Genomic DNA, 72,089 nt, shown 5'->3' with positions numbered 1-72,089 from the left:
CACACCACAGCGAATCTTGTTGCAGTCTGTATGGGAGTCTGTATGCCCCAATTGTTTGCATTTCAGACAGCTCATATCATGAACTACAAAACTTTTTACAAATTCCACAAATTTTGGAAGGTTACCCGAAACTAACTTTTTTGGAATAAGATACTTTTTTTTTTGAATAAGAGAATGAATTTTTTATAAGCGAGTATCATCAGAGAATCAAGATTGGCATCCTTGAATCGACCTTTTCCTTCGTGTAATATTTCATCACACATTAGACTAGGGCGGTGATGACATTATCAATTTAAAGATCTTTTGAAGGAATATGAACAAAATATTCCTCCGTAATAAGTTTACACTGAGTAATTTTAGTAGTTTGCTTGCGGTCTTTAACAACCACGCGAAGCTTGTTCTGCCTGATTTGTTTGATGGGTTCGAAGAACTTTTTGGCGGGGGCGATAAAATACATAGTAAGGACCATAGGAATCTTCGTGGTATTTTTTATTGTGAGGAGCTATTTTCAATGAAGAAGCGGGATTTTCCGACTTCTTGACAATTGTGTTATCATTGGAAATGGGAGCGGCAGAGGAATCACCGATGAGATCAGATAAGCATTTGACTCAAACCGTTTGTGAATAGTAAAACACAAGTAACTGGCTGCCTGAATTCAATTTAGATTATTTATATTTTTTTCAAACTTGGGTGGAGCTCAATTTGCGCTAGGAATCAACTGTTATATTCGAAATCTTCTATCTAAGTCAAAAAGAAACAAAAGGTGGAAATAGACCCACGGGTAATGAGCAAAGGAACTGATTGGTCATGCTAAACAATGATAAGTCAGACTGTACAAAGTTGTTTGTTGGCAGTTGTTTGATGTTAGATCTGAAAATGCCAGAATTGTACAGCGATGAGCGTTGCTATTATCATTTTTGTTTTTCACACTTGACTGTGAACATATTCAAACTTCATTTCATTTTTGTTTCCATTCGATACATTTAAACGAGAATGTGTTTTCTACCATCTACCATTCATATTTATGTGTGTCATGGAGAAGAAGAGCAAAATCGTGTCGATGATTCAAGTTAACCCATTGAGCGATAATCAATTATGCTGAATAAATGGGTGTCAATTATTACGCATTACAATTATACGTTTGGAAAGAGAAATGAAACGAATGAAAACAAATAAAGAAGTATTCGCTTGATATGAAGATCTCTCGTATAATTCTGTAACACCAGTATCTTCAAAATATAGTTCAGTCGCACTGAATGTGACATTGAAGGAAAGCGTATCAGCATTGATGGCATGACCTTGCTGATTATAACGATTGTATTTTTACATTTCAATTCGAACTGCTTCTGAAATTTAATCAAATATATCGATAGTCATATTGTACATTTATTCTCTCTTTCACATGTTATGGAACAAAAATGGTTACACAAATTTATTGCGAATATAGTAAAAGCTGCCGAACCATCGTTAAAACCATAGTAAATGTCATCGTAAATTTTAAAAATATATCCAATTTACATGCTCGGATACGGTTAACTGATTGAAAGTGAATGTATACCTCCCTCGCTTGGGCTGATTCGGTAGTGTTCGTGATGAAAACGAACGAAGAGCTTTCACTACTTGCTGCAACGAATCCCACTCTCGTGTCAATAGTCGTATCAATGGAAGGCTGGAGTGATACAGCAGCGAATTCTTTTCGATTCTCGCAGATGTATATTTTACACTGCATGCGAATGGTATCGGTAAACATCGAAGAAGAAAAAACAATTTTTTTTGCAGGGAATATTTTCTTGGCACACAAGCGCTTTTTTCTCATGAATATTTTTTTAAGTCTAATTCCCTGTGTTATTTACCTATTGGGCATCAATTCTAGATTGAACTATCTGAGGATCCAAGAACAACATCTGATTTGGGATTTTTTTCTATTGACGTATGACTACGTCTAACCTTTCAATATAGGGGCCATTTCAGTATTTCGGTGTGAAAAAGTGTTCAGTTTTTGAACGCTAATACCTCCTCAATTAATGAATGGATTTTAGTTCCAAATACACATATTGATAGGAAATATCCTCAGCAATTGTTTATACGCTAAACATTACGGTTTTTCAGCTCATATAAAGTTCAAATTAATGAAAAATTGGAAGAAATAATTCCCTACTTTCCCATACATTTTGTCTGCGCTCCCGCAGCAGCTATTCATTACAAGCAACCACGGTAACGGGCGAAACGTATGGACAAGGTGAAGGAGGGAGACAAAAAGAGATTATAAATAAATATAGGCGGTCGCTACAACGTTAACTATATGGCTATATAAAGTGAGCGATGGTGGGGCTTGGCAGATGCTACTGACATTCAGCCGATTCGGATGTGTTTTTAGCGCCCTTGTAAAAGAGTACGGAAAAATAAGAGTTTTCTCGCACAACTAATCAAATGCTTACAGCAGCCTTTCTGAAGGCTTGATTAGTCCTAAATACAATTTAAATTTTCAGCATAGCAACCGGAGGATAGCAGAAGAGGACATCAGCCAAACGCGCTTTTTCGAGCGTGCTTTTTCGGCGTCACCGACGCCACACCCCAATCTATTTTGTAGTGATTGTAGTGATTTCTAAATATAATTAAAAAAAAGAAATAACACGTGCATACGGACAGTGAAGTTACAGAAGGGAAAAAGATTTTAAAATAATTTTTAAAGTTTATTCGCGACAATTGGTGGTTTTGTGCTCTTGCTAAAAAAGTGCGAATTTCTGGACACATACCCCCAAGTGTAAAGGCCCTATAAAAATTATAGGAGGTTGTGTCCAAGATACGACCGCATTTTTGACGTAGAACTACGCTGTTATTCTATATAAGTCACTTATTCATACTTTCGGATATTATTCTATAATGCTGAGAAATTTTAGAAACAACTGCTTAGTAGAATAATCTCTGAAATGGTTTTTTCATTGTAGAATTTGTTGACGATAATTGATTGATGATTCATTCTTGCCCTCGCAAAACAATACACTAGCTGATCGTAAGTCGCAATTTATTTCATGTCAATGCAATGAAAATTTACCTCGAACGCTTTTCTTTTTTTTTGGCCTTTTTCGCAATTGACATAGACTCGGCTAGACTCGATTATATACATGTTGTACCAGCACCATTATTCCACATCTCATAACTACATCAATATATCTTTGGCACCGCATGGAAACAACAACAATGACAACACAAGCGCCAAACAAGCGTTCGCCATAGCATGCATACAGAGCCATACATTGGTGGCTTGAAACTACTAGGAATATAAAACACTTCTCATCATTTTGCGCTATTCTCAAAAGAAACGCTTCTGTTAATATTACTGGCCTCGAAAAAAGCTGTATTTCTTTCTCATGCTCGAGAGAAGCGCAGCTATCACCCTTAGTGGAGGAAGTTTTGCTACTGGCAAGCGAAACCACATACAAAATTCCAGAACGACATTTACTTTCTCGGTGACTAAACAAGCGAAATAAACTCTTTTTGTTAATAACAATCTCGAAAACAGTAGCAATGCTTCATAGCGCTAATGCAATCCTAGCTGAAGGCACTTTTGCAACTGGCACGCGAACCCAAATAACTTATAACATTCCAGTAAGACATTCAAGATGCTTGGTATTCCCCAAATATTTTTTTGACGCACAACCTTATGATGACGGAAAACAAACAATGTTAACTGCTTGGAAAAAGACTGAATTATGCCATACAGCCTGTACTCTGCTGTAACACCCATCGATGCGAATTCGCTGATGAGTTTGTCAAGAACGACCGCCTTCACCACCAGCGGGGGGAGCTTGATTTTGGTTGCTGCCTGGGTAACGGCGTTTACATTTTCAACCGACGCGCCGAAATCGCCTACTTCGCTGTTGTGCGATGCGGTGTCACACTCGCGAAAGCTCGGTTCAGTGCGAGCGCTTTTCATTGCACCAACATCGCGTGCATCATTGGATGTCGCTTGCCTCGAAATATTATTGGCCCTGGTAATGCGTTCGTTTTTTGCAGGGCTCGAGCCTGCCTTCCTCTTCTTCTTGCTCATCATACACTACGCGAAGCGTCCAATTTATGACGCGGAAAGAAAAACACACGATACGAATAACGCGAAAAACCAACAGAAAAACCAAACGACGATATCCAAGTTGGATTACCACTGGTGGGGTCCAATATTAGATCGAAGCGCAGCGAAAGCAAAGTGAACTGGATCCACTCAGCGAGATCCACTGTTTATACTCTAGGCAAGTATTCCCCTTCATTCTTCTACTTGCCCTTTGTTCATGGGGATTTTGAATCCAACGATTTCCCCTCCGTTGGTCGTCGATAAGTTGCTCGTTATTGACAGGTCTGTTCGGGAAAGCACACAAATGGACAGAACAAATGTATGGGAAAATGGAAACGCCTCAAGTTTTCATGAATTTTAACCTTTTACAAACCAGGGGATTCTAATGTATAGCATATTAAACAAATCTTACGGAATTTCCGATTCGTTTAGTATGTGAATCGCCAAAATCCGTTCGCGGCAAAAATAGTTATTAACGTTAACTTTATTTCATGAAAACGGGACCTATTTTCTGATTTGGCACCCTTAATGAAAGACGTAGTTCTACGTCAAAAAGTTCTCAGTGTTTTCGTCGAAAGAATAACCCTATTGTCGGCTATACCCAGGGTGTAGCCCGACAACAGCATGGCTTCCAGTAGCTCCGGGCCTCCGGGAGGCCCGGCTACAATTTTCTATGAGGGCAGGCCCACCGAAGCCACCGCTGCACTATCGGCGGATCCCTCGAACGGTAATACTGCTTCTGAGAGCTACAGGAGACAAGGTGCTTCCAACAAACCCCTTCACCGTTAGCAATACTATCAAGGCAGCGATAAAAAAATCAACAGCGCAAAACCGCAGCGAGATGACAAAAAGAAACTTCAGTACATCTTGACAACTAGGGACGAGGATACAGTCGGTAAGTTACTATCTATTACCAAACTGATTGATAATACCCCTGTAGAGGTGATCTTCCACCCAACATTAAACCAACGCAAATGCGTTGTTACTTGCCGCGAAGTTATCGACCTTCCTGAATCCGAACTGGTGAAAGAACTCACCGCTCAAGGAGTGATCGGCGTAAAACGCATCACCAGAAAGGACAACAACATTGTTGTGCCAACGGCCACTTTAATATTGACCATTCGCGGAACTGTTGTTCCCAATTTCATTTATTTTGGGTTCATTCGAGTCGGGACTAGAAATTTCTATCCCAATCCCATGCAATGCTTCAAGTGCTACAAATTTGGGCATACGAACAAGCGATGCAAACGCGAAAATCCGCTTTGCAGAAACTGCGACCAAGAACACCCGGAACAACAAACAGAAGTAAACAAAGTATGCAATGCTTCAGCTTTTTGTGTCAACTGCCAAGGGAACCACTCCTCTTCTAGTAGGAATTGTCCCGTATGGCAAATCGAAAATAAAATCATCAGAATTAGAATCGACAATGGAATCTCATATAAAGAGGCAAAGGGACAGCTTCAATTTCAAAACAATGCTCCAACATTTACAAGTGTTCTGCAAGACAGACTCTCCAACTTGCAAAAGCCAGCACCCAGCTGCAACTGCAAATGTAACTGCGCCTCGGCCGCTTCGGCCACTTCTAGTCGCGAAAGCACCCCCCCCCCCAAATGACACTACATTTGATACAGCCATGACAGATTCAAAAGCTGGTAGTTCAACAACTGAATCCGAAAGCGAATCAGTCGTTTCTATGGATACTTCTGATGCTCCGAACAAGAACAAACAAGAACAAGAACAAGTCAAGGACAAGAAAAGAACAAGAAATGAACAAAAACAGACACCACAAACAAATAACAATACAACCCCAACAAAAAACAACAACAACAACACACACACACAACAAACACTCCAAAACTTCTACACCAAACAAAAACGACACCAATACCTCAAAGAAAGCTTCTCTTTCCAAAGGTAAAGGATCATCGAACTAATTCCCTTTGAATAGTTCAAACATACACACAATTAAGAGTTAGGAATTAGAGTTAAAATACGCTAACACATTCACCCCAATACAGAAATTCGGGATACAATCGAACATCAGAAGTATCCGACAAAAGATCTTAGAACTAAAAATGCTTATTTCGAACTTTAATCCTACAGCCGTTCAGGAAACTATGACTCCAAACAATTTCGATAATAATTTCATCCCAAAGTACATCACATACTTCAAAGAGGGTCCCAACCCCTCAAAGCACGGAGTTGCAATCGCAATCAAGGATAGCACTCCACATGATCTTCTTCCCATTACCACCGACCTTCAGGCAGTGGTAGTGCGCATTAAACACCCCTTTCCAATCACAGTTGTCAGCATCTACATTACTCCCAATTCTGATCCGGCCATTCTTCGCGGCCAGCTGGACCAACTGTTTTCCTGGGGAGGCGCATACCTTGATCGAAAAGGATCCATCATTGAGGATTTTATCTCCGACCATTCTCTCCTCCTTCTGAACAATGGACAACACACCAGAATCCATCCTTCTGGTACTACTTCGGCTATTGATCTCACTATGGTATCACACAAACTCTCTTCAAAACTTTCCTGGAACATCCATGATGATACTTGTGGCAGCGATCATTTTCCAATCCTCATCTCCTTCGGCCAAACTTTTCCAGAGTTTTTAACAAGGCTAAGATGGAAATTTGAATACGCTGACTGGACTGGCTATCAATTTGACATCGAAAGCCGTCTTTCCACTAAACGGGATTGGACAGCCGAGGAATTCTCCAAAGTTGTCCTTGAAGTCGCAATGGTGCACATTTCCAGAACCAGCGGCATCCCTGGCAGGAAATGCGTCCCATGGTGGTCGCCTGAGGTGAAGGCAGCGATCAAAGGTCGACGTAAGGCCTTACGCAAATTAAGAAAGGCCCATCCGGACAGCCCACTGAGGCCCACTCTGCTTACAATGTTTCAAAGGGCTCGCAACGAAGCTAAGACTGTCATCAACACAGCCAAGCACAACAGTTGGGTTGAATACGTTAATCCCAACGCGTCAACAAAAGAGTTGTGGAATAAGATTGGCAGGCTTCATGGTAAAAAAAGGAACAAAGAATATAATCTTCTAATAAACGGTCAATACACCAATGACCGGAAAATCATCGCCGAGGCGTTTGGAGATTTCTTTGCATCCGCCTCCTCCAATTAAAATTACGACCAAACCTTCCAAACCCTCAAAACGGAATGCGAAAAAATTCCCATCGAATTTCTCACCGATGTGGAATTTGACTTCAACAAAAACCTCTCCCTCAAAGAGCTTGATTGGGTACTGAACAAAGTCAAACAAGGATCCACAAGACCCGACGACATCAGCTACCCTATGCTAAAGAATCTACCCCATTTCGGGAAAAAAGCACTTCTGAAGCTCCTCAACAAAATATGGGACAGTGGAACCCTCCCCAGCTGCTTGAAAGAGGGTTTAATGATCTTTATTCCAAAACCAGACAAGAAAAACCACCTTCTTGACAACTTCCGCCTCATCACTCTTCTTAGTTGTGTTGGCAAAGTCATGGAAAAAATGATCAATCGACGCTTAACGATGTTTCTAGAGTCAAAAAATCTGATTGATCCCCGACAATTTGCCTTCCGTGTGGGAAAAGGTACAGAGGATTGCCTAGTAGCAATTGAAAAAAATCCTAGACGACGCAACTGAAAGTCTACATCAAATAGATATCGTTTCACTTGATTTAACCAAGGCCTTCGACCGGGCATGGAGGTACCCAGTGCTGAAAAGTCTTTTCGACGGGGGAATTCGTGGGAGGATAGGCCTCTTCATAAAAAGCTTCCTTGAAAACCGGTCTTTCAAAACCATCATCAACAACATCATCATCAAGGTCTTCTCTAAAAATCCCAGAAAATGGTTTCCCCCAAGGCTCAGCACTTTCACCTACCCTTTTCAATATTGCTATGCAATCCATCTTCGAACTCATTCCCGACCACATAAAAATTGTAGTCTATGCAGATGACATCACTCTTATCTCTACGAGCTGCTTCGGCTTAAATCAGAGAAAGAGGCCTTAGACCTTAGACTCCATCCAAAACTGGGCTCTAAAAAAAGGTTTCAAAATCTCCCCGGAGAAATCCACAAACATGCACATTGGAAAGGCTCTCACAAGGAGAACCCATCTTCAGCTCAACAATACCACGATCCCTACAATGAGGACGTTGAAAATACTAGGGGTTACTTACGACAAGAAACTCAACTTCGTATCACATTCCCAAAAGACCAAAATAACCACCAGAAAGAAACTGAACATCATCAAGGCTATTGCAAGCAACCTAGCCTCTGATCATAGAAAGGCGCTGCTAAATGTTCGGTTGGTCAAACAAATCCTCTGCGAAATAGGCACCTTCAGCCGTGGCGGGGACAGGGTATTAAACACCATTCAACCAATTTGCAACAAAGCAATTAGGCTCGCAATTGGCGCTTTTCCCTCCAGCCCCACTCTCGCTGTAATGGCAGAAAGTGGGCAACTTCCCTTCACCCACCTGGTGACAAAAGCCATCACAAACAAAGCCATCCGTCACTTGTCACTCCCCGAAAGCGACCAGAATGTCTCATTAATACATAGGGCTAAAACATGGTTCAAAAATCTCATGAACAAAGATCTCCCCGATATATGTGAACGTTCATCTGCCACGGGAAAAAATTGGAACGTCAAACCGCCGAAAATTAACCTTGATCTTCTCAAGGTGGTTCGTGCGGGAGACCCTTCTCCAAAAATCAAAGCCTGCTTTAACAACCTCATTGCAACCAATTTTCAAACCAATCACCAGGTATACACAGATGGTTCAGTCAGTACCGATGGAGTTGGCTGTGGAATTTTTGAGAGTAGATGCACAGGTAGCTTCTCTCTTCCACCGCAATGCTCTATCTTCAGTGCGGAAGCTTTGCCCTTTTAATAGCTACCTAAAAATGCATCCATGAGTTCCTTCCTACTACAATATTCTCCGACTCAGCTAGCTGTCTCCACGATCTTCTGAGTGGAAAAAGCAAACACCCATGGATTAAACAAACAGAAGAGGCTGCTTCAGATAAAAACATCTCCTTCTGTTGGGTTCATGGTCACTCAGGAATCCGCGGAAACACAGCCGCAGACATACTGGCCTGCAAGGGCAGCAAAATCAAACCACCAGACATGCCCTATCCTCCATCTGACATTGTCCGCTGGGTAAAACAGCAAGTCCGTGAAAGTTGGGACATAGGCTGTACAAATAACCGCCCCACTCATCTTCATAAAATTAAAAATTCCACTCTCCCTTGGGAGGACCGCCTAAATAGTAGAGAAAGGCGAGACCTGTCGTCGAATTGGGCACACTAACTTTACCCACTCACACTTGTTCTGCAGAGCCGAAAAACCCCAATGTGCTTGCAATGAAGCACCCGTTTCCGTTAGCCATCTTTTACTAGAATGCCAACATACCAAAGATGCTCGAGTTCGACACAATCTAGGTCAGAGTCTCCGAGATATCCTCAGTAGAAACGAGACCCAAGAAACCAATCTAATTGCGTTTCTGAAAGAAACCGACTTCTTTGGTAAAATCTAAATCGAAATTTCAAATACTTTTGAAATCGTTTATTTATTACAGTTTGCCACTTCATCGTCATGTAGGCGTGTTCATGTATGTATATACACGCATGTATATACATGCTTTCATATACAAGCATCTACTAACACATATCCTTACTACTATATTCCATTTATTGCATTACTTAACTGATTCCCTAATTTCACAGCTTCACTCACCAATACATAAAATACATAAAATAAAAATAAAAATACATAAAATAAACCTATCCATTTTTCAGCTCTACTATATACCATTAAATTCAAAACCATTATATTTTATTATATATTCACACTGTATTTCACTTCATTTAACCCCACCCTACACCCACCTCCTCACCTCTTTCCTACCCATACCACTCCCACCCCCATCCGCTCCTCTAATCCCACCCAAATCCTTTCTACTCCTTTCCTTCCTATCCTCCTGAGAAGGGCCTTTTTTTTTGGGTTTCGGAACACACCAATCGCTTGAAATCTACGTCACTTGTGCTTCGTTACTGCTTTGGTCCTCGGATCAGTAAATATTTACTTTCCTTTACAGCATATATTAAATATCTTATGAAGCATAGGATTCCTTCCTACCTTCTTCTTGAATCGAAAATCGAGCGGACAGATCTGATGGGTGATTTCATTTCTATACCGGGGTGTAAAATCAAAGTTTCGAAAACGAAAGCGTTACGCCGGAGACCGAGATTTTGAGCGTTAATAGCTCCTAAACAACTGAACGAAATGGTATGATAAACACTTCATTCGAAAGATAAAATGTCTACGCGTTCTATACTTGTTACTTTCTGATCCAAAAACTTGTTTCAATAGTCTTAAAATTGCTTTCAAAACAGGCTATTGAAATCACCAATCGGTATATAAGCGAGCGCCGCTCGGAAATCCACTCAGTTCAAATTGAACTGCGATTGGAGCATGTTGTCGCTATTGTGGTGAAGCTCTTCGTTTATCATGAAAGCGCGGATGAACGGTGTCACCAAGAGCTTGTTTGTGCACCTTAGGCCAGATGGGATTCCATCAGGAGGAGAGTGATGCCACAAACGTTTCCCCGGGAAGATCTCGAAGCAGCCGCTACACACACACACACACACACACACATACACGCGCGAAATTCTTTCTGTTTGGATGCCATTCAGCATCGAGAAAGATCCGGAAAATAATCTGCCAGTTCCTCTGGGAATTTAAAAATACATTCATGTGAAAGAGTTTATTTGAATGTTTTCTATCCATGTAACACTGTGACCAAATATGTTTCAATCAAGTGCTATTAACAGATGGTTATCGAGTTAGCATTAACCACTGGTGGGCTTCCTGTATCGAGGAAAATGTGGAAATATCTAATCGTTACTGAAAATAATCTGCCAGTTCCTCTGGGAATTTAAAATTACATTCATGTGAAAGAGTTTATTTGAATGTTTTCTATCCATGTAACACTGTGACCAAATACATTTGGTTTTGTGATTTTTCAATCAATCGCAATTAACAGGATAGCTTCTGAAGATTATTCTTCCCCATCAGTAGAATATTTCCGTATCCAATATTGGATGCATAAAACCTTGTGCCTCCAACGTAACGCTTTCGTTTTCGAAGTCCCCCAAATATTCATTCATTCAGAATGAATTCAGTTTCAACTTCAATCAAATGATCTCTAAATCAACGATAGTCCTACGTCACCCTTGCGTTTATACCATAGATATAACCCACTTCCTGTTTTTTGTTTTTGGTTTCCCTTTCGCCAGTCCCCTCTGGGCTGGTTTTATTGTGGCTCTTCACTGGGCTATAGGCGAATGAACTGCAAAGTTCATAGTCTCTTAAAAACAAAGAAGAAGAAGAAGAAGAGGGCTTGACGCCAAGCAGGAAAGACTCTATCTTGAAATTGATTTTCAGCATAAGAGATTGCTGCATTTGCCGGGGATGTATGCGGTGCGATACCGCAAGAGTGAGAGACAGGAGTTTCAATGGGATGTGGAGCAGGAGAGCCTATCGAAGTGTGTTAAAAGCGGTGGAAGCGTCACGCCGGGTGAACGAGGCTAATCGCGCTCGATTTGATAGAATGCTGGAGTTTTTAAACGGTTTTATTTAGCTGTGACATATTTGTATGTTTGTATGTAACATGTTTGTCTATGGGGCTGTACCACATTAATTGAAATTTGACCTCTTTCCTGTTGACCGGTTGATCTGAAATTTGGAACACACCTTTATCTCTGCAGTCATTGTAAACCTGCATATTTCATGATCTTGAAAATCCAAGATGGCGACCGCTACAAAATGGCGGATTACAATTTTTTTCAAAGCCCCATCAATATGGGTATCAAATGAAAGGGATTGACTAGTAGAACACAGTTATTTATGAAAAATGCAAATCCAAAATGGCCGCCACCACAAAATGGCGGATTACATATTTTCTCTAAACCCCATCAATATGGGTATCAAATGAAGTACTTGACTAGTAGAACACAGTTATTCATGAGGAGTGCAAAGCCCAAATATATCACGACACCAGACGGTAAATTCCTATTGCCATCAAGTATGTGTTCGTTGCCGGCTGAACAATAACCCCTGCAACACCGCACAACATTTGCACGACAAATTTTGATTATTTCGTATTTGAATGTAAACGTTTGAGTGTTTGCTGAGTGCTGAGGTTTTATTTTATCCTTTGATTTTTTTCTGTAATTTTGTACATGAAAAGTTGATTATTCTGGGATCTGTGCTCCATGATATTCGAATAATGGACACCCCTTGGTGTAGTCCTACGTCTCTCCGGTTATGTCCCCGACATTACCCACCCGTCTTTTTTTTTTGAATGAAATTTTTCTTCCTTGAAAATCAATGTTAAGTATTCATTGGAAACTAGCTGATCCGGAAAACTTCGTCCCGCCCGCGTGTGATGCACGGTTAGAATACGTGACGGAACAACGGAACAACGTCTCGTCAGAGTGTTGTCAGCCTGTCTGTGAGGGATAGTGTCACATTTACCCGAAACCCACTCACACGAATGACAGTTACCCGAAAGACATCCACCCGAATGTAACAAATACTCGAAAGCTACAGCCACACGAATGTAACATCTACCCGAATTGACACTTACCCAAATGCGACATTTACCCGAATGCAACAATTACCCGAACGTAACATTTACCCGAATGTAACATTTACCCGAATGCGACAGTTACCCTAATGCAACAATTACCCGAATGTAACATCTACCCGAAAGCGACACTTACCCAAAAGAAGGATATATTCAAATAATACACAAATTTTACTATATTTGTATTTGTATATTTAATTCTGATCAGTGTTATATAAAGATCATATGTGTCTCATACTTTCATTTCCATTCAAGAAGTATTTTTCGTGGGAAGTACAATTCGATAAATACTGGCATTGAATAAAATCCTTTTCAAAATAATGAAAAGTGAAAGAATGCAGTTTTATAACGTATTATTAAGTCCATCCATTCTTATGGATGACGCAGCCCGTTTACGAGCGTCGAACGCCATACGTTTATCTGGTGCATCACGTTTGCAACCAGGCAATCAAAATGCATGACATGCATAATTAACCGGACAAACGTAATGCACCAGGTAAACGTATGCAGTCCTCGCTAACGCTCGGTCGGACCTGACTAAAGGATCGTCTCCTATGTTTCAAACAAACCGGGCAATTGGTGGAACACAGGTTTGCTTGCGAGAGGTCGCCGCTTCCGACGGCGGGTCGGCGGCTTACTCGGATTGCGTCACCTCGGCGGCTTGGTGCCGCCAACAAAAAAAAAAATGACTTGACTAGAAAATGAATTGACTAGCGTTGACTAGCGAGGATGACTGGTGAACTAGTCCAGTCAGTGGTTATTTTAACTGACTCGACCAATGAATACAAATCTGCCTCTTCATTCAACTGACTTCAATCCACATTTCCATTTCCCCTTGACACTAATTTTGTACCCCCGTATGCAATCTTATTGTACGTCCATATAAAGAGGAACGAAAACTTGACTCCTGATGCAAAAAAGTAGTTACTCCATCAATGGACGGTTTATTTTCTACCCATCGTGAACTCAAACCAACGAACTTAGACATTTATCAAGTATGCTATAAAGGTCCACGCGTTAGTATTAGGCGTGCAAAATAGCTCAAACACAGCACGCTATTTTATACGTGTAAGTAATTTTCGTGTATGATACAAAAAAAATCTAGCTCACCTGTAGCGTTTGTCAAACCAAGGTGAACTCAAACATCGATGCATGCATAAAGATGCATGGGAAATAGAGAGAGGAACGAATTCGTTTTGGGGGAAGTCACTTCAAAATGCAATGATGACAATTTGACTGGGAAGAATGAAATGATATAGTCGAGTCGGTAGAGGGAGATAGCGACTACACGCCTGACTGACTGTTCAGTCGTTTTGGCGGAGAAACTGGGCGAAGAAACCAAAAGCCATTACTAACTGACTACGGATATAGTCAGTCGGTTAGTCAGCCGACTATCCTCAGTTGACTATGCCGTGCCCTGATGATATATCCGCGGGTGGCGAAACGGGTAAATAACTAATGTTTCTTGCCGGATATAAAAATGTGTAACTAGGTAAAATAAATTAGTTCTTGTCTAGGGCTCAAACCTCTAACATGTTTACATTTAGCACAGAACCTTAAGTCCTTAACTTATATATTATAACAGAGCATGAAATTCATTTATAAACATTTTACTTTTATAAACTCTATTCATCCACTTTGGGTTTTTTTTGTACCCGCATGCATTTTTACAGTCCGAAATGTGTGCGGACTTCAAAAGTGGTATGAATACAAAGTTTTGGCTCGATTTTCAGAGACTGCATTTGAAGATATCACTTCTTGTCTTCAGCTCACTGAACTTCTATGGATACCGTTTGGCGAAATGTTGATAACAATTTGTTGCGATAACGTCAATTGAACAATATTCAGAAATTGTTACATTCAATCACTGGTTTAGCCAATAATTTAATCAATATACTCAAATGATTACAAAGACAAGCGTAGTTCTACGTCAACCTTGCGGTTATATCTTAGGCAGACTTCTGGCGTGGTCAAGTACTACAATCGCGAATTCGCTGAAAGTGGTTAAATCGACCGAGTATGATGTGCTGAAACTTATATGTAAACGTACAAGTGTTGTTCGAATGGATCAGAGGACGCGTCACAGAGGAACTTACGATCGGAAGCTGAGATTGAAGGTATTGAAAACAATTAAGACAAACTCGTTTCGCTGATAAATTTGCCATAAAGCTCTTGATTTGACAAAAGATTTACTGCTGTGGACAGAAAACTATGGTTGTCGTCACAAACAAGACAGTGAGCTCGAAATGTATAGGGAACCTGCAGAAACGTTTCCTTCAGTTTATTAGGGCTCACAAAGATCCGATGAAGTTTGGCCAGCATTGGCAAGCTGCCACTACAGTTAAGAGAAGCTTCAGTGGTGCCGTGACAATGGGGGCGATTGCATCAATTACCTATATTCAAAAAATATTGGACAATTGTCAAGCGGAATTTAAATAAGGGTGTCAAAGTGACTCGGGATGCTGCAGACATGAAGAGAACGTGGAATGAATTTGCCGCTGAGGCTGACCCACAAAGAGTCCTAACTTTGATGGAAGGTATCTGAAGAAATGTACGGAAATTCATCAAAACTGTAACGGAATAATTTCAATATTTTTTCTGAAAAGAACAAAAATTTATCCGTATTTGGATATAAAACCATTTCTAGTTTTAACGATTCCGGAGATACAATTGGTTTAGGAATCTGGATTCTAAATGTTTCAAGCCCTAACTAAGTAACTGGTGGAGCAACAAATGCATGAAAATTCTACAACTTATCCAAAAATCAGTAGCGCTGTTTCCAATATCCGGAAAGGACTTAATCGCAGCAGCGTAAATAATTTTTTCTATGCGAGGGCGTCTGTTATTATTTTAAATCTAATAATAATATTAAAAATATGTAATTTATCATTGATAACTTTTTTATTGTTTAACATTGATAACTGACTTTATTGTTTTCAAGATTTCTTTATTATAGCATGGTGGGACGGGAAAACAAAAAGAGTAGGGTATTGCGGGCATGCGTAGCGGGAAAACAAAAAGGATAGGGTAACACGGGGTGAGTTGGACATACGGGGTGATTTGGATCACCCCTTTATCTCAAAAAGTACGGCTCAACTTGGATTTTTAATAATGTCATCTCCTTTTATTGTTGAACCGTATGTAACTAACGTAAAAAAAAACTTTGGTGAAATTCGACAGGTGGAAGGAAACGTAGCATGAACTCTACAAGCACTTTGATTGTCAAAAATTGTTAGTTTTCCGTTCATGGTTTTAAGGTTTTTCCCGCTGATTAAACAAACTTTTCGTGTATTGTGCAGTAAAGTTCTGTTCACCTACAGAAGAGGAACAATTTGATGCAGTGAAACTGTAAGTTTGATAACAATAAATGAAATTACATGCATTTTAATTTTTCCATGATGTGTGGGGTGACATGGACACATTTTTGTGGGGTGAGTTGGTCCTACAGGTTTGAGGCTTTTCTTTGGTCTGATGGATTCCACACGTCGCTGAATTACAAAAGAGGATAGGCAGACAACGTTGGAAGAAGGAGGAGCTTGAAAGAGCAACGCAGGCCATCAAGAACGGATTTTCTTTGACCAATCATCGAAAGTGTTTCAATATGATCGACCAACCAAGCAGAATTCGAGATAGCCTCAATCAAATTTTTTCTGGTCTGGAATCTGACCTGGTATCGATCCCAGAACACTGTTACTGATTGTAACATTATCCCAAAATACTTTACATAAACATAAGTATGATTTTTTCGATGAAACACACACTGGACCAAATCACCCCGCATCAAATTTTAATGTTCAAAAATCATCTCTTTTAATTTTATGATATATTTGGTAATTTGAAGCTTTATATAAAGATTAGGCATTATTGATTGAGAGAAAACAAGTGTAGATCAGTGTACTATGTGACATTTTTTATTTAGACCGTTTTGGTTTGGAAATATTAGGCGATTTGCTCAGGGGGTCGAAATTCGCTCCATTTCCCCTACTGTTGTAATGTGATGTTGGGTGTTTCAATTTTGCGAAAATCAAAGAGGAGTTATCGGTTTCATGTACGTACAGAAGCAACTACTCATGATGAATGATTTTTACTTAGGATGCGATTTAGTACAGGAAAAAAATCAGCGCCCCCGGCAAATGCCGGGTTTGCCACCCGCATACTACGCTGTTGTAGTAGACTAACTACTTTCAGGAAACAATCATAGAGTGATGGAGCCCCAGCCTCTCTCCGTCCAAACTGTTCACAACCAAAATATCGGATTATTTGTGTATTTTTCCCATAATAACTGAAGCCTCGTATCAACTATCCCGCTGTATGGTTCAACCGAACAGTTGAGAGAAAAGAATACTCTTGAGCTAAAAAGGTGATCATGTGTAATATGCAATATTTATCGAAAAGATAAAACATGTGCACGATTAAATCCGACTCTGTTACAACTGAAAGTGTTGAAGAAATTGAATCAAATAAACGAAAGGAATAAAAAAATGACTGCATGAATGTGTGTGGACGATCATGTGGGCGACTTCCTATAATCTGTACCAGGAGAAATGCATTCAGACGGCAGTGTAGACTCGTTGTGATTATTGTAAGTACACAACGCAAAGTTTTGTTTTGCTTCAGTTCTCAACCGTTTGTCGCGATCGCTGGCTCACGCGGTAGATACTGCATGCTCTCACAGCTTGCCACCTCAGTCAGTGATAATACAATATACGTAAAAGTTGTTTTGATATCGTGCTTTTTAAAGAGCTGCTGCTACAAGAGAATATTTCGCGACGTGTCGGGAAATGATAGAGCGCCGAGCCTATTTTATCTTGTCACTAAGGAATAAATAATTTTGCGCCATGGATCATCGACTGGTTAACGTTATAATTCTGGGACTTGGGTTCATGTTTTTGTTCACTGCCTTCCAAACGATGGGCAACATCGAAGTATGATTATCAATTTCTGTGCACTAAGTTTTGCGATTAATCTGTGACTGTTTGTGGTTCTCTCTCATTTGTTTTTCTTGTAAAATAGCAAACAGTGATAAACAGCATAAAAGCGGACGAGCCCACATTTGAAGGAGATGGATATACTAGTTTGGCGGTAACGTATCTATGTGGAAAGGGAAACGTGTTGTAGCAATCGCATCGAGTTTAGCGCGGCGCATGGTCTTGAAATGCATAAGTGGTTTTTGATGGTTTATGTCTAGTTTGCCGGAATTATTTTAGTGGTTCTCTGGTGTAAATAGTGTTTCAGAATGTTCAAATGCATTCGAAAGCTTTTGCTTCTGATGTTGGTTATCAACATATACTCCACTGAGCTTGTAGTGAAATGATCGTTACTCGCTCTATGTGGCTGAGTTTTTGCATAGCTGGATATTGAATGATAAAACCATGGCCTCTAATTGAACCTTGAAAAACGCGTGCCACGGGGGATTATTGAAGTGATTCAAGTAATACACGATAATTAGGTTTCAATAATATCAGTGCTTCGTCTAAAGTCAACGTAAGATTGAAATTAAAGCGAGGTACTTGCATGAACGGACTTTATAGTGGACAATGTGTTAGTACTTACCACATAAATCTGTGTAATAGCTTTGGGTTTCATTCCCGTTTAGGACTCGTCTAAAGAAATTCTTCTACATTGCACTCGCGCATTTTGGACTAGCCATTCAACAATTACGATTAAGATAAGTTATTTGCATAGAAATCTGTGTCTCGTACTAACATAAATTACAAATGTGTTCTGTTATCTCGAATTTCGATTGACCAATATGTTAGCTCTAATTCACATCTTCACGATCATCCTTGAAGCGTGTTAAAACATATCTCATTAACTTCATATATTTTATTTTTTATTTACATCAATACATGTTTAAGATATACTTTGCGTCTTCGCAACAAACATACTGTTCTTATTTCGGCAGACATGAATATATGCACTGACAGAACCTTTAGAACCTTAACTTAATTACTGACAATTAACTGTCAACACGCTGTCAACGAACTGCTCAGCATTATTAACAACTTAAAAATACAATTTATAAAAAAATCGATTTTGCTACCAGAACACGAAATTTTGTACAACTTTTCAATCGGAATTTGAAACTAGAATATAATATACAAATCAATAATTAAGAAAACAAAATCCAATCTTTTTGCAAGTGTAATATTCAAATAAAAACCCTAGAACCTAGCATTGGCTTTAATTTGATATGTCGATCATCTGGATTGGTCCAGTAGTTCAAATGTTATTAATTTTTGAAAAAAAGTCAGTTTTGAAAAAAGGGGAAATTTTTTTTTCGGGCCACCCTAAAATGAAAATGGGCATCCTAACGAAAAAATAAAAAAGACGGATCTAATAATTTGCGATAGGGAACAAAACCACAATTTTTTACCAAAATTTAAGAACCACTACATCGATTCGGCATTTGTTCAAAAATGTGAAATATTTTTTAAAAATTGTCAAATTTTTCAAACGATTTTATTATATCTCGAAAATAATATCGTTGATATCGAAAATATCAACTTAGATAGAATTTAAAGAACGAAAACAGGTCGGAATTTTAAAAGAACTTTATTTGCTTTTCGAACAACAAAGAAACGCTTGTAAAAGTTAAAAACATGTTAATTGAAGGTGATTGAAAAATCTTGTTTTGATATTCATGAACCGCTAGAATTATTTTCGACATAAAAATTTACAAATTAATGGTGAATATAAAGACCCTATAACGAATCATGTACTACGGAAATGTTAGCTGATATATATTTGAAGAAATCATTTAATCAGAAGCGCGTGGATATGTTAAAATCGGCTCATTTGCTGATCCACCGTTTCAGATTCTAATTCTAATGAATTAATGAACTCATCCACGGCATGTTCCCATCCAAACAGGTTATATATGCTATGTTATCGGTTGCCAATTGGTTGACGCCGTCCGTGTTGTCGAAGATTGGACCAAAAGTTGCTATGCTGCTAGGAGCTATCACATATTGGTAAGTTTGTTTGCATTATACATTCATAGTTATAAATGTCATTCAATGAGTTTCGAGCAAAGTGTGGGGAAACGACCAATACGAGTAGAGATTCATTTCAATTTGCTTGTTAATACTAACTGGATAATTTGTTTTTCCAAATTTGACAAATGTAATAAAAATTAAAATGTTGAGGGAAAAATGGGAATATTTTCTCGCAACTGATACATTTATCTTATTTTGTCAATCATTCAATAGGAAGTTTCTTCGAAAAAAAAGTTGATTATTCGTGTACGTTTGAAATCATTTACCCATCTTATTGAATTTGGATGTAAGTTTTATTGACGTAGGACTACGTCTAACCGGAAGATATAGGGGGTGAAATGGAAATCTAGGCACTGAACAAGTAGGAAAAAAATCAAGATTTGGAACGCTTATAACTCGAGCATTTCTCAATAGATCGCAAAGGTTTTTGCATCAATTGATAGGGAATATATCTACGCATCTATCATAACGAATAACATTTCTTTTTTCTTGAGATAAATAATTGAATAATTGTAAAATATTAAGCATTGTCAAAATGCACTATGTGCCCATTTTTGATTGGTCCATTTTGTGCTCCTCAAATCGTACCGGCCAAAACGGGCAACCAGAGCAGCAGCGAAATAGAATGAAGCACGATTGGAAAGGAAAAAGAAAAAAATGAACGAAACATTGGTCGCAGTCTCACACATGCGTAATTCTCTACCAGCCGGTCAGCTTAAAAATCCCCGCTCCGCTGCCGTAACGATCATTCTCATTCAAGCCGTACACCACATCGTTTCGCATCAGAACACATCAACAAACCAACCCAAGCAGCCATGTCTGGACATGGTAAAGGAGGAAAATGAAGGGAAAGGCAAAATCCCGCTCGAACCGTGTTGATCTGGAGTTCCCCGCAAGGGTAGCTAGGCCGAGCACGTTAGTACCAGTGTACCAGTCCACCTAGCCGGCGTTATATAGTTTCGGCCGCCGAAGTGATCGAGTTAGCTGGCAAAGCTGCTCGGGACGATAAGAAAACCCGCATTCGGAACAGAACACATTCGGTTCGGTGGACATCAAGACAACAGGCAGTTGCAGCGAGTGGCGAGTGGCAAACGCAATCGCAAAACGGCATCAGGTAGCAGAAGAAAAAAGTTTGTTCTTCATACAAACTGCTTTGATCCAGAACAAATCCAGAACAAGGCGGCATCGAGGGCGTTCGAAATGGCTTTTTTCAAAACCACGAGTGCTAAGTTTTCTAAATTGGAACCATTCCATAAAACAAGGCGCTTTTCAGGGCCATTAAACCTCCCAAAAAAGAGTTTAGGAAATACAGTTCAATGCTTTCTAAAACAATATCCAAAATAATAATAAAACACAAATTGGTTTTTTTCATAATTTGTTTGCCAGGATATGATGAGTATGTGAATTTGGCAGTTCTTCTGAGCTTATTGATTTTCACCAATTCTTAAATTGCTTCTAGATTGAAAGTACAGTAATTTACACTTATCTCGACATTTAGCTAATTGGACGGACCTGTAATGCGACATATTTAGTTGGACATTTTTGTAAACATAGAGTTCGGGGTCCAAATTATGACCCCACATTGAAAGTCGACACTGTACCACTGTCATCGCAAATGTTCAATTACAGGTTAAAATTACCTCCAATCCGATACTGAGTGGTGGTAATGCGACGTGCCATTGAATGTAATTTACTGTAAAATATGTCACAAGCGGGATAGGAAGAAATTTTCCAACTGTGAAAGCTGTGGCGAGTGGCAAATGCAATCGCTAAACAGAAAGGTTTAGTCGAACAAGATGGGGATATCGAGTGATAACAAAACAATAAACTCTTTAAATTGAAAATAATTTTGTGATCCTGAAAAGGACCCTTTTTAGCCTGCATGTGAATCCAACGAGCGAACAAATCGTAATGAATGTATTTTTCTTTCTTTCTTTCTTTGGTTTTAAGAGGCTTTAAACTTTGAAGTTCATTCGCCTCTAATGTATTTTTGACGTGGGACTACGTCTAACCGGAGTATATGGGGGGTAAAATGAAAACCTAAACACAGAACATGCAGGAAAAAAATAAAGATTCCGAATGTTTATAACTCGTACATTTCTTACTGGATCGGAAAGATGTTTGCATCAATTGATAGGGAATATTTCTACGCTTCTATCGCAATTAATAAAATGTTATTTTTCATTCGAGAAACAATTGAATAACTGTAAAATGTTAAGCGTCATCAAAACGCCCTACCTGCCTTGTTTTGATTGGCCCGATTTACGGTTTCCCCAACACAGCCATCAAACCCAAGCAGACTTGGGGAAATCTGCATTGCAAGTACATGAAATTTGGGGATATTTTTGTTCCGACTGAAATGTGTTTCCCTAACACAGGCTTCAAATCCATGGAGCGTGGGGAAATTGGCATTGCAGATACATTTAAGTAGTGATCCCCGATTTTTGAAATTAATCGTTCATCAGCTAATCCAATACTTTTCAGCAGTTTGTTTCGATACGATTAATCGCCCTAAATAATCGATTAATTGATTAATCGTTAAACTGAGAGAAATAATTAGTTATACTAATATTTCTCATTTGCTAGAAAGCCATCTAGAATCAAAAAAGTGTTCATTCTGCCTGAAAACTAATCACTATCTTCTACGCTCCCCTAAACTGGTTAACGAATCTCAATTCGCGGCATTGAGCTTCTTTTACGAGTTTAGGAGAGCGTTAAAAATAATGATTGAATTTCAGGATAAATCTGCAGCGGCCGTACGTTTTTTTTTCTCTGGGTTTGGATCGATGAATCGATGTATTATTAGTTGCGCAGTATTCGTTTGATTAATAATCGATTTCTGTAGGAAGTATTCGATTAATCGATTAGTCGAACGATTATCGGGGATCACGACATGTAATTCGAGGGCATTTTTGTTCCGACTAAAATGTGTTTCCCCAATACAGACATCAGAACCAAGGTTCCTGGGGAAATTGGCATTGCAAATTCATGAAAATCGGGGGCATTTTTGATCCGACTGAAATGTGTTTGCCTAACAAAAACTTCAAAACAAAGAAGCCATCATACCAAACGTAAAAGGATGACAGTCCTAAATTTACTTGTAATGAAGAACACAATCTATCACATTGCATGAATTGACCTTACATGGCATCATACAAACTTTTTACTCACAAAGCAAATATATTGGATTCAATTGAACTCGGAAATTGTTTCATTCAATCAAAAATTTAATCAATACAAACATATGATTGCTAAGCTAAGGTAGTCCCACGTCAACCTTGCGGTTATATCTTAGATATAACCCACCCATTTTTTTTGCCATCGCTCCCTTTTAACACTCATTCGTTCGTCTCGTTGGACTCGCCTCTCTGGCTGGTACCGCTTGAGTATAAAACACGCGGACCCCAAAAAAATATCTTATTTTCTTTCAAACCGTAAACCCGTGTGGTTGTACGGCATTGGCATCGTGGACGTAACAAAGGAGGACAAGTTAAGGGAAAGGCAAAGTCTCACTCCAGTTCCCTGTTGATCGCATTCACTGATTGCTCCGCAAGGGTAACTAGGCCGAACGGATTGGTCCCGGAGCACCAGTATACCTAACAGCGATTATAGAGCTTCGGCCGTCGGAGTGCTCGAGTTGGCTTGCAAAGCTGCTCACGACAATCAGAAAACCCGCATCAAGAATAGAGCAGCTTCGGTTCGGCGCTCATCAAGGCAACAATTAGTTTCAGTGAATGGCAAAGTGTTTCTCCGGCACGTCGCATTAAATGTAATTTACTGAACAACATGTCACAAGCTGGATGGGAAGAAATTTTCCAACTGTGAAAGCTGTGGCGAGTGGCAAACGCAATAGCTAAACAGGAAGGTTTAACCGAACAAGATGGGAATATCGAGTGATAACAAAAACACAACACCAAAGGTTCTTTTCAGAACCATCAACATATTCATAAAGAGTAAACAGTAAACTAATCCATTTTTCAGGTAGATAGGTAGGTATTCACGTAGGAGAAGAAAATAAAACAATATATTTAAAATATATATTTAACAAAAGCTGTCCCCTTTGTATAGTCCTACGTCACTGCGGTTTTTTTATTTAAAATCAGTTCGAAGTTTTCTTAAAGTGCAGAAATCATCATCGGTTTATTTGAATAAACTTCAATTTTTGTTCGATTCAAAATTCCTTGTTCTCGTTATATTTTACTCCTAAGAAGTATACCCCATTTTTCAAATATCATTTAACTATAAAAGTGACCCACTTTTTCGGAATTGTCGCTCCATCATTCGCAGTAACATCCACATCAACGACTTGCTACAATAATTTGATGCACTGTCCAAGGAAATTGTTCTGTTCAATGAAATTCTTTCGAATAGTTCTATGAAAATAATTATTTATTTGTGTTACGTCTGTGCAGTTAGTACATCCCAACAGTAAGTCGCTGAATACACCTACCTAGAACACGACAACAATATACACAATAAGTTTACTCAGTCGGAGTGTGGAAACCACCGTTAAAGTCGACCAATTTCTTATCAACATAACTTGCGTGTTGTGTTAACTTTAAACCAGATCAAAGCAACCGTATTGAAAACAGTGCTGAATGTTGTCACTGTCACTGCATATTTTTAAGCTATTATGACCAAGATGGTGGAGTTAACAGGTGGCTCGTAATTTACACTATTTAGAAAAGACGTATGATGAATGGCAAGACGAAAAGTTTGGATTTGTTTATGTTATTACTTACGTTGGTATGGTTACATTTGATTTCGTCGAAGGTATTTGAAGCAATATAATAAATAAACAGTTGTCGTTGAAAATAGTAACCTGGCTCGGCTAATGTGATATGATTTATTCAGGGAATGCTTTGATCGTGGTACCGCCACTGGCGCATAATTTGCAGCTTTGTTTTTTGTGCTGGTTCATAACGGCAATCAACCGTGCAGGCGAAACTGTAGTCAATGTTTAGTGTTGCTTGAATACCATCTATGTAAATAAGTTCAAACTTACGGGATACGTCCGAACGGCAATTCTGACATTACGTTTTACCTTCCACTTCACCTTCCTTGATTATGACGACCACTGCAACATCATCATCAAATGACGTGCAACAACACATAATGTTACAAGTCATCGAACTATGGTCGTCACGGCGAGAAATACCATGTCACTTGATGTAATGTTTACACGCTTACCAGGGTACATTTGTTTACGTTACGCTACGTGAATATCCTTATTATATATAAATGCTAGAACTTCGAGGAAAACAAAGAATACAATACAGGAAACTGCAACCAAAAAAAAAATCGAAGCTTTGTTCGATGAAGATAAAATACAGTCTGCGACAATGTACAATTCGTGATGGACAATTTTTCCGCCTACTTCATCGGGCGAAGCGTATTGACGAAGCTCAGCAACAGGTATTGTGTAATTTGTTCAAAAACAAGGTAACATGATGATGAGCATTTAGAAAATTCATATGAATAACACTGAAAAGACATCTATTCGACATCTATTAAAATAATTGAAAATTCGAAAAAAAACATTACAAAAGTAGAAGAGTAATACAAAATGTAAGTTGTCGTTTTAATTGTCTTACGCTGAATTCTTTCTTGCCTCGCGCTCACAGGATTTCTCTTTCCAACGAGGCACGATAAACAGTGCCAAATCACGTAATTAAAGCTCCGACAACATTTGCCTGAATGATTGGACAAAATATTGAAAACGTGTTTCTACACTACATCATCAATCAAAAAATTCACCCGCGGAATCATGCAGGGGAAATCAGGGTAAAACCGACACCCTTATGATTTCCACATATTTCCAAGACCTCTCATGTTTCTTCAAATCGTTACTAAACCCTCTTCAACTATTTATTTACCATTCTGCAATATCTTTTTTTATTTATCCCATTTATTTATTTATCAGGCTCATTAGCATTTTATCTGAAACAGAGCCGGGTTTTTATCGTGTACATGTACATTTGTTTATGTTTCTATAAATTGTAAATTACACAGTAGAAGTAGTAGCCATTTAGGCGTTACGTTTTTCTGTTCCATTACATTATGGTAAATTACACTTGGTAGCCATTTAGGCGTAAGGGTATTCTATCTGTTCTTCCATTGTTCAGCAGACCGGACAGCGGAGACAGTTGATATTGATCATTGTTGGGTTATTTATAGAACAGCAGCCCGATGTTTCTTGCAGAGCAGAGCAGTTGTATGGATGAATCGATCTTTGTTCCACCGTGGATCGATCTCCATAGCTGATGATGGTTGCGTGGACATACTTATTCTATAACAACACAAAGATGGTCAATTGAGGGCCCTGAGTTTGAACTCACTATTGATCGCTTAGTAAGCGAACGCGTAACCAAGTGGCTACGAAGACCCCCTAATTCTGCAATATCTGTTGACCTTTTTTTTTTTTTATCAGAACGCGAATTTTGATAAAATACAAAAATTTGTGTTTTTATGAGAAATAAATGAGAGTGCGGCGAGATCGACACTCTGTCGGGGTAAAACCGACACCTTTAGAAAAGCAAATGAAAACTTGTTGAAATAATGTCAAAGTATTAAGACGCTATCTGTATACTATGTGGACACTTTAAGAGGGCAGAGGGAGGTGAGTTGCAAATTGTATGTAATTGGATTGCTCAGATTTTAAATGATAAAAAAAAGTCACAGGAGGGTTGTGTCCGACACACGACCGCATAGTTGACGTAGGATTCCGTTAGGCTATCTGTTGATTTTGGATAGAATGATTTTTTTTTTATCCAAAATATATATTTTTATCAAGGCTCATATGGCGTTAGCCTCACGGGGCCGGGAGTTCAATACTTTGACAATTTTTCTTATTATCTATGTTAGTAATATGTAACTGATTACTCGCGGTTGGCTCGAGGTTAGTATTACAAGTGTTTTCGTTATTCGGATGTTGCTGTCTCCAATGCTCTGTACGTGTGCCCGACACGGGATACTTCCTATTGGGATGCAGCTGACCATTAATCAGCAACGCCCCCCTAGTCTGTACCTCATATCTAGCGTGGTGCGTCTTTCTCGACTCGAGTAATCCAGGATAGAATGGTCACTAACCGGCATAATATAATGATAATGATAATGATTTGGTGGCCCTGAAAAGGGCCGTTTTGTTTGGTTGTTCACTCCACCAGTGTTTACCGAGTGATGATGACAGAAGGATGGTAAACAGCCGTTGGATGGTGCGTATCAGATAAAAGATACCGAAGTGAAACGAGATATGATGAAAACCGCCCTCTGTGATTCTAGACCAGCGGTAATCAACCTTTTTTTCAGATGGGCCACAAACACGTGGTAGTCATGGTGTCGCGGGCCGCTTGTGTCTAAGACGCGACCGCATTGTTAACGTAGTTAACGTAGTTTCACACCCGGCTTCAAATGCGTTGCACTTTGATGACATTTTAAACCCTGAAACAATGCTCGAATTCACGAAAAATTAATTGATCGATCGGAATGTCACCATTAAATCATTCACGATTTATTAGTCATCTTGCTAGTGACCATTTGGCAGCACAGCGGCAGCATTCCAAATGTTCTATGTCAAGGCCGATTGTTTTATTTAGTCTTCCAAATGAGCCTTTTTTAAGGCTAGAGGCGTATTAACTGAGGAAGTCTGAGAATCTGAGAGAGCCTCTATAATTCAAAACATCATCATCATTACACCAATAAATCCGAACACGCTTCCAAATTTACAGAATCTCTCTTCCACCATAAATTCAACAATTTGTACGTGTGATTCAATAATACGCAACAATCTCCACATATCTGTGTGAAAACTCGCACCATGTTGGTTTTCATACTGTTATGTGGTTATATTTTTAATATTTTTTATGCTTAACTTGTGCAAGCTCTGCACGTTCGTTCAACATGGTAGCAATACAGAAACTGGAACCAGCCAGGGTAAGCACGATATTTATACTACTTTCACGGCCATCCGACGACATGCATCATATACTGAGTTCTTATGACTTCACCAAAACTTATAGATTTTTGTGATTTCATTGTTGGCTTTTAAAGCTGTGAAAAATTATGTCAATAATTAACAAACATCACTTATACACTTTTTATCTTTTGAAAGTAATTGTAATACCACTTCACTCAACCGGCAAAGAGATGTTAACGCTCGAATGCTCCCTTGCTCCCCTAATGTTACATATCGTTTTCGAAATTTTCAACTTGCACTCCAGTACAGATGCAAGAATGATGAAGTGCAAAAATAAAGAAACACTCTCCACCAGACGGCGTGAAAATCAACACAGCGTCTCCACCGAACATACATCACTATGTTGATACCAGTCTTTCATTTGTCCTTTCTATCGAACAAATCAGCTTTGTCTGAAATCAGTATTGAGAAAGACTGCGGTCTGCAAGTTCGAATTATAGAGGCTTTAAAACTTCAATTTATTCGGCTTTAACTTTGAAAAAAAAAGCCTATTTGGAAAACTAAACTAAACTCTGAATTATGAATGTTGTGAAATCGCGAATAGCTTGTTTATACTCGATAAATTAAAAAACGCTGCATTTTCTATTTCTATTTCTATTTCATAAAACGTGTTCTGTTTTCTGATTTTGCACTATTTCTGAAAGATATAGCCCTACGTAAAAAAATAGGTGATGATTTCATAGGTTTTCGTTATTGTTACACATTAAAAATAGTTCAAAATAAAGTAACACCAGATGGGCCAACCGGAAAAGCCTGCCGGGCCACATGTGGCCGCAGGTTGAGTATAGCTGTCCTAGACGAAATGTTTCCCGTGATATGTATGAATTAAATAAAGAAAAAAAACTCACCAATGTAATATAAGATAATTACCGATACCGAACACAATTATCAAAATTCTCATCAGTGAAAACATGTTACATATTTGGAATGGAAAAGGTAATTTTCTTTTATAATTTCTACTCTATGAGTGTTTATTCAACCCAACGCGAATTTTAATTGGACTAACAACACCTAATACTATATGTAGAGCAAATGGGAAATCACTTTTTTGATATTTCTTCACTTTTCCAATTATTCACGCCGTATAAATTTTCCTTGGGTGAAAATGAACACAACAAAACAGACAACTTAAATCAAACGACCTGTTCACGAGCAGGAACACAACTTGGTTTTTATTTATGAAAATTGAAATCAATCGTTTCATTTATCAAGTCATTTTTAACACAACTGTTACCATATACAATTTTACACTTACACTTGTGCTGAATTTTTAACAATACACGATCAGTCATTGATATGAAATTTCACGAAGAAACTAACATTAAAGTTCTAAATTTAAATTTTATTTACTAGAATTAATCGTATCACTCACCTTACTTGCGATACAAAAATGCCCCCGACTTGCATATATTTGCCATGCCGTTTTCCCCCAGGCAGCTTGGTATTGATGTCTCTGTTAGGGAATACATTTCGGTAGGAACAAAAGCTCCCCCTGCTTTCATGTATTTGCATTGCCGATTTCCCCCAGGCAGCTTGGTATTGATGTCTCTGTTAGGGACCCGCCGCATGTGTCGGTAATTTCGACCAATCAGAAAAGGGTATTTCCGTTAGGATAGGGGTTGAGATTTTTCAATTGTTCGATAGTTAGTTTCGTGACATATATAATATTCTTCAATATAAAAATTTTTTATGAAGTACCGAAATCGATTGATGCAAAAATTTCATCAATCCATCATTAAATGACTGAGCAATAAGCATTTGAAATTGGACAATTTTCACGATGTACTCGATTTTCGATTTTCAATTTGTACCCCAATGTGTTCCCGAAAGACGTAATCCTACGTCAAAAAAAAACAAACAAATTCAAGAAAAATGTGTTCACTGATGGCTTATTGAACCCACCAGCACTCGCTACTGATGCAGTCATAGGTTTGCGGAACGAATGGTTCGAATTCCGGTCTAGAAATCTCAGCCAGCGCTTATGTCTTTCGTATTGAAAGGATGTTTCGCGTTGTTTTTTTCCTGCCCAATTCAAAAGCCAAACGGTTCTAAAGATCAAGCCGGCGATGGACAAATTCGTTCTCCTCGTCTGGAATAGAAACAAAAGATTTGATCCCAGCTTGGATGAGCATCCACGGGAAACGTGCTAATGAGCGCTGAACGAAGGGACCGCATAAGCTTTGCCAGACTTTTTTGACATGCCCCGTTTATCGTTGGTTTTGGCTGTTTGATCAGTCCAGCTCTGCCGTTTTGTAATCAAAATATAAACACACCCACAAAAAGTAAAGAAGTGTTTTTTTCTGACAGTGAAACAAAAACTTGGTTTCGGTTTCACCCTGACTGGAGGAGTCGGTGTTACCCCGAATAGACCAGAAATTTTGATAAGCAACAAAATTACCTATTATTTTGGATTAAAAAAAAATTACCTACCGTCTCACAAAATATACTGAACAATGATCTAGGATGATTGAGGTACATTTTTTTACGCATTACTTCACGCACCCGGTCCGGCATGGATTCTACCAGCTTCTGGCACGTGATGAACGGGATGACATACCAACAAGCTTGGATCCTATCCCACAGTCGCTGCATATTCCTCGACTTCTCCGTGTACACCGACCTTTTCACGATCTCCCATAGGTTCTCTATAGGGTTCAGATCCGATGATTGCGCTAACCAATCCATGACGCCGACTTTGTTATCCTGGAACCACTTTTTGGTGGTCTTGGCGGTGTGCTCCAGATCGTTATCCTGCATGAACTGCCATTTCAGGGGCATTTCCCACTCGGTGTATGGCAGCATAACATCCCTTAGGGGTTGGACTGGTCTATGATCTTATCCACCCAGTACAAGGAGCCAACCTCGTACTAGGAGATGCATCCTCCTCCATAATGCTCCCTCCTCCATACTCGAATGTTTACGTGGTATACTGTGGCATGTAAGCGCAGCCTATTAGGGGATGCACCCAACATCCGACCACAGTATATTTCGCAACTGCTTTTCCTCCTCCGGACCGATCCAATTGAAGTGGTCTTTCGCGAACTTTACCCGCGCCTTTAGATGCTTCTGCGTCAGCTTCAGGACTTTTCGGCACCACCAGCCGCCGCTGAACTATCAGGGACGGACAAGTTCAGTTCGTTCCGGATCTTTTTAGAGGCCTTGAAGGGATCTTTCTTGGAGACACCCTTTATGGAAGAGTCATCCTTCCCGGTCGTTTTCCTTAGGGCTTCCAGTCGTTTCGGGGTTTTTTGCGGTCATTCAACACGAAGGTTTTGGATCATCTCAAGTACTCTGCGATATCGCGTTGGCTGCTACCTGCCTTTCTTTGACTGCAACTCGAGAATTAGATATTAAAGAATTTGTACAATTCACTAATTGAATAAAGAATTGATATAAAAAACTAAAACGGTGAGGTGATCAATATATAATATTTCAGCTGGTTACTGAACTCGGAAAAATACTACTAAAGTGGCTGCGAAGGTTTCGGAGCATTGGCATTGAGTTTGAATCTTTTTCAATTAGTTGTAGGATTTGCACAATCTTTAAGCTCCATTACATCATGAATGAAAAAAAAAGACGGGTGGGTAATGTCGGGGACATAACCGGAGTGACGTAGGACTATACAAAGGGGACAGCTTTTGTTAAATATATATTTTAAATATATTGTTTCATTTTCATCTCCTACGTGAATATCTACCTATCTACCTGAAAAATGGATTAGTTCACTGTTTACTCTTTATGAATATGTTGATGGTTCTGAAAAGAACCTTTGGTGTTGTGTTTTTGTTATCACTCGATATTCCCATCTTGTTCGGTTAAACCTTCCTGTTTAGCTATTGCGTTTGCCACTCGCCACAGCTTTCACAGTTGGAAATTTTCTTCCCATCCAGCTTGTGACATGTTGTTCAGTAAATTACATTTAATGCGACGTGCCGGAGAAATACTTTGCCACTCACTGAAACTAATTGTTGCCTTGATGAGCGCCGAACCGAAGCTGCTCTGTTCTTGATGCGGGTTTTCTGATTGTCGTGAGCAGCTTTGCAAGCCAACTCGAGCACTCCGATGGCCGAAACTCTATAATCGCTGTTAGGTATACTGGTGCTCCGGCACCAATCCGTTCGGCCTAGTTACCCTTGCGGAGCAATCAGTGAATGCGACCAACAGGGAACTGGAGACCTGCACGGTTCGAGTGAGACTTTGCCTTTCCCTTAACTTGTCCTCCTTTGTTACGTCCACGATGCCGATGCCGTACAACCACACGGGTTTACGGTTTGAAAGAAAATAAGATATTTTTTTGGGGTCCGCGTGTTTTATACTCTAGCGGTACACACTCACAGGATAGAGACAAATCGGCAGACTCAGCCAGAGGGGCGAGTCCAACGAGACGAACGAATGAGTGTTAAAAGGGAGCGATGGCAAAAAAATACATTCATTACGATTCGTTCGCTCGTTGGATTCACATGCAGGCTAAAAAGGGTCCTTTTCAGGATCACAAAATTATCTTCAATGTAAAGAGTTTATTGTTTTGTTATCACTCGATATTCCCATCTTGTTCGGCTAAACCTTCCTGTTTAGCGATTTGTTGCCACTCGCCACAGCTTTCACAGTTGGAAAATTTCTTCCCATCCAGCTTTGTGATATGTTGTACAGTAAATTACATTCAATGCGACGTGCCGAAGCGCCACTCAGTGTCGCATTGGAGGCGATTTTAACCTGTAATTGAACATTTGCGATGACAGTGGTACAGTGTCGACTTTCAATGTGGGGTCATAATTTGGATCTCTATGTTTACAAAAATGTCCAACTAAATAAGTCGCATTACATGTCCGTCCAATTAGCTAAATGTCGAACTAATTGTAAATTACTGTACTTTCAACCTGGAAACAATTTAAGAATTGGTGAAAATTGAATAATCAGGAAAGTCCCTGAGCTTATTGATAGTTAATAAGCTCAGAACAACTGCTAAATTCACATACTCATCAGATCCTGGCAAACAAATTATGAAAAAATCAATTTATGTTTTATTATTATTTTGGATAATGTTTTAGAAAGCATTGAACTGTATTTCCTAAACTCTTTTTGGAAGGTTTAATGGCCCTGAAAAGCGCATTGTTTTATTGAATGGTTCCAATTTAGAAAACTTAGTACTCGTGGTTTTAAAAAAAACCATTTCGAACGCCCTCGATGCCGCCTTGTTCTGGATATGCCACCAAAGCAGTTTGTATAAAGAACAAACATTTTTCTTCTGCTACCTGATGCCGTTTTGCGATTGCGTTTGCCACTCGCCACTCGCTGCAACTGCCTGTTGTCTTGATGTCCACCGAACCGAATGTGTTCTGTTCCGAATGCGGGTTTTTTTATCGTCGCGAGCAGCTTTGCCAGCTAACTCGATCACTTCGGCGGCAGAAACTATATAACGCCGGCTAGGTGGACTGGTGCACTGGTACTAACGCGCTCGGCCTAGCTACCCTTGCGGGGAACTCCAGATCAACACGGTTCGAGCGGGATTTTGCCTTTCCCTTCACTTTTCCTCCTTCACCATGTCCAGACATGGCTGCTTGGGTTGGTTTGTTGATGTGTTGTGATGCGAACCGCTGTGGTGTACGGCTTGAATGAGAATGATCGTTACGGCAGCGGAGCGGGGATTTTTAAGCTGACTGGCTGGCTCGAGAATTACGGATGTGTGAGACTGCGACCAATGTTTCGTTCATTTTTTTCTTTTTCCTTACCAATCGTGCTTCATTCTATTTCGCTGCTGCTCTGGTTGCCCGTTTTGGTCGGTACGATTTGAGGAGCACAAAATGGACCAATCAAAAATGGGCACATAGTGCATTTTGACAATGCTTGATATTTCACAATTATTCAATTATTTATCTCAAGAAAAATGAAATGTTATTCATTATGATAGATGCGTAGATATATTTCCTATCAATTGATGCAAAAACCTTTGCGATCTATGCTCGAATTATAAGCGTTCCAAATCTTGCATTTTTTCCTACTTGTTCAGTGCCTAGATTTCCATTTCACCCCCTATATCTTCCGGTTAGACGTAGTCCTACGTCAAAATGTTCACGATCATTTGCCACACGCTTAAATGTGCATACCTTTGTTGGTATCGCCATTGGCAGATTTGATTCCATATCCTTTCTTGCCAAATACTCCCACATAATCACCTAACCCCAGATCAATCATTATACTTCCTATTAACCTTTAGATTTGCCTTGCCGGAATGATGCGTGCCGCGACTTTCGAACATATGAACAGGTTTGCGTTCAAAAGTTCAAAAAAAAATAGATAGTCGCTGCCAGAATTGAAAAGTGGATCCTGCTAACGGAAACGAAATGCTTAGGACTAGATTCGATTGCCTGGAATGCGGATGAAATAAAGCAAGAATCAATACAGCATCTGGAGAGAATGTTGCACGACTGCAAATAGATAAAAATGGTCAATGGAATAAGAAAATTCATTCATATCGAGTGACAGGTACCTGTTTTCGCTGAAACATAACTGGAAACGGATTTTAGCAACTGCCTAGTCGAAGTATTCGATCGCGTCAATGCTGTACTCACTTATCTTACCCTCATTTTCGATTATTACAAACATTGTTGAAATTGTTGCATTAACATTCAGAAAATTGTCCAGAAGGGATGGTATATTGAAGACAAAGCAGGAGCGGCTGTTTCCAGTGGATAATGTCGAAATATTCAACCAACCAGTTTTCGTATCCTTGGCGAATGAGAATAAATATAAAAATTGTGTCACAAGCGCACGTCATGGCCAGCTTCCACTGCCATTGTACCTGATGCAACGTATAACGGTTGCAATATTCGACAATGAGTTTTATGTCTCGAGACAAGTAGGCTTCGCAAACAACTCTTAATGCTGTTATCATGCATTCCATGGGTAAACATATAGATTGAGACGGGTCAATAATATTACATTGACGATAATCTGATTGATTTTTTTTATAGATGCAGTTGAGTTGAATGGACTATATTCGCTAATACTACGCAGAATATTTCGATTTAATATGTTTAGTATACTATTCAGTTTTTATTCGAACTGATTAACCTATTATTGGTTATTGATTAACAATCCTCCAAAATTGTTAGAGTAAAATTTTGGATCAAAACCTGCTGTGATTTTATTGAGCAAATAATCATCAATTTTTGAACTCCAGATTGTGTTTATCGATATAATCATCCGCGACATTGAGCGAAACAATGGCATTGTTTTCCGATTGATAATATAATCGGAGAATGTTTTGAATTCATCTATATCTTCTAGATATTACTTCATATCAATGGCAATTCAGTCAAATTGAGACTTAACTTATTTGATAACAAGAAAAACTCACGTGTAAACACGCGTTATAAATTATTCTCTGTGGTAGGGTAAGTGGGGGCAATTTGGACCCGCTAAGCAAATCGCCTAATATTTCCAAACCAATACGGTTTAAATAAAAAAAAATCACATTGAACACAGAGCTATACTTGTTTTCTCTCAATCATTAATGTTTAATCATTATATCAAGCTTCAAACTGCCAAATATATAATGAAATAAAAGACAAGATAAAAAATATATAAAATAAAACAAGGCACTGGGGAACTTTTCGACAAATCTGCTCGTGCAAATCTTCCGCAAAGTTTTTTGAAACGTCCAACATTTTGGCCACAACCCTTATCGAAAAATTAGAATGACTTTTGATTGCACGAACTATCATCTGCTCAACGGTCCAACTCACTGGATTTGGATTCAGACCAGCAACCAGATTTGATTCTTTAATCTTTTCCGTGATATGATTTTTTTTTGTCCATTTATAAAAGTATACCACGAAATCTGTAAAACATTACAGGATGTAAACGATCCATGTTGAATCGTGTTACTGCAAAATAGGGTTACGTTGCAATTGAAACAATGAAAAGCATTATTTTCAAGTATTTTCATTTCTTCACTTTTGGAATTTATTTACAATGTAAAGCCTTAATGAACTACATTTAAAAATAGAGAACAGCCTTTGTGAGGAGAACAATGCTTATGTTCTTGATAAAAAAATGACGACGCAAATTGTTGCGTAGTTTGTAATTGTTTAATGTAATAAATAAGTCTACAAGCACACATATTACTATCGCCTATGTTAATTCGAAAAAGGACATTCGAGAGGTGAAAACCATCGACTCACATATTTCATTTTGTTTAATTTCTTATATATGGTCGGTGTTAAGTCAGAAGGGACCAAGTCGCAAAATTGAGAATTTCGAGTTATTAATTGCATTAGGTTAAGCATTTCGTAAACTTCATGCCACATAAACCAGATTTGAAAAATCACACGTGCAGCAGAAAAAAACGCATCGAAATTGTTTTGAATGCTCTATGAAAACTTCTTATAACACCAAACTTCAAGCTCGTTTTTCTTGAAATTATAAAAATGTCACATGGTCCGGTCTGACATAACTGACAGAACACCGACCATATTTTCGAGGGTTTTTCTAGAACATATCTGTGGTTTTTTAAAAATTTCACCGAATGCTTTTTTTAACATGCATTTGTTGACTCAAATTACTATTTTATTCGCCATTCATTGATTCTTCACTTGGAATACCGAACGCTAGCCTTGTTTCCAGTATTTAAATAAATATCCTTATATTGAAAGCCAGGGACACATCCTTTTTGAATTTGTTTTTAGTATGTTAATCTTAACCTACTTTAATGCGGGTAATGCTGCTGCTTCACTCTTATCGATGAACTTGACATTCGCAGCGCATCGATCTACCCACTCGCTGTTTACTTAATGATTTCATTGAGAACGTGTTTGTCTTAATCTGATACATGATACTGCCTGTTTCAATGAAAATATACATTTTAAGGCTAGCCTGCATTTAATTCGTGTAACAGTTGTGTGTCATGGTAAGAAAAATTTCAATTCCACATGCAAACTATAATTTTTTTATATCCAGCATATGGTTCGGTTCCCGACCGGTCAAGGAATTCTTTCGCCAAAGAAAGTTCTTCCGATTTGCGCTGGTACTTGCGCAGTGTTGTCTTACATATTTTCTGTTTGGTTCGATTCAAAATCGAATCAAATAATGGCAATCGCAGACCCAGCTGTAAAGGTCAATGATAAAATACGGCAGAAATTGTGAAAAAAAATCTGAAGAAGTCCGAAAATCTTCTGAAATCGTATGGATGTAATGGATGTGATGTTCCCAGTTCAGTGGATGCCCATTAAGACATGTGTGATGCAGCCCAAGGTCGACAATTCTGAAATTGGTACGTCCGTTTGACATTTGACTTTCGATGAGATTGTCAAAACAAATTTATTTGAAGTGAACACAATCTCGTGAAAGGAGTATTTCTACTTATTCCGACATTCCAGAAAACGAAAAAATTGTAAGGGGTTGTGATTAGGACACGACCGCATAGTTTCGACGTAGAACTACGCAATTATATTATGCAATCCACCTGTTTACCACTTCGAATACTATTTTAGATTGCATCGAAATTTTTGTAATAGATTATGTTCTTCGTTACAAATAAATTTGATGAACGTCCTTTTACGTTTGATATGATGCCTAGGATTACCAAAATATGTGAAGGTTAAAAATGTCAAAGATCATGGTATTTTACATTTCCCTCTGGAATTATTGCACATCTCATGTTTACGTAGTTCTCGAACCGCGAAAGTTGATTCACCTCTAGTATCTGAAATGATGATTTTCCCAGGCTTTTCAGTTCAAAAGTACGTTTTAGGGAAACATATTCCGGTCTGCACAGCGACAAGCGATTACAAAAGTATTCAACACCAAAAAATACCCCCGACTTGCGTGTATTTGCAAAGCAGATTCCCCCGGACACATTGATTTTGAAGTCCGTGTTAGGGAAACACAGTTCGGTGGGAACAAAAATACCCCCGACTTGCATGTATATTTGCAAAGCGGATTTCCACAGACAAATCGATTTTGTAGTCTGTGTTGGGGAAACCTTGGCAGTTAGGGCGTTTGGATAACGCTTGATATTTTACAATTATTCAATTGTTCATCTCATGGAAAATAACATTTTTTTTAGTTGTGATAGACGCGTGGAAATATTTACTATGCAAACAACTTTCCGATCGGTTAAGAAATGTTCGAGTTATAAGCATTCGAAATACGGGTAGGGTTAGCACACAAATCGGCAGAACAAATGTATGAGAAGAAGGAAGTTCTTTCAGTTTTCATGAATTTAAACCGTTCAGAGATTAGCGAATTGTGATGTATAGCATATCAAACAAATCTTAGAGAATTTCCGATTCGATTGGTATGCAAATCATGAGAATTCGTTCACAGTGAAAATAGTTATAAACGTTAACTTTATTTCATAAAAACATGACCTGTTTTCTGATTTGGCACCCTTCCTGAAAGACGTAGTTCTACGTCGAAAAATAAAAAAATCCACGGATTTTATCTCAAATTTTTTATGTTTTCCCCTATTGTGCGCGGATTTGCTACAAAGTAATCACACGCGGCTTTCATTTGAGCCGCTCGTAATTTAAACGGCTTGCGGCTTAGATTCTCCGGTACTTTTCGATACTAACCTTGGTCTACAAGATGTCCCAAATCCAGAGAATTCAAGTTCGGAAGTCGGAATAGAAAATTCCTAAATATCAATTAAACGGGTAGAACACTGATACAATTATGTAACCGTTTGTTATAGTTGAGAGAGTTTTTTTGACGTAGGATTACGTCTTTCGGGAACATATTGGGGTACAAATTGAAAACCGCAAATCGAGTACATCGTGAAAACTGTCCAATTTCAAACGCTTATTGCTCAATCATTTCATGATGGATTGATGAAATTTTTGCGTCAATCGATTTCAGCACTCCATAACAATTTTTTATATTGAAGAAAATAATATAAGTCATGAAACTAACTATCGAACAATTGAAAAATCTCAACCCCTATGCTAACGGAAATACCCCCTTCTGATTGGTCGAGATTGACGAATTGACGCGGCGGGTCCCTAACAGAGACATCAAAACCAAGCTGCCTGGGGGAAATCTGCATTGCAAATATATGCAAGTCGGGGGCAATTTTGTATTGCAAGTAAGGTGAGTGATATGATAAATTCTAGCGAATAAAATTTAAATTTGGAACATTAATGTTGGTTGCTTCGTGAAATTTCACACAAGTGTAAGTGTGAAATTGAAATTGAAATCAGAATCGATAGTATCAGTATCCAGACTAAATTCAAAAATGACAAATAACACACTGGTACCAATCAAAGTAGTTTTCAAGGACGTAGCAGATAAAGAAACAGTACTCGACAAGAAGAAACAAAAAGGTAAACTGCTATCAACATCAGTTGACCCGTCGTTACTGTTAAATGGTAGGCCAACCTCGGTATCTATTCGCGATGAGCTGACTCCGTTTGGTTTTGAGTTACTCAAGGAATTGCGTGAATCTCAGGAAATATTAAAAATTAAATATGTCTGGCCCGGCAGACATGGTACAATCTTAGTAAAGAAGGGGGATGGCGATAGACCGGAAATTATAAGAAACAGAGACGATCTTAGCAAATTAATAACACGATACTTGAACTTGACGAAAACACCGTCACCAAAAAGAAAACGAACAGACAACAACGCTCTCTAATTTTCTTCGACTAAAACGATTGATTGATAAAATTTTCTTGGACAATCACTACAACAATGACAATCACTACATCAATGACTCATACAGACGCTACAAATTTTTCCCACCTCGACGTAAATGACTTCAACATTAGTTATAAAAATATTGACGGTGACTATCTCAAAATACTTCAATGGAATGTTCGTGGCATAAATGACCTAAATAAATTTGACAGTATAAATTTGTTTCTAAATCAGTGTGAAGTGTCCATAGATGTAATAGTGATTGGTGAGACCTGGCTTAAAGCCGAATTTTGTTGCCTTTATAACATTGTGGGATACAGAGCAATTTTTTCTTGCAGGGATGTATCCGCTGGAGGCCTAGCTGTTTTTATAAAAGATTCCATCAAACATAAAATTATTGACAACCAAAACTTTGATGGATTTCACTATATACAAATAGAAGTTTCAATAAATACTCAATTTTTCGATGTTTTAACTGTGTATCGTCCACCCTCGTTTGACTTTAATAAATTTTATGACTTCTTAGAGAATAGACTAAATTCGTCAAAACAAAGACCATTTTTTATTGTAGGTGATATAAATGTTCCTGTGAATCTGTCTAATAATAATACTGTGTTACGTTATAGCAACCTCCTTCAATCATTAGGTTTCTTGTGTTCAAATACATTCACTACACGTACAGCAAGTAATAACATCTTAGACCATGTTGTGTGTAAAATTATAGACGCGCCGAACATTCGCAACGATACTGTGTTTTCCGATCTCAGTGACCATTCACTGATAGTGTCGTCATTCAAAATGCATGGTCCCAAAGCGAAAACTAAATTGAATAAGACAATAATTGATCACAATAAATTGAACGCATGCTTCTCTAATTTCTTAAATACAGTGACTTGCGGAGAAAATGTCGACGAGTGTCTTGCTAATATCTCGTCGACATACAACTCGATGCTATTGGAATGTTCCAGAACCATCTCGGTAGAGGTCAATACTAAGGGTAATTATTGCCCTTGGATGACCTACGATCTATGGAAATTGACAAAAATCAAAAATCGATATTTAAAGAAATTAAAAAGACGGCCTAGCGACTCCCATCTACGAGAATTGCTAAATCACGTATCGAAGAAGACACAGGTTGAAAAATGGAAGAGTAAAAAAGTATATTTCGAACAAATGTTGAACAGTACGAACCAATCCAATATGTGGAAAAAATTAAATTCTATTCTAGGACGTTCCAAAGAAAAACCCCAAACTAGACTAATTCATAATGGTAGGGAATTTGAAAGCGACAACGAAATATGCAACATTTTTAACAACTATTTTTCGAACATTGGAACTCAGTTGTCCAGCGCAATCCCTAAAAATAATGACAATATTTCGCTTATGAATTCCCAACCCGTCCGAAATACGATATTTTTGTTTCCCTCAACCCAAGCTGAGGTGCTGCTGACTATAAGTGAGTTGAATAGCAAGAAGAGTTGCGGTCCTGATAACATTCCAGTAAGTGTCATAAAAGGGAATTCAGCCGCATTCTCAATTATTTGTTCAGATATATTCAATAAAATGCTGTCTACGGGAATTTATCCAAGGTGCCTGAAAGTAGCTAGAGTTGTGCCAATTTTTAAGTCTGGTGATTCTACGAATCCGAGCAATTACAGACCCATTTCAACACTATCTGTAGTAAATAAAATAATTGAAAAATTGCTTGTGAAGAGATTTCTCGAATTCCTGAATAAAAACAATGTTTTTTACAAGCTTCAATATGGATTCAGGCGTGGGTGTAGCACTACAACTGCCGTCACTGAACTTGTGGATGAAATAATTGAAGGAATCGATCGTAAAATGATTGTCGGAGCACTGTTTTTAGATCTCAAGAAGGCTTTTGATACAATTGATCATAAAATATTATTAAAAAAACTAAATACTTATGGTATCCGAGGAAAAGCCAACGACCTTGTACGAAGCTATCTCTCCGATAGACAGCAATACGTATCTTTGAATAATGCCAAAAGCTACCTGTGTTCAATAAACGTTGGTGTACCCCAAGGCAGTAATATCGGACCTCTGTTATTTCTATTGTACATCAACGATATCGGGAACCTGCCACTTATAGGAACTGCTAGGCTTTTTGCTGATGACACAGCATTGTTTTACCCGTGCTCAGATGTCAAAAATGTAGTTTTAAACATTAAAAAAGACATGACTGTTTTGTGTAAATATTTCCAAGCAAATTTATTGTCACTCAATTTATCAAAAACCAAATACATGGTTTTCCACTCTCCAAGGAAAAAAATCCCCATTTACCCTGACCCCGCAATTATGGATGTTTCAATTGGGAGAGTGACACACTTCAAATATCTTGGGGTTCTGTTAGACGTAAACCTATCGTGGATGTATCATATAAATTATCTTGAAAAAAAAATCTCCTCCCTTTGCGGGATTTTGAAAAGAGTATTCACTTTTGTACCACAGAGAGCTCTAATCAAATTTTATTTTGCATGCATTCACTCTCAACTGCAGTATGGTATAATAGTGTGGGGTCATGCATGCAAAACAAGACTTAAGAAGCTTCAATCATTGCAGAATAGATGCTTGAAAATAATATATAGGCTACCGACTCTACATCCAACTTTGGAATTATACTCTGACAACCCTAATTGTATACTGCCTCTTATCGGACTACGAGAACTTCAGACTTGTAAACTTGTACATAGTGTTATTAATGACAATAAATCCCACCACAACCTAGAAATCCCTACAGCAAACCACCGACACAGCACACGACAAGCCCAGAATTTAGTACGAAGTCGAGCAACGACTAGTATAGGCCAGCATCGCATTCTATTCTATGGACCGTCTCGTTTCAATGTATTACCGTCTGAAGTCCGACTTATCACACGCTCTGACCTCTTCAAAAAGAAATTAAAGGAACATCTAAAATCGACAATAAACGCTTTCATAATTTGAACAACGAACAAGCATAACAATTCCTGTAATAACTCTCCATGTTCACAAATTCTTTCTCTAAGTACGAGTGCCAGTTCTATTCATTGTTAATGTTTTCCTAATTATTGATATTATGTTGTGTTGTAATTATACTTGGATCCCTTAAAAGAAATTTATTTTTCACTGGGATCCAAACATCGTCCCTTTTATGTCTTCCCGTTCACCCTTTGGCGTCCCTTTCTTTGTGTGTTTTGTCTTTTTTTCAATTTAATAAATGGTGCCCAACTCCAGGAAGCTCATAACAGAGTTTCTTCGAGATGGGGGTGAGCGGAGGGAATATAAAAAATTTAAAAAAAAAAAAAAAAAAAAAAAAAAAAAAAAAAGTGTAAAATTGTATATGGTAGCAGTTGTGTTAAAAATGACTTGATATATGAAACAATTTATTCAAATTTTCATAAATAAAAACCAAGGTGTGTTCCCGCTCGAGAACGGGTCATTCGGTATCTTTTATCTGATACGCACCATCCACCGACTGTTTACCATCCTTCCGTCATCATTACTCGGTAAACACTGGTGGAGTGACAATACCCAACAACCAAACAAAACGGCCCTTTTGAGGGCCACCAAATCATTATCAAGTTTAACGATGTAATTCTTCGATCCAAAATCAACAGATAGCCTAACGGAATCCTACGTCAACAGTACGTCAATGCGGTCGTGTCTCGGACACAACCCACCTGTGACTTTTTATTATTTTTTTAATATTGTCACCTTTTTTTTGTAAATTTGTTCAGCAGGGAATATTTTTGTAAAGTAGGGAAATGAAAAGAATTGTTGTGTAATTTTTGTAAAATTGGACGAAAATGGTGACGGTTGAAAAGTCTGGATAAGGATCCATCGATGAACACCTAACCGCAAAAAAAACAGCGATTACTCTCTGGTCAGGTTGGCTATGAAAGTTAGGGCAGTGCCACTCCGGTATCGTTCTGGGCATGTCGGTTTACGCCAAATAGGGGAGACACCGAGCAACGGTCAACTGTCCACGTGTCGCCTAGCAGTGAACTCCAGCGCCGCAGGATAGACACTACACTTACCGATCGGACCCGACGACTTCAAAACATTTGTTATAGCTGTATTCTGGAATGGCCTTCAGTTCACGCAATTCGTTTAGATGTCTTCAATGCTGTCAATACGGGTCCCACGAAGAGATAAATTTAGTTCCAGAAATAGAAAAAAGTCACTCGGGGCCATATATGGAGAATAATACCAGGGACAGACATACAGCTGTACTAGCGTTGTACGTGTACAGCGTTGTACAGGTACCATCGTACTATGACAGACATACTTTGGTTGTACATTGTACAGTATGTCAAACTGACAATCAGAAATTTTTCCAATTTTCACCTCATATTTCAATGAAAAAGGTTTTTATTTAGTGTCTAAACTATCAAACACAATAAACAAGTTTCCAATCTGAGTTATTAACTCAAGAGAAAGTCAATGAAAAGAATGTTTACCAAGTGTTTTGATTCGGTTTGTTCATTCTACTCACCACTAACCGTCTATGGCGCTGCGCACAGTACAACTGTAGCCATGTACAGCGGTAAAACAGGTCGGTACAGATACAGCGATTGTACCGAGTTGCTTTCATGGTTCTAGCGCTGTTCATGGTGACAGACATACAATTTTCGAAGTACAGCGCAAGTACAGTTGTATGTCTGTCATAAGTATAAGGTGTTTGTTCAATTTGATTCGAGACATCTTTGGTCAAAAATTCTTTCAAATTGATCGATAAACTTGCACAATGAGAATGGTTTGCTACTCCAGTGTCTTTCGGTGTGCTATTTGTGCAATTTCGCTGGTTCAGATCAATCATGGAGAGCCACTGTAAAGTGTAAAGTCTACCCAAGCTCATGCTCAAAAATCTTTCACAATGATCGATCGATGAGCTGGTGCTTTCTGGTGCTCTCTCAAACTTAAATAACGATTTCCGAGCACCATTCCTTTTATTTTGTCAGTTGAAGTGGTGAATGATCGCCCTTGACGTGGCAAATCATGTATCTCTTCTCGGTCGTTTTTGAATAGCTTATACCATTCATACATCCGTGTTTTCAACATAGTTGATTCACCACATTTTCAACGCTTCGACACAATTAATTTTGTTTGCAATATCTTTGACCAATAGAATGATCTATATCAAAAATCGCTAAGCAAACAAAAGATGACTTGTTCTTAATGCAGTTATGAACTAAATGCTCCTGTGGCCGAGTGGTTAGCGTCCCACACTATTATGCCGGGGGTCGGGTTCGATTCCCGTTCCGGCCGGGGGATTTTCCATCAAAGAAAATTCTTCCGACTTACTCTGTGGTCACGCTTATTCTAGAGCTTGCCACTTCAGAGTACATTCAATGCGTGTTATTCGGCATAGAAATCTCAACCAAGTACTACTAATAAAATTGACGCAAGTAATGCTACGTTGAGAAGGCAAAAGTTTCCACTGGAGCGTTAGTGCCATCCCAGAAGAAGAACAAACTAAATGACAGATCGCGCTCAAAATTGACATTAGGACTACTGGCAGCAGTAGCAGCCTAAAAAACTTAAAGAATGTTTAGCGAGCAGATTTTTTTTTTATTAGTAGTATTTAGTTGAGATTTCTTATGCCATATAACCCGCCTTGAATGTATTATGCATGGCGAGCTCTGGAATATGCGTAACAACAGTGCGAATCGGAAAAAAATCTTTGACGAAAAATCCCCCGGTCAAAACGGGATCAAGTTCGAATCCCGTGATAATAGATCACATTAACCACTTGGCCACGGGAGCTATAATCCCGGAGTGTAAATAGTTTAAATTGATGAAAATTGGCGCTATGCACTCGCTTTTGCATCCAAGTGGTAACAGTCTGCTCCACTGTATCAAATTGCAAATTGCAGTTAAACCAACATTTCGATTTTTCCTAAGCAGATAAGAGCTAGTGTATACCCGAGTAATAACCCATGGTATGGTGTGGGACTCTCTAGCTCTAGTTCCTAACCAATGAAAAACAAATTACTTTTTTTTTGCTATGCTTTCCACCAACACTTCGGTTTTGTGGTGTACTATCTGCTGTTTCGACTCTGCATCAAGTTTTAACAACTCGTCCAGTGTAACAACTCAGCGATTGTTTCCCAGCTGGCACCATTGGCAGCGTTCTTGACGTCTATCGTTCCCACAGCAAGATATCTATTTGCTCTCCGTTTCTCTTCGAATGATTTCCCGACTTCCTCAACCCCTATACGGAAATCATCCACGGTTCACTTTCGTTTCCGGAATCCGAACTCTGATCTGATCGAAATGCACGAAAGATTTAGATATCTTATTAAGGATTGCCCTCTCCAGTAGTTTCCTGAGTTCATACGGTAGTCATATACGATGGTGGATTTCCTGGTGGCTTCTTTGGTTTCGGCAACAACACCAACTTCTGGGCTTTGAATTTATCAGGAAAATGGCCTTAATCTCTGCATATCTGCAGTTCTATTAGGTACATGTTCGTGGACTCTTGGACCGGCACCTTATATCAGTGTTTGAATATCTGTCAATATCCAATTAACCACAATAGGTCATGCTTCTTACCATTTACGAATATATAATCGAAAATGAGCGGATGATTCATTTACTCGAACAGAATGAGAATATTCACTTCTGTTGCACCAAGTAATAAACGAAGCGAGGCACGAAGCCTGTTGATTGCATATCTGAGCTGAACCTAACAACGGTACGTTTAATGATTTTATGCAGCTTTGAACGGCACAATCTCTTTCTATTTATCGTGAATCACTGCCACACTGTCCCAAGAGTGAAATCATGCACCAGCAGCATTCAGGAACATTTCCAGAGGCAAGGGGCGAATGAAGGCTGATTTAGACGATGCCAGTCAGCGCTCTAGTTGAAGTATCCAGTGAACAGAGAACAGACACTCTGTTCAAGTTACTTGTACCAGTGTCGAACAAGTAATTGGCCTCTAACTTGAACAGAGTGTCTGTTCTCTATTCACTGGATACTTCAACTAGAGCGCTGACTGGCATCGTCTAAATCAGCCTTAAAGAAAGAAATAGAAGGACAATGGTTTTGTTTTTGTTTTTCACTGGAACGGTGTTGCTAGTATCATTTTGCGGTCTACATGAGTTTAAATTGTGTCGCAAGTGGGATACTATTTTTGATGATTCTATTGTCTGACGCGCGAAGGTCAATTTTGTTTGCGACATGCAAATGCGAGTAAAAGAGGTAATCGACAGAAAAGGCAATCGAGGTCCACAAACGAGCGTGATTCCATATACGCATTCGTATATCGGATGACCGCAGTGTACTAGAGAAGCTAGGGGAAGATAACCGAAAGTTCTCAAAACCCATACTGCTGAAGGAGGACATTGGGTTTGAACAAGTGTTGGGGATGACGTGGATATAAAAGGAAAATGTCTTTGTTTTTGCGTTTTGCGAAAAAAATGAGAACCCTGCTGGATGGTATCGTGATTACAACGAAAAGAGAAATGCTTCGACTAGTCGTGAACGTCTACATTCCCTCGGACTGGTGACATCGCTCGTCATCCATGAGAAAATCGTTTGTTTGGCGAACTGACACGGATTGGGACTGCAATATTCCAATGGAGATTGTATCTAGCTGAGTCGACAGTCTTGAGTTGCTCGTGTTTGTTTATGCAAGCGCCCAGGTTTACGATCAGTTACGTATTTTCGCATCCTAGATCGGGAGAAGGTCAGAGTTGCTGTTGTTTCGTCTAAAATCAAGGTCGCACCACTTCGAAGAGTTTCTATTCCTCGTTTAGAGTTGATAGCAGCATTAGTTGGAACTCGCTTGCGGAAAACGATCAAGGAGATCGTTTCTGTACGATCGAGTAGAATTCGCTAAAGATGAATAAAACCTGTTTCTGGAGCAACTCATCGACGGTTTATCCCTAGAACAAACCTTACACACGTCAAATGATGGAACCACCAAGTGGGGAGAAAGACCTTCATGTAACATTGAAGTCGTTGGTTCCAGGGACCAGAGTTTCTCGTTCTCTAACAACGATAGCGATTTGTTTATGGTTTCAGAAACTGATACGGATGAGAGTGAAAACGAATGACGGGAGGCGTATGTATGCATCATGCATGGGCAGGTAATCGGGCAGGAAAGATTTCCGCAGTTTGAAAAAATGTTGCGCTCGGTGGCTTCATCACTTTGTGGACAACCTACGGACTCCGGAAGATAATGATTTAACGAATAATGTAACTAGTGCGGAAATTCGTAAAGCTGAAAGAACTTTGTGGTTGATCGCGAAATCTGGAGCGTTTCCAGATGTCACCATTCGCGTCGCGAACCATTGCGGATGCGCAGATTATGGTTAACGACTCCAAGTTTCCTATTATCCTGCTTAGTAACCATTAAATTAAGAAGCTGCCATAGTGAATGAGTAATTCCATGGCCCATTCACTTACGTGGGTGTGAACATCTTTGGTTCGTATTTGGTAAGGGCGAATGATGAATGTGTCTTTTCATGTGCCTCACTATCAGAACCATTCACCTAGAGGTAGTTGCCAATTTAACCACTGATTCGCACAAGAAGGCAATTAGAAGGTTCTTTGTACGACGGCGTTCCTCTCAGGAAATTTACCCCGACAACGGAACTTATTTTTTTAGGATCCGGCCAGGACGAAATAAGCAGGATTCACTCTGAACGAATACAATTTAATTTAATTGTATTAATTCAGATTTAAATTAATTATGTGTGATGAGAGAATTGTACGGAGACAGAAATGTCAATTACATAATTGAATGATTTTCTTATGTTAAATGAATATAAACTTCAATCTGATCAAACCAAAAACACGATTGGTTGATTTTCGCTCCGCTTTCATCATTATGTTTGCAAAACATGTGCCATTCTGCACAGCTTAGATTGCTACTGCTCTTGCACCAAATTCAGAACGCTTTATCATATATTCTGCGATTTCAGGAGCCGATATAGAATGGCGCATTTCGGTCACTCTGAATGATTTTCTCATCCTTCTTTCATGATCTCGAAGTCAGCTTTGCTCCGCAACACTGAAAGTGAAGAGCTCATCGCTCAGATCTGGGGCGAATCCCAGAAAACTGTCGGTATCCAAAATATTTAGTGTCGGTGTCAGACATTGTCTAGAACGAACTCCATGCCGATGTCCCTGCTTATATGCATAACAAAATGAACCAATTCACGTGGAGGTTGAAATCATACACGTAAACAGTATCAGCCAGATATTCGTGAAGGCCGTCGTCATACCTTAGCTTATAGCCATGACTGTTTCTCTTGAGCGTCCTACTAAGATCCAGATGAAAGATTCGCCTAGGAGTATCCTCCTCCTTATTCACATCGTTCTGGATTACAAGGCATTTTCCCCATCATTGAGGTACTAAGAAGTGCTATATCGCCTAGGGTGCCAATGAAAGTGGTCATCTCGAATTCCAAAAAGTTACCACATAAAAAATACTCACCACCTCGAAAAAACACCCTATGCCGAATTTCAGCTCAATCGGACTTAAGGGAGAGTGGCGTAAAGCGGTCAAAGTTCGAGTTTTCTGAAAATCGAAAAATCACCCAAGGGGGAGTAAAGAAATCGGGGTTTTCGAAAAAAAAAATTTTGATGTCTAATGTCTTAAAATTGAATGAAACGTCGAGATCTAGTGTCATCACGAAAAAAATGTCAAAAATCGGTATTCTGGGACTCGGAGTAGGAAATGAAAAGTATAGTTTTGGGTGCCAATGAAAATAGTTATCTCAATTTTTCATTCGGAACTTGCTACGAAATGTTGATTTGCACGATAATATACCCTATGCAAAATGTTAACTCATTCGGATGTCATCTACTGGTGTCGCAAACGTTAAAATTTGAATTTTTTGAAAAACGATAAATCACCGAAAATCGAGGTTTTCAAAAAAATTGTTGATGCCAAATGTCTTAAAATTGCATTACTTGTCGAGATTTACAGTTATCTCGAATTTTTTTTATCATTTTTACTTGTCATCAGTTTTGTTCAAGGTTTTTCCCCACTTGCAGAGAATGTGTTCTATTTTCATTTATAATTTTTGTTTTAAAAGCGTGCTTTTATTAGTCTATGTCGAATTGTGTGGCAAGGTTGCACCATTTGCACCATTCAATTGGATTTGAGCCGAACGGATTATAGAATGCAATATTGCAATTCGTACGGGTAATTCTGACTCGATCGGATTTCAGAACATAGGAGAGTAGGTGATCAATAGACGGATCTAGAATTTCAGAGAAAATAACGCTATCGATTTCCTCAGAGCGGCTAATTAAAGTAAAAATTGTGCAGTCCACTGATGATTCAACAAGAGCCAAAAGTTGTACCGCTCATGACAACTCTACACGAGCTGATGATTGCGCCGGCTAGTGATCATTCTATCCTGGATTCCTCGAGTCGAGAAAGACGCACCACGCTAGATATGGGGTGCAGACTAGGGGGCGTTGCTGATTAACGGTCAGCTGCATCCCAATTGGAAGTATCCCGTGTCGGGCACACGCACAAAGCATTGAAGACTGCAACATTCCTGATAAGTTTAAGATTAGATTTGATTCGCATTTTTAAATAATTTAATCTGTGTAGAATCCAGCTCTTAAACCGACTGCTGAACGCAGCGTATCGTGAAAACGCACCACTAGTGTTGCGCAATTGGTCAGTTTTTAGGTAGTTCCTTTTTCTCGATCACTTTTACTTTTGCTTCAATCGTTAGAGTCACTTTTTAGCCGGTCATCAGTAGCCATAGTTGGAAAGTACATGTGTTTATATCGCAATAAAGATTGGATTTTGGATTGGATTGGATTCTAGATTTTGGACTACGATAAATAGTAGCTTACTAAAAGTTTTCGCGTCGTTGTTTGGTGAATATTTAACCCTGAAAGTTTAAGCTCGTGATTCGACTCCCTGATAAAACATTTGGTGCCGTGACCAGGATCACGGGTGTGTTCCTTGGACCAACTGCGACGTTAACCCTACTTTACCCTTCGGATTGGAGTTCCAGATAGCTTTACATGCTTAAAAAGTACAAGGCTTATTGAAGACAGGCTCCATATTTCCCACGTGTTCCTGGTGTGGATCTTGTATCCGCGTTCCCGTATTGATACTGTTGCTGCGAATGCTGGTGCATGCTCCGACCGTGGCCGTTGCTGTTTCTAAGCCAACAAGACTACATCAATCTACTGGTTGATCATCCAATAAATTTATCGCATACTATTTATAACCTATCCAATGGTCATCCAACCCGGTGGTATCCCGACGTTCTAACGTTCCTGATTATAATTTATTACAAGGCCTATCCCTGGACGGGCACAGGTGAGTGTCAGTCCAAACAATTATCGTCAAGCAAAAGGTGCTTCCTGGGCCTTACGTTTATTCCAGTTATTCGTTGCTGAATTATCATCACCATGCAGGAGAAGAAAATGAAGTCGAAGGAGCTGAAACGAAAAAATGTCCTGGATTCAATCCAACGTATCGAAGATTTCTTGACGAACTCCAATGCTGAGCGGGATGCAAATGAAGTAACAATACGTCTAGCTCGACTAGATACCCTCATGGAAACGTTCGAATCGATCCAAGGAGAATACGAAGCATTTGACGATAGTGCTGAATTTGTGGCGGTTAATGCGAAAGTGAGAGCAAAGGTTGAAGAGCAGTACTTTCGGGTAAAAGGTGGCCTCGTCAGTAAGCGTCCTCCTCTTCCTCTAACTCCAGTGGACTCTACGATCCATCATGGTGTCCCAGCCATTTCTCATGTTACCAGTGTGAAACTCCCCACCATCGAATTACTCCGGTTTGATGGTGACCTGAATGAATGGTTGACATTCCACGATTCCTTTTCCTCGTTGATTCACGCGTCCCCAGAAATCCCCTGCATACAAAAATTCCAGTACCTACGGTCCGCCTTGCGAGGTGACGCCCTCAAATTGATTGAGTCTTTAACAATTACGGCGAATAATTATGCAGTGGCTTGGGAAGCCCTTCTAAATTGATATTCAAATACATACTTACGTGTATTTGTATATTACGTGTATACGTATATTATACTTACTAATAAGGAACCATCTACAGTCTCTGATGGTCCACTCGAAGGTGTCGGGAAAATCTGCTGTAGGGTTACGTGCTGTTTTGGAAGACTTCCAGCGACATGTGAAAATATTGAATCAGCTTGGAGAACCTACAGCGCATTGGGGCAGCCTCCTTGTTCAACTACTGTGTTCTCGAGTCGACGATCACACTCTCAAGGAATGGGAAGAATTTGTCTCTGCAAACGAGGAGGCGTCGTACGAAAACCTCATCGATTTCCTGACCCGGAAGGTTCGAACTCTGGAGTCACTTCATATTTCGGCTGAGCAGTTCAACTCTTCGTCCCAAGGAAAGCACTACCCCTCCGTCAGGCAACCTAAAACCCAAACCCCATCGTCTTCGAAGATAAACTCCTATGCAGCAGTGGAAAGCTACCAACCTAAATGTCTAGATTGCAACGATCATCATCCGTTAGTTAAATGTCCGGCATTTGAAAAGATGCAGCTGAAAGAACGATTGGACTTGGTCAACACGAAATGGATCTGCAGTAATTGCCTCAGAAGCAATCATTTCGTACGAAACTGTTCGTCAAGCTACTCCTGTAAGCATTGCCAAAAACGGCATCACTCGTTATTGCATCCTGGGTTCGATGCGTCAGTATCAAACAGTAATCCTAACTCAAGTGGTTAACACAGTCGGACAGCGCCTAATCCTCCAAGACACAACGATTCCGTTGGTGTAACAACAGCAACTACTTCTGCAATCTCTTCCAATTCAGCTGTAGAATCTCGTGGTGTCAACGTTTTCCTATCGACCGTTGTCGTCAAAGTGCTAGACGGTTATGGAAATGAACATTTGACGCGAGCTCTCCTAGATAGTGGCTCACAAAGCAGTCTAATGAGTGACCGACTTTGCCAAAAACTACGATTGTTCCGTCATCGTATTGATCAACCTATACTAGGCGTCGGTGAGTCTCCGATTCGAGCAGTTTGTTCGGTAGCTACCGAAGTTAGGTCGAGAATCAGCGATTTCTCTATTCCTCTCAATTGTTTGGTACTCAAAAAATTTACAACTAATCTACCCGCTGTGAGCATCGCTACAACAAACTGGCATATACCTAACGACATCACACTGGCCGATCCTGAGTTCAATATTGCCCGGAAAGTGGATCTGATTATTGGTGCGGAACATTTTTATACAATCCTTCAAGGTGGCCGGTTGCAAATAGGCCCACAAGCCCCAACCTTAATTGAAAGTAGATTTGGTTGGTTTGTATCTGGCAAAGCATCTTATGATCCCATACCCCAAGCTTTGGTTTGCTGCACATCCACTCTTGAAACACTGAGTCGAAACATCGAGAAGTTTTGGAAACTGGACGAACTGGATAATGTCAACCTTTCCCCCAACGATCAATTTTGCGAGACATTCTATAAGGAAACGGTCACAAGAGATTCCACTGGACGATACTTCGTGAAATATCCCAAGAAAGAAGGTTTCGAAACCATGATAGGCGAGTCTTACTCCAACGCAAAATCCCGACTAGAATGTTTAGAACGTAAACTAGACCAAACTCTCATTCTAAAAGAAAGGTACCACGCATTCATGGCAGAATTTATAGAACTGGGGCACATGCATGAGGTACCTACGGACGAACCAAATCCCGCTACGGTATGCTATCTTCCACATCATGCGGTGTTGAAAGAATCAAGCACCACTACCAAGGTACGGAGTGTGTTTGACGCTTCTGCCAAAACAAGTACTGGATTCTCGCTCAACGATTCGCTACTAGTTGGTCCTGTCATACAAGATGAGCTCTTCGATATACTGCTCCGATTTCGCAAAGGTTCGGTTGTATTGTTAGCTGATATCGAGAAAATGTATCGTCAGATCGGACTACATCCCGATGACCGACATCTCCTACGTGTGTTGTGGAGATTCAATAAGACCGACCCGATAACTGTATACGAGATGACCACAGTGACATACGGATTGGGGCCATCGTCGTTCCTGGCGACACGCACACTTCATCAACTCGCCGAAGATGAAGGTGATTTGTTTCCTCTCGCCGCAGCCGCATTAAAGCGAGATTTTTATATGGATGACTTTGTTCGAAGCGAAGTAGATATCACGCCAGCAATACGATTGCGCAAAGAAATGGACGAATTGTTGAACCGTGGAGACTTTTCCCTGAGGAAATGGTGTTCGAATTTCCCCCATGTATTGGAAGGAGTAGCACCAGAAAACTTAGCCCACCCCCCAAATGAAGACCGTGAACATGGAGAAATTGTGAAAACCTTGGGGATTTCTTGGAAGCCTACGACTGATCAGTTCTGTTTTAATTTCGGGCCATTTTCTACGGACGGAAAGATTACGAAAAACCGGATCTTGTCTGTCATTGCTCAATTATATGACCCATTGGGATTAATCGCTCCTATCGTTGTACGCGCGAAGATTTTCATCCAACAACTTTGGATGATGTCTATCGATTGGAACGAAGAAGTGCCTGGAGAGGTGCGTACTACATGGAAACGTTTCGTGGAGGACCTGCCATCGCTAATCAATTTTCGGGTTCCGCGGTTTGCCTTTGACGTGGGGGAGGTGCAGCTGCATTGCTTCTCGGACGCATCGGAATCAGCTTTTGGAGCCTGCATCTACGCACGGACGGCTCAGGCCAACGGTCAAGTTAAGGTGATATTATTGGCAGCGAAATCTAGAGTGGCACCCTTACAAAAACGTACCATCCCGAGACTGGAATTATGCGCAGTTCAACTCGGCGCTCGCTTGTCGTCGAGAGTTATCACTGCACTGAATCTGGAAGCCGTACCTATTTTCTATTGGACCGACTCGATGGTAGTAGTATATTGGCTTCGGGCACCACCACAAACCTGGAAAACCTTTGTGGCAAACCGGGTAGCAGACATTCAAACCCGAACAAACGGTGCTCCATGGCTGCATGTACCTGGAATGGATAACCCCGCCGATATTGTATCCAGAGGTTTGGTCGTACAACAATTGCTAACTTGCAAAATATGGATTAATGGACCCAGTTGGTTGGGAAGGGGAGAGGAAAATTGGCCGAAGCTGGAAATCCCGAGAGTAACACATGCAGATGGAGACACGGAACGTAAAACAACCACATTACTACTGCAAAATCCACCACCACTCAACCCTTTATTTACCCGATCATTTTCGTACAATCGTCTACTACGTACGACTGCTTACTGCTTGAGGTTCATTCGTCATATACAAAAGGGACCGAAGCAATCTACCATCACTCTCCAACCTAGTGAACTCGAAAATGCAAGGGATTGTCTTGTGAAGATCGTCCAAAAAGAATGCTTCAAAACGGAGCAACATCTGCTCCAAAGAGGAAAACTGGTACCGAAGAATTCCACACTCAAGCTTCTGAACCCTTTCGTGGATTCGTCGGGTATAATCCGAGTCGGTGGCCGGCTCAGATTGTCGGAAGAGGCTTACAATACCAAACATCAAATCCTACTCCCTGGTTTCCACCGATTTACTCGAATGCTTTTGTTATCATACCACTGCAAATTGGTTCATGGTGGGATATCGCTCACATTGGGAGTAGTTCGCAACGATTATTGGCCTACAAATGGAAGAAGGGCTGTACGTAGCGTGATACGCAGTTGCTATCGTTGTACTCGTGTTAACCCTCGTCCATTACAGCAACCAATCGGACAATTACCCATCGTCAGAATTAAACCCAGTCGCCCCTTCGCATCCACAGGAATCGATTACTGTGGACCTGTGTTTGTAAAGTCCGCAAACCGTAGGACTGCTCCTACCAAAGCCTATATTGCTCTGTTCGTCTGCTTCAGTACAAAAGCTGTACACATTGAGCAGGTGGGGAACTTATCCACAGCTTCCTTTCTATCCGCTCTCCAACGGTTCGTAGCTAGACGAGGCAAGCCCGATAATATTTTTTCGGACAACGCCACAAACTTTGTCGGTGCTCGAAATGAACTGCACGATCTTTATCAAATGTTCTCAAATCCTAAAGAAACCGATCGTATCGTTAACGCTCTCGCAAATGAAGGAATACGATGGAATATGATTCCCCCGCGCGCCCCCAACTTCGGCTGCTTATGGGAGGCCGCTGTGAAGGTGGCAAAAAAACATTTGCTTCGTCAGTTAGGCAGCACCTCTCTACTGTACGAGGACTTGGTCACGATACTGTCGCAAGTAGAAAGTGCGATGAACTCCAGACCATAAGCACCATTATCGGAGGATCCAAACGACTTCGAAGCAATCACGCCGGGCCATTTTTTGGTCGGCTCACAACTCCAAGCTCTACCTTACCCAGACATGATGGACGTTCCAGTGAACCGGTTGAGGAACAGATACCAGATTATCCAGCAGAAACAACAGCAGTTTTGGTACCACTGGAAGACTGAATACCTTAAGGAGCTCCAACGACAGGCCGCCATGCATCAGCGTCCCGTTGATCTCAAAGTCAGCCAAGTGATGATACTGCAAGACTACCTTTTACCACGAGTGCGCTGGCCACTAGTTCGCATCTTGGAGCTGAATCCTGGGCAGGACGGAGTGACTCGTGTGGTTACCGTGCGTACCTCAACTGGTTCGACATTCAAGCGAGCTGTGACGAAACTTTGTCCATTGCCTATGATGAACGAAGAAGAGACGAGCATGCAGATTAATGCAACACCCAACCCGGATGGCATCGAAAATAACAAACAGAAGCTATTGTGAATTTCAAACCCGAAGAAGAAGAACTAGTTAAATGTAATATATTTCGAATATCAGTGAAATGTTTCATTTCAGGTGGCCGGCTATGATAAGTTTAAGATTAGATTTGATTCGCATTTTTAAATAATTTAATTTGTGTAGAATCCAGCTCTTAAACCGACTGCTGAACGCAGCGTATCGTGAAAACGCACCACTAGTGTTGCGCAATTGGTCAGTTTTTAGGCAGTTCCTTTTTCTCGATCACTTTTACTTTTGCTTCAATCGTTAGAGTCACTTTTTAGCCGGTCACCAGTAGCCATAGTTGGAAAGTACATGTGTTTATATCGCAATAAAGATTGGATTTTGGATTGGATTGGATTCTAGATTTTGGACTACGATAAATAGTAGCTTACTAAAAGTTTTCGCGTCGTTGTTTGGTGAATATTTAATCCCGAAAGTTTAAGCTCGTGATTCGACTCCCTGATAAAACAATCCCAATTATGAGAACACTTGTAATACTAACCTCGAGCCAACCGCGAGTAATCGGTTACATATTACAAACAAAGTTGTAAGCAATCATTGTCAAAATATTGAACTCCCGGCCCCGTTAGGCTGACGCCATATGAGCCTTAATAAAAATTATATTTTGGATAAAGTAAAAATGTACGTATTAGGTAATCCTCGCTATTACCATTCATTCCCATACATCCAGCAACGTATGGGACCGAATACGTGTAATGTGGTAATGGAGCTCATTAAAGACTTCATTTTTTATTCGAGTACACATGCTGTAATGTCATGCATGCGTTTTGGCCTGGCAATAGCAAATACTGTGTCGGCTTTGCTCATGATAGCGTCTCGTAAGTGAATGTATTCTTCTCCACGCTGCATCTGTTGATTCTGTCGAATGAATCGCAGTCGTTCACTCTCTTCCTTTGTATATATGTCGACCATGAATTGTTGGCATAGCTCATGACATCGTAGAATGACGCAATATCCGTGTTGTCCCTCCAGAAAGGCCAGCGCATTTTCGTCAGAGATTCCTAGTGACTTGTGCTTTGGTCACACGTATTGTAGAGTTTGTCACTACGTTGCGACGTTAGGAACGTTAGTACCATCGAAGAAGAAAATAGAAAGCATTGTATTAACGATGTGCGTCGATGATCAACTCCATATTATTGTTTCATCTTCGAATTACAAAATTTTTTTGCGTCGCTGTGCAGTCGCCGGCAATGTCTTCAACAACATTCGCATTGGATATACACACGTGCTCTTTAGATGATGTTTTATCAGTATTGATGATAATAGCGTGATATTCATTTTCCGATCCGAGTCGAGCATGTCTGATTTGAAGAGTTTAAATAATTCATTGTGCGCACTCAAAAGCTCTTCGGCGATGCACCTGGCTTTAGACGAATTGATGTTACTTGTGCAAGTTCAATGAAGCAAATGTCATTTAACAACGTGAATAAATAGGTTCTATTTGAAAAACGAATGATGGTTTTTTTATTTGGATATTGTTTATACAAAAGTACTAAAGTCGCGATTAAAAATATATGTATTCTATTTGTTTTTTCTTGTATTTTAGAAGCCGAATTTGAGGAAAAGACAAAAAAAATCAGAAAAAAAAGTCACAGTAGGGTTGTGTCCGAGACACGACCGCATAGTTGACGTAGGATTCCATTAGGCTATTTATTGATTTTGGATGTGTTAGAATAATTACATCGTTAAACTCTTTGATTTGGTTTAAATAACTCTGTTAGGGAACACATTTCAGTGGGAACAAAAGCTCCCCTACTTTCATGTATTTGCAATGCCGATTTTCCCCAGGCAGCTTGGTTTTGATGACTTTGTTAGGGAACATATTTCGGTAGGAACAAAAGCTCCCCCTACTTTCATGTATTTGCAATGCCGATTTCCCCCAGGCAGCTTGGTTTTGATGTCACTGTTAGGAAACACATTTCGGAGGGAACAATTCTTTTTTTAAATATATTTATCGGGTATTTGCAATGCCGATTTTCCCCAGGCAGCTTGGTTTTGATGTCCCTGTTAGGGAACACATTTCGGAGTGAACAAAAGTTCCCTCACTTTCATGTATTTGCAATGTAGATTTCCCCCAGGCAGCTTGGTTTTGATTTCTCTGTTAGGGACCCGCCGCATGTGTCGTCAATTTCGACCAATCAGGAGTGGGTTTGTCCGTTAGGATAGGGGTTGAGATTTTTGAATTGTTCGATAGTTAGTTTCATGATATATATTATTTTCTTCAACACAAAAAAAATTTCATCAATCCATCAAGAAATGACTGAGCAATAAGCGTTTGAAATTGGACAATTTTTACGATGTGCTCCATTTTCGATTTTCAATTTGTACCCCAATATGTTCCCGAAAGACGTAATCCTACCTCAAAAAATCTTCATAGGCCACCCAAATCGGTATTCAATATATAGTAATCGGTATCCTAGCGGTATCATATATAGTTTATAACCTATGCTCATGCCTACCAAGTTTTTTGTGTATAATTTCATCAAAATCGGTCGAGCCGTTTTGGAGGAGTTCGGTAACAAACACCGTAACACGAGATGTTTTTATATATATAGATATAGATAGAAGATAAGACATACCATAATAAAATAAATAAAATAAAAATGTTTTTGTTTTACAGCGTTTTCATCGTGACATTTATGTGGCCACGGACTTGGTTACTGTATGTGGCGAGTGCTGTGCTAGGTTCAGGAGCGGCACTCATATGGATAGGTCAGGGAATGTATTTGTCGAAATGCAGCGATGAACAAACCATATCCAGAAACTCTGGAATATTTTGGGCCATGTTACAAATGAGGTATTGTGCAACATTTATTTCTTACCGTACGATGTATTGAAAATGTTTTTTTTTTTATTTCAGTATGTTCTTCGGAAATCTCTTGGTGTTCTTTATGTTTCAAGGAAAGACGCACATCGACATGGAAACACGTACACTAGTATTCTCTATTTTGACTGGTGTAGCAATCATTGGTATTGTATTTCTGTGTTGTTTGAGAAATCCTCATAATCGCAGTACGCAGGAAATATCTGATGATGGCATCCCGGAAATTCAGCAAAGTCCAAAGCAGGCTTTGGTTAGTGCTATCAGACTATTCGTTACTAAACGGATGCTTCTGTTAAGCGTTTCATTCATTTATACAGGTGATTCTATATTCTACCCATGGATACAATTGTTATTCCCTTTTATAATATAATGTTTTTCTTTCTATAAAATGCAGGCTTGGCCTTATCCTTTTTCAGCGGTGTGTATGGTGCCAGTATTGGTTTTACTAACGCTATTGGCGAGACTGCAAAGCAACTTGTAGGTCTCAATGGTGTGTTCCTCGGCGTCGGAGAAGTCCTAGGTGGAATAGTGTTTGGCCTACTGGGCAAACGTACCACAAAATGGGGCCGCGACCCCATTGTCATAATCGGGTTTATAATCCATATTATGAGTTTCTTCCTAGTATTCATGAACCTCCCTGACTCTGCACCATTTGGGGATACCGACGATGTTTCGTACTTTGATCCACCAGTACCGTCTATTGCTATTTTATGCTCCTTCCTACTCGGCTTGGGCGATGCGTGCTTCAACACACAAATCTATTCGATGTTGGGAGGTGTTTTCGCGAAAAGTTCAGCAGAAGCATTTTCAATTTTCAAATTCACGCAGGTACAGCATATCCACCGATAACTATGCATTCATGTAGATGTGGGTATCATTTCCTCTTATCATTTACAGTCTGTGGCAACTGCTGTCAGTTTCGTATACTCGTCTCACCTCGGTCTCCGCATGCAGCTTGCAATTCTTCTAGTCTCCGGAATATTAGGCACCATGAGCTTCTGTGCGGTGGAATGGCCAGTGAAACGATCACGAGCTATGGTCGCAAACGAAAGTAAATTCGTCGATATTAAGAACTAAACGCGTAGACGAATCTGTATTTTATAAACATAACTAAAATGAGTTTTTAGCAAAACATGTAAAGTGTACAGTTCTGAATGACATTAGATATTTAAAAATATACGAAAATTGTATTTAATAAATATATCATTAGGTATTTCAATTTGCGAATTCACATGCCACAATATCTATAGCAATCATTCTAATCCACCTATGTATCTCTCAAATTCATTTACGGTGAATGCTCGAATGCTTTTTCCAAACCGTCCGTTAACATTGGCAATCCCAGCATCATAAATTTGTGTATCCTTCTCCAAAGATCGCAGATGCATTAACTTACTGTCACCTAAAATCACAATAAATTAGTGGTAAACTCATTTCAACTTCCACAAATAATATACCTGAATCATTATTTGTTACCACGCTTCGACATTGCACGGTGAGAATTATGGCAAATAGCACATAGAGGACGCTGTGTACGATATTCTAGAAAAAAAGGAATAATTTATTTTGGATTTCTTAATTATATTTTTTTTCAAATTTAGTATAATATGATGATCATTAAGGCTTCTTTCCCTAGAAGGAATAGTCCCTTGTTATTTTCGAAGAAAAATAAAATATGCTCATATGTAATGAAACGAAGAAAAAATATACAGGTCAACAGATCATCGTTTGGTGGTACCGAAAGCAGACACGGTTAGTTAAGGAGCGTCGAACGACAATGAAGTGTCTTTGTCAAGGCAGTTGGAGAAGGAGTTTGGAGTAAGGTTACTCACATTGACTCTTTTTAGGGCTAGAGGCGAATGAACTGCAAAAGTTTAAAGTCTCTATAGTAACACTTCGACACTTTGGACAGTTTCTCGACGATTAATTCAATACCATTCCATACCATATACAGGATGGTATCCAGGCCACGACCGCATCTGTTTCCATCCTTCAGAAAGATGTACGGTTTCTCGTCGTGAAACTGTCCATGTCTGTCGCTGTTCGCCCTACTCCCCGCACTTGTTTGGTCTTCCGTTGTCAAACGGCAAACTCTCTATTCTTTGGAAAACTGCGCATAGATTCCCGGTATATAGGAAAAGAGACAAATCCAACATTCACAATCACAGAGGCATTTCCATCCAATGCGCCACGTCAAAGCTGCTCGAACTCGTAGCTCTGCCGCCTATACCGTTCCATTGTATGCAACTAATCAGCAACGAGCAGCTCGGAATCTTGCCCGAACACATCATAACTACGAACCTGAAAGCTTGCATATCGTATGCCGACGGCTCCTCCAAGGGATGCCGGACAGACGTCATCTATACCGCCGTGCCAACTGCCTCCGACAAGTTGAACCTTGCAATCGTAGTAGCCAAGTTGGAACGCATGGGAATTTGCAGTAACAATGGTTCCAAATTTATCTTACCGGCAGTATACACTGTGTGAAGAATAGCGAGCGCCTTCATATTTTTCATTGTTCTTAAGAATACCATAGGGCAGCCATCTTTTTATATGCCACTTCAATGATTTTTTTTTTATCCAAAATATATATTTTTATTAAGGCTCATATGGCGTCAACCTGACGGGGCCGGGAGTTCAATATTTCGACAATGTTTGCCTTATAACTATGTTAGTAATATGTAACCGATTACTCGCGGTTGACTCGAGGTTAGTATTACAAGTGTTTTCGTAATTGTGATGTTGCTGTCTCCAATGCTCTGTACCTGTGCCCGACACGGGATACTTCCTTTTGGGATGCAGCTGACCATTAATCAGCAACGCACCCTAGTCTGTACCCTATATCTAGCGTGGTGCGTCTTTTCAATGATTGTTGTTGGGTCCGCGAGTATTCTATGCGAATGACATGAACATGTTTTACAACATCAAATTCACCGATAACGGTATGTTCCTCTAAATACAAATGAATTCCTTTGCAGCTTAGTACGAGGTAAATAGGATAATTAAGAATCCAAGTAAATGCTTAGTCGTGTCGTTTGAAGGGAACATTATTGTTACTAAGGCATCGAGACAACTAGGCTTTATCTTTCGCTCGACGAAATTGTTCACCGACATTATTTGCTTGAAAGCTCTTCACTCATTCGCATAGCTATGAGAGCCGCTGCCAGCTTATCAACCTGGACATCCGGAAGTACGTAGGAATACTGCCCGCAAATTCTATTATTTACCGAGTTACAGCCATTTTAGTGATGCGGTATCCAACCTTCTACGGCCATAACAATGAACTTCAAACACGTTTTTCTCGAAACTAGTTTTTTTTCAAACTGTCGTACACGATATCTCAAGTCATACTGAACCGATTCGTGTCGAATTTATATAGATACAATCTGCAATCTGCATCTCTATCGCATGAACCTCAGTAACAGTAACAGTAACAGTAAACGCATAAAAAACGTTTTAAACCACATCTTGTTTTTCAAACGGTCGCCATTTTGTCAAAAAAGATGTTTTCGACTTGTCCGAGGTTCATGCGATAGCGGCATCTTTACTGATTAAGAATCTGTCCGATGTTTTCGTTTCAGATAACCAGAAGGGCTGGGATCGTGTACGCCATGGCACAATTTTTTTTAACCCTCTCACTTCATCAGCTCTTAACTATTCTAGTTATGAACATATTCTCTCCGTTCAATTTTTTTGACGTAGGACTACGTCTAACCGGAAGATATAGGGGGTGAAATGGAAATCTAGGCACTGAACAAGTAGGAAAAAATGCAAGATTTGGAACGCTTATAACTCGAGCATTTCTCAATAGATCGCAAAGGTTTTTTCATCAATTGATAGGAAATATATCTACGCATCTATCATAACGATTAACATTTCATTTTTCTTGAGATAAATAATTGAATAATTGTGAAATATCAAGCATTGTCCAAATGCACTATGTGCCCATTTTTGATTGGTCCATTTTGTGCTCCTCAAATCGTACCGACCAAAACGGGAAACCACAGCAGCAGCGAAATAGAATGAACCACGATTGGAAAGGAAAAAGAAAAAAATTAACGAAACATTGGTCGCAGTCTCACACATGCGTAATTCTCGAGCCAGCCAGTCAGCTTAAAAATCCCCGCTCCGCTGCCGTAACGATCATTCTTTGTGTGGACACCGACTGGACAACATCGTTGCTGGACGAGCTGGATGGCGAGGGATCGAGTGCCTTTCTCAAGGCAAGAGGGCGGAGGTGGTAGCGCTGGAGTAGAGTAGAGTAGAGTAGAGTTTTCAAAGGGCCTTTCTCAAGGCTAGAGACGAATGAACTGCAAAAGTTTAAAGTCTCTATAATACAATACCTTCCTTACTTCCTTCCGTAACGATAATTCTCATTCAAACCGTACACCACATCGTTTCGCATCACATCACATCATCAAACTAACACAAGCAGCCATGTCTGGACATGGCAAAGGAGGAAAAGTGACAGGAAAGGCAAAAACCCGCTCGAACCGTGTTGGACTGCAGTTTCCCGTAGGTGTATTCGCCAATTGCTCCGCAAGGGTAGCTAGGCCGAGCGCGTTAGTATCAGTGCACCAGTCCACCTAGCAACCGTTATAGAGTTTCGGCTGCCGAAGTGATCGAGTTGGCTGGCAAAACTGCTCGCGCTTTGGTTCGGTGGACATCAAGACCTCAACAGGCAGACGCAGAAGAAAAAAAGTTTGTTGTTTCTACAAACTGCTTTGGTGGCAAATCCAGAACAAGGCGGCATCGAGGGCGTTCGAAATGGTTTTTTTTCAAAACCACGAGTACTAAGTTTTCTAAATTGGAACCATTCCATAAAACACGGCGCTCATCAGGGCCATTAAACCTTTCAAAAAAGAGTTTACGAAATACAGTTCAATGCTTTCTAAAACAATATCCAAAATAATAATAAAACACAAATTGATTTTTTCATAATCCTGTTTTTTAGGAAATGATGAGTATGAGAATTTGGCAGTTGTTCAGAGCTTATTGATGGTTGGGGACTTTTCCGATTATTCAATTTTCACCAATTCTTAAATTGTTTCCAGATTGAAAACTTATTCGACATTTAGCTAATTGGACGGTCATGTAATGCGACATATTTATTTGGACATTTTTGTAAACATAGAGTGCAGGGTCCAAATTATGACCCCACATTGAAAGTCGACACTGTACCACTGTCATCACAAATGCAAAATTCAATTACAGGTTAAAATCGCCTCCAATGCGACACTGAGCGGTGCTTCGGCACGTCGCATTAAATCTAATTTACTGTACAACATGTCACAAGCTGGATGGGAAGAAATTTTCCAACTGTGAAATATGTGGCAAGTGGTAAACGCAATCGCTAAACAGGAAGGTTTAGCCGAACAAGATGGGGATATCGAATGATAACAGAACAATAAACTCTTTAGATTAAAGTACAAAACGCGCGGATCCGCTGAAAAATATATCATTCTTTTTCAAAACGTAAATCAGTGTGGTTGTATGGCATCGTTTCACATCACAATATACCTAATAGCGGTTATAGAATTTCGGCCGCCGGAGTGCTCGAGTTGGCTTGCAAAGCTGCTCACGACAATAAGAAAACCCGTCTACAGAACAGAGCACATTCGGTTCGGTGGCAACAACTAGTTTCAGCGAGTGGCAAACGCAATCGCAAAACGGCAGCAGGTAGGAGAAGGAAAAAAATTGTTTATACAGATTGCTTTGGTGGCAAAACCAGCCACCGTAAAACACGGCGCTTTTCAGGGCCATTAAACCTTTCAAAGAAGACTTATTAAAAGTTTTCACAATTCCAAAGCATTCTAAAGTGACATAATATGACATATAATATAAACTGATTGATCATTCAGTTTTCACAAACCCATGCATGGTTTCCGAATTAAAAGTGGCTTCAAATTACAACACATTGTATGCAGGATGGCATTGACGAATTTTCTCGGTAGCAACAACTGCTTTCTTTGGTTGATAACTGATGTTGAAAATTGACTGACGTTACATCTGCATTGTATAGAAACATAACTAAGGAGCAACATGATGAGCTATGTATTTCCTGCTGCTCTGTTCTTATTTTAAAGTACTTTAATCCTGTGTTAATTTACTGTTGGTTTTTCAGAACGCTTATAGCTCGTTTAATTCTCGACAGATCGTAGAGTTCGTCTCCAAAACCTCAGTTCTTTTTCATTTCTACGAGGGTCACTATTTATATTTCGGGAACTGGCAACACTGATGTCATGTGAGTCCATCTGACGGTTCCATCGTAAAGTTTGACATTTTTGACGATATACGTACTCAGAACATTTTGTCATACGGACGCTATTTGTTCATTTTATATTTAGTTGAAAGTTTGGTCTCGGCAAAAAAATGGAACTGAATCGTGAACATTTTTGTGCGATGATTTTTTACGACTTTCGACGTGGATTATCACAACAAGAGTGCGTCAATCAACTTAATTTGACTTTTGGCGATGAAGCTCCATCAAAAACCACTGTGTATCGCTGGTATAGTGAATTCAATCGTGGTCGTAGTTCGCTGTCCGACGAGTTTCGTGAAGGTCGTCCAAAATCGACTGTACTGCCAGAAAACATCGATGCTGTGCACGAAATGATTAAGCAAGATCGTCATGTAACCTATTGTGAGATTGAGGCATCCCTAAGCATTAGTTCCACCAGCATATATGCGATTTTACATGAACACTTAGTTGTGCGAAAATTATGTTCACGTTGGATCCCACATAATCTGACAATCGCTAAAAAAAAGGCTCGTGTCGATTGGAATAAATGCTTTGAAAATTGGTTTAAGCGCATGCAAAAGTGTATCGATCATCGTGGCGAGTACTTTGAAAAACAATAAAAATATATTCGCAGCTTAACTATTTGTTTTTGTTCCTATTCCCGAAATATAAATAGTGACCCTCGTATTTACTTTGTTTGCGGAGATACAAATCTTACAATTCATTCGTCTACGAAACCACAGTTTAAGGTACGGTAATGTGCTGAATAGTGAAATATATGATAGTGAATGAGCTGATGACCACCTATGCATTCCCTATCACAGCCATCATTTTGATTGTACGATATGTGCATACGCCAAAAGATGCCCGGCGTTGTACATTTAATAAGTACAAAGCCTTCAGAAAAAATCAAGAATCAACTATGAAATAGTGAGAAAAAATTGAGAAAGTTGGTAAAAAAAGCAAAAACACAACACAAAAGGTTCTTTTCAGAACCGCCAACATGTTCATAAAGAGTAAACAGTAAACTAATCCATTTTTCAGGTAGATAGGTCGGTATTCACGTAGGAGAAGGAAATAAAACAATATATTTTAAATATATATTTAGCAAAAGCTGTCCCCTTTGTATAGTCCTACGTCACTCCGGTTATGTCCCCGACATTACCCACCCGTCTTTTTTATTGTTAAAAGATAGATAAACAAATAATGATATAATGGATAGTAAGAACATTCTTTATTTTATTTTCACGGAGCTCGAGTAAACGTCCGAAATTCGTGTCCCTACACTAGAATACCCCCTTAACACGCTGAGCCTCGCGTCGGTCCTGTGTGCCCATGAGCGTCTGCGGGATAATCGAAGTGATAACTGCTAACTGCTGCTTGCCTAATTATTTTCTAGCTTTTAGTACATTATTATGTTTAATCACAATGAAAGCGTTTAACGTAAAGTTTTTTTTTACTAATTTTATTTTCTAGTTTTTAGTACATTATGTGTTTCATTAGAATATTTCTCTACAATAAAACCATTGTACTGTATTCTATCAGTCAAACCATTTCATTTGATACCGATATTGAGTGGTTTGCAGAAAATACATAGTGTGTTCTCCAAGTCAAGTTCCTTCGTTTGATACACATATCTCAATCAAAATTTTTTTGAGATAATATGGAATCAGCTAGAGCAGATTTTTTAAGATAATGGGATAATCAGTTTTAAAATGACAGTAGAGATAAAGGTGTTTTATAAATTCGGTCAGTTCCTATTGGTTAAATTTCTATTAATGTGGGACAACCCTACAGACATACAGAGATACATACAACAGTTAAAGCTAAATAAAACCTTGGCCACTGCGATTGCGTGGTTCAACTTGTCGCAGTCAGCTGATAAAGTGCGCTACACATACAACGTCACCGTCAACGTTCCGTCAACTATTCTCTTGGACTTATTTTGCCGGTGATTGTGTATGTGAATGCTACCATACAATTTCCATGGGCGAATATTTGACATTTCATTCCATAACGTTGACTTCACGCTGACGGGACGTTGTATGTGTAGTGCACTTAAATCGGTATAGATGACGTCTGTCTGGCATCTCTCCGAGAAGCCGTCGGTGACATACGATGTGAAGTCGGGCAGGTTCGTAGTTGTGGAGCGACCGGCCATGAATCCGTGCTGATCGTTGCTAATTTGTAGCATGCAATGAAATACTATAGGCGGCAGAACAACGACTTCGAAAAGCTTTGCAGTGGCGCAAAGGGTGGAAATGCCCCTGTTTTTTTTTATTTAAATCGTTTATTTTACAGGCTCAGTTACATAGGTTTAAAGAAGCCGAACTCCTTACTGTGTTGTTACTAGTATATATACATTTTTCCTTAATTCTAATGTTAAAAATATAGGAAACCGATTACTCGCGGTCGACTCGAGTTTAGAAGGGTGACATATTTTCTTCAGGGAAAGGAGGGGATATGAGGATATGTTGACAATGATCACACTCACACTCTCAATCACACTCATCACACTCAATTCTTAAACCTATCTTATATCTAATATGTATTTACATTTCATCTTATTCTTAAGAAGGGATCCGATCTCTCACAAAGGAAAAGGAAAAGGAAAAACTAAGGGTTTAAGGACAATCACACACGAAGACAGATAGCTTTAAGGAATACATATATTTGGGACATGTAATCAAGGTCTAACCGAGCCAACACGTCTCTCACCGGTACCATGGGTTGCCTTCCTCGGGCCCGAAGGGTGTCTTCTAAATTCGATCTGGCGACAAGATACAGCTCGCACGACCAAACAACGTGCTCGATGTCGTGGTAACCTTGGCCACAAACACAAAGATTGTTGTCGGCAAGATTAATACGAAAGAGTAGCGCGTCTAACGAACAGTGATTGGACATGAGTCGGGAGAAGGTTTGAGGCTAACCTTAGGGATAATCGAGTGGAGCCACCGGCCCAATTCATCTTCGTTCCATTTGCGTTGCCAGTTAACTATGGTATTTTTGCGGACTAAAGAATAAAATTCATTGAAGGCGATTTGACGCTGATAAATATCGCCTTCAATTGCACCTACCTTTGCTAATGAGTCAGCCCTCTCATTACCCGGAATTGAGCAATGTGAAGGGACCCAGACAAAGGTAATGACATAACAGCGTCTGGATAAAGCACTCAAAATTTCTCGTATTCTCTCAAGGAAGTACGGCGAGTGCTTTTCCGGTCTCACTGAACGGATAGCTTCGACAGAGCTAAGACTATCCGTTACAATGTAATAGTGTTCAACAGGTCGTGAGGCGACGCTGTCCAGCGCCCAGTGTATCGCTGCCAATTCAGCAACATACACTGAGCAAGGATTCTGAAGACTGTGGGAGGTGCTAAAAAATTCGTTGAATACTCCAAATCCTGTGGACTCATTCATAGAGGACCCATCAGTAAAGTACATATTATCACAATTGATATCCCCATACTTTGCATCGAAGATCGTTGGAACGATCCTCGATCGAAGATAATCTGATGTTCCATGGATATCCTGCATCATGGACAGATCAAAATGCACAGAGGAATTGATGTAGTCAGGAAAACAAACACGGTTGGGAATATACGACGAAGGATCAATCTGCATGGAGATGAATTCCTGATATGGACTCATGAACCCATATTGAAAATTTAGCTCGATCAGCTGTTCAAAATTTCCGATCACCAATGGGTTCATAACCTTACACCGGATGAGGAACCGAAGAGATAGTAAATTGAAGCGATCTTTTAGTGGGAGTAGGCCTGCCAAAACCTCGAGACTCATGGTATGCGTTGAGGGCATACATCCCAACGCGATACGGAGACAAAGATACTGAATTCGCTCGAGTTTAATGAGGTGTGTTTTGGCAGCTGATTGAAAACAGAAACTGCCGTACTCTATCACTGAGAGAATAGTTGTCCGATACAATATTATAAGATCTTCGGGGTGCCGGTAATTGTACGGAGAAAATTTATTCTTTGTTGCCTTTTTTTGCTCAGATACCTAATATGGGCCCCCAAGTACATTTGGAGTCGAACCAGACACCAAGATACTTGAATGACATAGCATGAGTGATCGGTTTACCCAAAAGTTGAAGCTTTGGTTTTGCTGGTTTATGCTTCCTAGAAAAAACCACCATCTCTGTTTTCTCCGTGGAGAATTCGATCCCTAGCCCAATGGCCTAGGTTGAAAAATTGTTCAAAGTATCTTGTAAGGGTCCTTGCAGGTCGGATTCGTTTGATCCTGCGACAGACACCACTCCATCATCTGCAAGTTGTCTTAGGCTGCAATTTTGTGTAAGGCAATTGTCGATGTCGCTTACATAGAAGTTGTACAAAAGGGGGCTTAAACATGAGCCCTGGGGGAGGCCCATGTAAGAGATCCGACTTACTGCCGAATCTCCGTGAGAAAAGTTCAAATGTTTCTCACAAAGCATGTTATATAACATATTATTCAATAGAGGCGGCAGCCCGAGAGTGTAATTTGTCTGACAAAACCTCTATTGAAACAGAATCAAAGGCCCCCTTTATGTCCAAGAATACTGAAGCCATTTGTTTTTTTTCGACGTAAGCAATTTGAATTTCTGAAGAAAGCAACGCAAGACAATCATTCGTCCCCTTGCCCCTGCGGAACCCATATTGTGTATCTGAGAGTAAGCCATTCGTTTCAACCCAACGATCAAGGCGAAACAAGATCATTTTCTCCAACATTTCCGTACACAAGACTGCATTGCTATTGGGCGGTACGAATTGAAGTCGGACGCGGGTTTTCCGGGTTTTTGTATTGCTATAACTCGCACTTGTCTCCAATCATCCGGAACAACATTATGCTCCAGAAGCTGATTAAATAAATTCAACAAGCGATGTTTCGCAACATCAGGGAGGTTTTTTAGCAAGTTGAATTTTATTTTATCAGATCCTGGAGCAGAATTGTTACATGAAAGAAGAGCAAGAGAGAATTCTACCATCGAAAACTCGGAATCAAGATCGCACCTATCTTGTGGTATATCTCGAACAATTTTTTGCACAGGAGCGGAATCAGGACAAACCTTTCGTGCAAAATTAAAGATCCATCGATGTGAATATTCCTCGTTTTCATTGGATGAAGAGCGATTTCTCATGTTTCGAGCCACTTTCCATAATTTTTTTATTGACGTTTCTCGTGACAAACCTCCCACGAAATTTCGCCAATAAGCACGTTTTTTCCATTTGATTAAGTTTTCAAATTGATTTTCAAGGTCCAAATACGTTTGAAAATTCTCAATGGTTCCACGTTTCCGAAAAGCTTTAAATGCATTCGATTTATCTCCATAAAGCTTGGAACACTGGCTATCCCACCATGGATTGGGAGGCCTTCGACGAATAGTGGAACCTGGGATGGGTTTCGTTTGAGCGCGAACCGCGCTGTCATAGATCAAACGAGAAATGAAGTTATACTCCTCCAATGGAGGCAAACCATCTCTGGAATTGATGGCTAGAGCAATCGCGTCCGCATATTTTTTCCAGTCAATGTGTCTTGTGAGGTCGTATGCCATGTTTATTGATTCAGAAGAATTCAACCCATTGGTGATAGAAATTTTGATTGGTAAGTGATCACTACCGTTGGGATCCTGGATTACATTCCACTTGCAATCTAACGATAGTGAATTCGAGCAAAGCGAGAGGTCAAGAGCACTTGGGTTAGCAGGAGGTTTAGGTACACGTGTTGTTTCCCCAGTGTTCAAAACGGTCATATTGAAGCTATTACAAAGGTCATATATCAACGATGAACGATTGTCGTCGTACTGTTCCCCCAGGCAGTTCCGTGAGAGTTGAAGTCTCCCAAGATCAATCGTGGCTCAGGAAGGAGTGAGCACATGTCAACAAGTTGCTTGCGGCTAACCGCAGCTCTCGGAGGCCAATACAAGCTGACTATACAGAGGTCTTTGCCTCTGATGTTTGCATGACAAGCAACAGCTTCGATCCCTCCAATAGGTGGAAGGTCAATTCTAAAAAATGAAAGACACTTATTGATCCCCAATAGTACCCCTCCGTATCTGTCATCGCGGTCCAAGCGTATTATATTAAAATCGTGGAAAGAGAGATCATTATGAGAAGAGAGCCAGGTTTCGGACAGAGCAAAAACATCACAATTGAGTTTATGAATTAGAAATTTGAATGTATCCAATTTAGGCATAAGACTACGACAATTCCACTGTAAACCAGAGATATCTCCGACCTCTCTATTTAAATTAGACATCAAGAGAGATAATCATTGCAAGGAGGGGACATGTTTGCATCAATTGTTGCAAAGTTGTCTTTAATACTGGAAGCACTGCGGTGACAATGGTTCTGATGGAGTCGGAAACATTAAAACACGTGAAGATTTGATCCACAAGGTCAGATAACTTTATAAATCCCGATTGGGAAGTTGAACTTGACGGAAAAACAGGGACATTTGGGGTTTTTGATGCTCGAGTGCTGGGTCGTTCGAAGGTGAATCATTCCCACGGAAGCCAGGAGGAACCTGATTTTGCTTGTCCGCTGCACTCGTTTTTTTAGACAAACTTACAGGGGGTATCACCGGGGGGACTTGTCCTTGAACTTTGGGAGTGGTCACATTTTTGCGCCGGGGATTCCCTTGAGAAATAAACGGCGTGCCCCCGTTAGCTGTATCCGCTTCCATTTCGTCAACTGGCAACGTAGCGAAGACATTGTGTGTATTGATTGGTTGTTGTTCTTGAGCCAGTGGAGAAGCGCCCTTCAAAATTTCTGCGAAAGTGCGTTTAGAGCGTTCCCTCAAAGAGCGCTTCTTTTTCTCCCAGCGAGTCTTGTATGTTTCACAAGCTGAGAGCACGTGTGGGGATCCCCCGCAATATGGACACTTATGCTCAGTCGCAATGCAGGATTTCCCCTCATGTTGTTCT

At 39.8% G+C, this 72,089-nt stretch overlaps 1 protein-coding gene across 1 annotated transcript; it reads left to right on the top strand.

Moving 5' to 3' along the window:
- Nucleotides 1-17,333: 17,333 nt before the first annotated feature.
- Nucleotides 17,334-60,128, top strand: LOC129762452 (UNC93-like protein MFSD11). Its single transcript, XM_055760708.1, has 7 exons — nt 17,334-17,653; nt 17,742-17,810; nt 19,602-19,702; nt 58,724-58,900; nt 58,964-59,244; nt 59,322-59,755; nt 59,825-60,128. The coding sequence occupies exons 1-7, from the start codon at nt 17,567-17,569 to the stop codon at nt 60,002-60,004; spliced, it is 1,329 nt and encodes a 442-aa protein (XP_055616683.1). The 5' UTR covers nt 17,334-17,566; the 3' UTR covers nt 60,005-60,128.
- The last annotated feature ends 11,961 nt before the right edge of the window (nt 60,129-72,089 follow it).

Source organism: Toxorhynchites rutilus, chromosome 1 (assembly GCF_029784135.1).
Source record: "Toxorhynchites rutilus septentrionalis strain SRP chromosome 1, ASM2978413v1, whole genome shotgun sequence".
NCBI classification, from domain to species: Eukaryota; Metazoa; Arthropoda; class Insecta; order Diptera; family Culicidae; genus Toxorhynchites; species Toxorhynchites rutilus.
This window is presented reverse-complemented; position numbering and strand designations above follow the sequence as displayed.

Bases quoted from the DNA above. Each gene is read 5' to 3' on its own strand.
- LOC129762452 (XM_055760708.1), top strand. From the start codon at position 17,567: ATGGATCATCGACTGGTTAACGTTATAATTCTGGGACTTGGGTTCATG. The intron at 19,703-58,723 runs GTAAGTTTGTTT...TTTGTTTTACAG, and splicing joins CTAGGAGCTATCACATATTG to CGTTTTCATCGTGACATTTA. The intron at 59,756-59,824 runs GTACAGCATATC...TATCATTTACAG, and splicing joins CAATTTTCAAATTCACGCAG to TCTGTGGCAACTGCTGTCAG.